The sequence below is a fragment of the Mirounga leonina genome, unplaced genomic scaffold (genome assembly GCF_011800145.1).
Source record: "Mirounga leonina isolate KUSES-001 unplaced genomic scaffold, KU_Mleo_1.0 Mir_125, whole genome shotgun sequence".
NCBI classification, from domain to species: Eukaryota; Metazoa; Chordata; class Mammalia; order Carnivora; family Phocidae; genus Mirounga; species Mirounga leonina.
Genome location: NW_023270305.1, coordinates 2,455,920 through 2,527,675, shown reverse-complemented (window position 1 = coordinate 2,527,675; position 71,756 = coordinate 2,455,920). Strand labels below are relative to the sequence as shown.

Sequence of the window (71,756 nt, the reverse complement as noted above, 5' to 3'; positions counted from 1 at the left end):
TCTATTTCTAAAACCGTTGCAAGGCTGAGTCTGGCTGTCCATTTAAAGATTGCCAAAAATAAAAAGGCAAAGCATGTAATCACTCACAAAGAATCTGGAGCTGTTTCATGCGACACCCTCATGTTAAAGAGGAAGAAACCAAAGCCAAGAAAAGGAAATGAGCATCACCAAGGAGCAGGAGGGGACCTATATCTCCAGTGTCCCACTGAGATTTTAGGTTTATTTGTTCCAGTAATTAGCATTAACTTCACAAATGCAGTTTATTTTGAAAGATATAATCAACAGGGATATTCATGAGTGCCTACTCCATGCAAAGCACTTTCCCAGACATTCTTGGAAATAAAAAAAAATTATTAAACACAGTCTTGAGCTTCCTCCATAATATATTTTTTGTGCAAAAATATCCATGTTAAATATTTTAAATCTAGGACTTGATAAAGCTACATGCAAGTGTGTCTATATATTGGCATATGTAGAAAAATGTGTATGCCTGCTTACTCATATGGATAATCAGAGATAGCTACGTCATACAAAAATATATACACAAGTAAGTACATATATGGGGTATCACACATTTATGCATACCAAATTTATTTATATGCAGTGCGAAAGAACAAGCCTTGCTATAACTCTATGTAGAGAGCTGATCAGAATGAGGCACACTTAGTACATGCTATATATAATATGTATGTCAAATATATATGTAAGTATACATGTATGCACATGTTCAGATGTGCATAGAGATACACATAGATACATACATTTACATATACAAAGCAGAGAGATATATGCATAATTTAAAATACATTTATATGTTAAATTCATAAAATATGTACATGCATACATACATACTATACTTAGACAATAATGTGTGTGCATAAATCTTCATTTAAATCTACATGAATTACTTTAAAATTCAGTAAATTGTTCATTTGGTTTCCCTTCCTTATATCCTTGACACCCTTCACTACACCCTATTTCATCAGTGAACCCTCTGAGATGGGACTATTTATTGAAATGCTTCACACACCCTCATTCTTCAAGCTGCACACCCTGTTTGGGCGCTGGCTGTGTTCCAGAGTGGAAAGCCAATAAGCCAAGTGCTCAGGAGATGGGACAAATAGAAGGAAGTTGGGGCTGGAAGGAATTCTGGAAACAGCTCATAACGACGTTCTGCTGAGCTCTGACAGAGCTTGTGGACCTGGAGCCACATTACAGGGCTTGAGGCTCTGTTTCCTCAAATGAGATGTCTCTCTTCAGCCCACATGGCTTTCCAGCCAACTCAACATGTGTGACTGCTAAGAAAGTCCCCTTGAGCCCATCATGTGAAGGAACAACAATGGAAAGTATAATTTTAATTGCAAAAATTGCATGAGGAGTTATGAAATTAAAAACTATTTATAAAAGTCATTTCCTCAAATAATAAATCCCATTGAAAGCAGGTGGATGGTTTATTTATATGGCCATTGATTTGGTAAGTAAGTGCTCTCCACCCGCTGTGACTGTGCTGGCCACTGGAAGTAGAGAGATGGAAGCTGTCTGTCCCCCCCCAAGGGAGCTCACAGTGTAGAGATGGGCTTGAGCCCAGAAAATGCAGCACGGTGTTCACAGCTGACTCAGGTGTGCATGCACAGGAAAGTGTCCCCTTGAGATGTGATGGGTGAACAGGAAGGAGGTCGTTAAGAAAGAAGACAGGAAGGCACCTTGACAAAAGGAACAGCATGTGCAGAAACATAGAGATGATGATAATCAGGCATTATTGGGGAGAAACAAATCACTTGTGACTGGAGGAAGGAGGCCGGGGAGGGGGCGGGGGCAGGGATGAGGCAGTGCATAGGGGAGAGTGTACCGTCAGGAGACAGGATTTGACAGAAGACAGGGCCAGATGGGTAACATTCCAAAGTACCAAACAGGACTTCACATCTATGTTAGACATCAGTTAGGGGCCATTGCAGTGTATCTGTGATCTGAAAAGTCCCAGTCTGTAAACCTAAAAACAAGTAACTATAAAGAATTGTACGCCTCAATTTCTTCCATTCCTCATTAGGTTTCAGTTATAGTAAGAATATATCTGATGAGAATTTTATTATCCATCTTTCAACCTAAGTATGTGTGTTACTTAAACCAAGAAAAAGGCAATGTTGAAGTTCCTACTCCTTTACTAAAAACCGAAGAAATGTACAAAACTCAGCATTCTACAGGAGTGACATGCAGGCATAGGGGAAAGATTATAGCTTTGTGGTAAAGTACATGAAGGGCCCAATATTAATGGCCTGTCTATATCCAAACAACTTCTTTACAAGTGTGACTTTAGAGCTCCTCCTACCTACAGATGAAATCTATTTTTCTGCACTTAAATATTCTACTAAACAGATCCAACACAATATCCAAAACAAACATCAACACAATACTCTACCTTGGGATGGCCAATGGGATAAGGTAGATGTACAGAATGATAGTTTGATACCCAGGCCCGTGAACTCAAGTTCTTGACCGTGGACCCCTGCCATTCCCGGGGAACAAGTCCAGGCTGGCATGCTTGAGGCTGAGAGGCCATGTGGGACAGGAAGCGGGTCTTCCCAGACAACACCATCCAAAATAAGCCTACACCAGCCAATCCAGCAGCTGACCGAAGACCCAGGAGTGCATGCAGCCCCAATCAGTGGATCCTTGTCCAAATGAGCAGAACTTCCCATGTTGCCTATAGACCAGTAAACAAAACTAAATGCCAATGGTTGTTGTTCACTGAGGTTTTGTGGTTGTTCATCACACATTGTTCTTGTGGCACTCGATAACGAATGCAAGTTTGGAATCCAAATGCTCAATCTAAGCCCTTGCCCTTCCCACCCTGAGCTACGTGTCCTTGTGAAAGGCATTTCATCTTTCTGAGTCCCAATGTCGTTCTCTATAAAATGGGAATAACCCATATCCATCAGCAGGATTTTGTGAGGATCTGAGTGACATTCTACAAGCTCAGCAACCAGAATTTTAATGATTGATTCCTCTGTGTCATTGTGGGACCCCTGAGCCAATGCCTCTAACAGAACAGACTTTAAAAGTCATGATCTCTGTTGAGGACAGCAAACCAGCGCTGTGAAGTCAAAGTGGTTTGGGGGTTCTGATCACCTCTTCCTTAAGCCTCACTTGTGAAACCACCAGCTAATTTGAAATAGCCTCCTGAGGACAACGGAAGTCTCCACAACTGTAATGACCACCGGGCTGGGAGCTGACTGTGCTGTCTGAATGGTAGGATCTCTGTTTCCCTGTCTGGGCCCCACCACCACTCTGCATGCTTGGAGACCTCCCGTCAGAGCTCAGCAATGGTTAGCAACTGGAGAGTCCCACTCAGACCACCCAGAAGCCTTAGCTGATACACTTGGCTGCTTAATTAGAACATGAACTGATGGGAGCATAATGTTCCAGCAGCCTGGGCTTGCAGGCTGCCCTGACTTTGGCTCTCAGGGTCACTCCGTCGGGGGAGGCAAGGGCTTTGATCTACAAAGCCCACATCCACTTTGATCCTGGTCACCTTCAGGGTCAATCTTTCAACAGCTGGCCCTTCCCACCATGTCAGTCACCTGCACCCTGAGACAGACATTTAATATTTCCAGATGGAGAGAAACCAGGAGAAATGCTGGCTGCTTCTGTGGTGAAGCCAAAAACACAATCCCAAAGAGATCCGAGGTGCTGCACACATTATGTTTTATCTTTTAGGATTCTGTTTGCAATAGGAAAGGAAGGACATAAATTCACTGATATCTCACCAGACAGCAGGCTCTGTTACACCCATTAGCACAACCAACTTGGGATCCATTGCTCTCCAAGCAACTGTGGGAAAGCCCCACACTCTTCCAATCTCACTTTTCCCATTCGGAAAGAGCAACAATTTCTTTAGTAATAATATATGTAAAGTGCCTGGCATTTAAGTACGACCAAACGCAGTTCTCATACCAACTGCATAACTGAGACGTCCCCTCCCACTTTAGAGATGAAGAAATAGATACTCAAGGACTCAGAGTGAGTGAGAGCGGGACTTGAGAAGGGAGCCCAGGTTTTCCAGGACCCAAACACCCTTCCATTAGGTAGCCCTGTCCACTGTGAACTGAACACACTTATCCGTGGGTTTTCTCCTCCGTGGATTCTCTCCTTCTCCTGGACTCTTCCTCTGTTGGGAATAGCTGATGAGGCCAGCTGGTGGGTGTGGCAAGGGCAAAAATGAACTGCCTAAAATGAACTCAGTATCCATGTCGTATATTAGCTCTTCCCTGGGAAGTTCATCTACAAACTTTTTGTGTCTAAATAAATAATCCATTTATTTATTCTTCAGTTTTTGAAAGTTTAGCCTTTCCATTGTGGGTAGAAATATTCCTAAAATGATTGATACACTATTATTCCTTTTTGGGAAAGTTTGCTGACTATAGGTTCAAACTTTTCTTGAGGGGGTTGAGGGGGGCGCCTGGGTGGCTCAGTTGGTTGAGTGCTGGATTCTTGATTTCAGCTCAGGTCATGATCTCAGGGTTGTGGGATCGAGCCCGGTGTCAGGCTCTGTGCTTAGCGGGGAGTCTGCTTGTGATTCTCTCTCCCTCTCCTTCTGCCCCTCCTCCCTGTGCACTCACTCTGTCTCTCTCTCTCTCTCCAAAATAAGTAAATCTTAAAAAGAAAAAAACAAAACAAAAACTTGTCTTGAGGATGCAGTGTCATTACTATAACTATCTATTAGACTCTCACGATTATCCATGAGAAAGTTCTGTTACCCGGTGGTTCTGACAGCCCACTCTCTCCCCAGTCGCCCGTCAGGCCCTCCATTCTGGCCAGCGTTTCTCGCTAGCAACCTTTCCCTGCTTCCATCTGCTGTAGCAGGTGATTCTTACATCAACGTGACTATAATTACCTGGGAAGCTTGCTAGCCATGCAGATACTGGGGCCTCACCCGAGAGATGCTGTAGGTCTGGGGTGAGGCTCAGAACTCCCAGTTTTAACAGGCTCCCCAAGGACACGCTGTTGCAGGTGGTCTGAGAATCACACCATGAGAAATATTATGCTATGGGCTGGAAACCAAGTTATTCAATCATTTATCTATTCAACAAATATTTTCCAGGCTAGGTACTAGGTTTGGGACATGCCAAGATGAAACATCCCAACTTCTGTACCCTGGAAGGTTCACAGTCTTGCGAGCTAACAACCCTAAAACAAATAATCATCAATTCTGGGAATTGAGAGAAGTAAGAAATTTGCACTCAGAAGCTCTCTCAACCCTTCAAGGTTGACTCTGCTGTGGCACGAACCACAAAAGCCCAGTTTTCAAAGATGAATTTCTGTTCCTAGAGCAGGAGCTTCATTCTGGGCCAAGGGAACAGAAGTGCAGAGTCATGGTGCAAAGAGACCCCAGAGATTGTAAGAAATGTGAGTACAGGGCGTGGAGGGCATGTGGAATGAGACTAAGCTAGAACTGAACAAGGCTCATCCTGTGACTATAGTGCCTGAGGGGAACAAAGGTGGCATTTTCTTCTGAAGGTGATCAGAAGCAGGTGGAAGGTTTTCATCAGGGCAGTGGCAGGATTAAAGCTCAGTTTTAGAAAAATGAAGTGTCTCAGGCTCCTTCACCTGGCTCTGTGGCCTTGAACACTGAGTTTCTTACTATACAGAACTGCTTATGTAGGGCATTTTTGACCCAAGCAGATATACAGTCAGGGCCATGAGCCTATGGAGATTTTATTTTTTTTTTATTTATTTTTTTTAAAGATTTTATTTATTTATTTGAGAGAGAGAATGAGAGACAGAGAGCACAAGACGGAAGAGGGTCAGAGGGAGAAGTAGACCCCCCACTGAGCAGGGAGCCCAAAGTGGGACTCGATCCCGGGACTCCAGGATCATGACCTGAGCCGAAGGCAGTCGCTTAACCAACTGAGCCACCCAGGCGCCCCTGGAGATTTTATAGATAAATACACACACACAAATTTCTCCTAACTCTGCCCCTCCCCCTGCTCATGTTTTCATTCTCTCTCTCTCTCTCTCTCAAATGAATAAAAAAAAAAAAAAAAAAAATGGTGGAGACAGAATTCAGCTCCACATTGTCTGGTTCCAAAGCCTGTTCCCCTTCTTTGCCTCTTAGCTTCTCAGCACCAAATCACCCATGACAACTGAGCAATGGGCAGATATGGGCATTCCTGAGAAATGGTGTCCTACAGATGAATGCAAAACCTCCCTTCATTTTCCCCATATGGAAGGTGATGACGCTTTTCCTATGGACATCCTAATGGACATCTAGAGACATGAGTGTCTCCAAAGTTTCTCCGTCACTCTCTTTTTCTCCAGGAAAGGTAAGACATGAACCCACAAGACTTCTTGCAATATCTTCCCAGGCCCCCAGCTCCCATTGTCACATGGAGTCAAAGTCACCTCCAACCCAGACTTCTATTTGGGTAAAATGATTCCCAAAGCACTTCCTGGGAGAGAGTCTGGCACCAAACGCCAGTAAGCAGCAGACACGGTCCATGTGTCTGGCATTTGCCTGGCATATGACTGAAGCTCCTCAACTGTGGATTTAGTTACCCCACAGCCTTTGAAGAGGTCTGCTTCCAGACAGGGGTCTCCAAGGACCTGCTTCCCCACCATGTCTTTGCTGCTGGTTTCTTCTACCACTGCATCCCCTGAGCTTGAGTTTGCTGACAGTAAGTTCTAGCCTTCCAGGGAAACTTTGGGACTACTTACTTGCCTGGATACTAACAACCAATATGCCTCAAACACTGTCATTCATTGGCCCTTTCCCCCTCCAAGTGCTTGCTCCTCCTGTAACCTTTCTTTCTCTTCCTATAACCGTGAACACTAGTATTAAAATTATTTATTGAGCAATGTTTATGTGACGTAAAAGAAGAGGCACAGCATGTGTTTCTCCTTTACTCACACATACAACTTCAGACACCAGATGTGTGGGTTTTTTCCCCCCACACCAAGTGACTCTCTGAGATGCCAGCTAGGGGTCCTATAACCAATTCAATTCTGACTCTAATGGAAGTTGGTGTGAGGGCTTAATCCCACAAGACACCCACCACTTCAGATGCCACTCACCAGTAGGTCTCAAGGTTGCCCACAACCTCGGTCCAACATGGCTACAAATTAGAGGGTCCCACAACTACTCGTTGGATTTGATCATTTGTTAGAACAGCTCACAGAACTCAGGGAAACACTGACTTACATTTACCAGTTGTTATATAATAAAGGATATGGATGAACACTCAGATGAAGAGGTACACAGGGTGGGGTTTGGAAGAATCCTGAGCACAGGAGCCTCTGTTCCTGTGGAGTTGGGGTACACCACCCCCCCAGCTCACAGGTGTGTTCACCACACCTGGAAGCTCTCCAGAGCCCATACTACTGGGATTCTGCAGTAGAGAAGATTCATCCTGTAGTTGTAATCAATTATTAACTCCATTTCCAGCCCCTCTCCCATCTCTGAAGAATGGGAGGTGGGGCTAAAAGTTCCAAGCTTCTCATCTGGCTTGGTCTTTCTGGTGACCACCCCCATCCAGGAGCCCCCAAGAATTCCCTTTGTAGGACAAAAGACACTCTGATCACCCCAGAAAACGTAAGGATTTTAGGAGCTCTGGGCCAGATACTCCTATCACTCAGGAAATGACAAAGGACTTAGAGCTCTATGTCAGGAACTGGGGTCAAAGACTAAATGGTAGAACAAAAGATTCTCCTAGCACCCCTATTTGTAATGGATTTTAGGAAATTTGTGTCACAAACCAGGGATAGAGATACGTGTGTGTGTGTGTATGTGTGTGTTATTACTTCCCTATGTGCAAGACATTTAAATACATGATCATTTAGGGGCACCTGGGTGGCTCAGTCAGTTGATCATCCGACTTGGTTTTGGCTCAGGTTGTGATCTCAGGGTCATGGGATTGAGACCCGTGTCAGGCTCCATGCTCAGCGTGGAGTCTGCTAAAGTTTCTCTCTCCCTCTTCCTCTGCCCCTGCCCTCCATGCTTTCTCTCTCTCTCTGTCTCTCAGATAAATAAATAATTGTTTTAAAAATGTAAAGACATGATCATTTAATTTAGATCTCAAGCATCATTATCCTCATTTTACAGAAGTAAAAACTGAGGCACAATAATTAAATGACTTACTCAAAATCACTCAGTAGAATGTAGGGTATCTGGGGTTCAAATGAAAGGTTGTAAGCTAGTACCCATTATCCCACTGTCCTATCTCATTTGGTCCTTTTGCCAAAAGCAGGTTTTCACTTTTACTTCCTGTACCCCATGTACTCATGTTGGGGTTCTCAATGTTTGGACTCATACTCTGGATGCCAGCCCTAGAATAACAGTGACTGCCCCAATACTTCTCAGGCACCTACAGAAACTCCAACATACACATCTCTGAACCCAGAGGCATGTGAACCCATTTTTGTCCCAAATGTACCATAAGAAGTCATTTGTGTAATGACAAAGACAAAAACATAGCAACAATGGAAAGGATGTAGAAATGTCAAGTTAAGTTTTTGAAGTTTAAATGTTTATTAATACCATTTGGGAACTGGCTGTTAAATATGGCCATGAAGGAAGGAAAAAAATCCCTCTTGTCTCGCCGCCCTTCAGAGTCCCTCTGTATCACAGCTGTGAGGTTTCAAGGGGGGTGGGGGGAGTTTTGTATAGAAGACATTTCAAAGATGGAATCTCGTGCAGGAATGAGGCAGTGTGGTCCCAGGGGGTGACGCTGAGGCTTTCTTCCTAATTAAATCCTCCTGTTTTTCATGTTCAGCCTCCCAGCATTGCTTTTGGATCCTCTACCACCCCCAAAGAATGCAAAAAATCATCTAGAGCACTTGATAAAATACATATTGAGTAGTACTCTTTCAAGGCTAAAGATACATTTTATAATTAAGGACTCTCAAGAAGCAGGTTTGAAATGAACAGGCTCAGGCTCAGAAATGGTTGAACCAAGTGGATGTCCCTGGGGGTGGTTTTAAGCTAGGTATCCACATGTCCTTTGTGCCAGGTCATAAATCACTCAAAACCAGCCCACCACTCCCGGATTTTCCGTAGCCCTTTTTACATCGTCTGAAGAATCCAGAACTTACCAGAATGTCGGTTAGATTTACTTATGCTTCTTTTTAAAATACAAACTCCCTAAGAAATGTGTGGAGGCTTTCATTCACCAACACTTGGGTGCAAATTTATTTCATCAGTGTACTTCCTTTCTAACACCTGGCTCTAAGCCATCAGTTGAGACAATAGAAGAAGGGGGCGGGGCTGGGAGGGAGGAAAGGGAGGAAAGGGAGGGAAAAAAAGTGAAGAGCTCAGAAGAGAACAAAAGTTTCCTAAGATGAAAAGGTCAAAACAGCCTCAGAAGGTCAGAATTTCTGTGTGACGGAAGGTAACCCTCCTAATGTATGGAAGGTGAGCTGAGTTCCTAAGAGTGGGGGCGGTGAATGGAATAGATACGCCTGCCTCCTCTCTCCTGGGGGTGAGGTGCAGACCAAGAGGAGCAGGCGGTGTGGCCTCAGGGAGTCAAACTAGTGCAGGCATGGAGTTCAAGACACAGGTGCCTAAACAGCCCTCCTTTCAAATCTAAACTCAGCTCTTGGTTTGGGGACTAAGGCGGCTGGCTACATTTGAATACTTCCTGGTCTATATAACAGAAGTGTGCTATTGAGCAAAAAGTCACACTGTACCTGAGTGTTCTCATCTATAAAATTGGAATAATATGATCTGGGGCTGCATGGGTGGCTCAGTCGTTGAGCGTCTGCCTTGGGCTCAAGTCCTGATCCCGGGGTCCTGGGATGGAGCCCCAGGACAGGCTCCCTCGCCCTCTGCCCCTCTGCCCCACTTGTGTTCGCTCTCTCCCTTTCTCTCTCAAATAAATAAATAACAAATCTTTAAACAAAAATCCTGAAATAATATGATCTGCTTTATAGGATCATGTGATTATTCTAAGGTCACTCTGCAAGACGGTGGCAGAGGTAGCATTAGAAATCTGATCTCCTCATCCCTGGTCTGTTGTGTAGTGTGTGTGTGTGTGTGTGTGTGTGTGTATGCCCACATCTGTGCGTGTCATATGATACCACCTTCAAAAGACTCCCCTGTACTGAACACGAGTGCTGCCCAATACCATCAAACTTGACACATTCGTCCTCCCGATCTCGATTCCTGCCTGCATACCTGAAGCAAGTCAAGATGACATTTCTTATCACTAAGAACTCTTTTCTAATTCTCAAGACTATGACCAGATGGTACGAACAGCTGAATCTCCTTAGAAAAATTGGTTAAGAAAAGGCAGGAAATAGATGAATACAAAAATAATTTTCAAACTTTCAGGAGAGAAAAAAAAAAAAAAAACTCTGCAGAAGAGAGTAAAAGCTATGCACTAAGAAAACCAATGACTGGAGCCGAAGGTGATAAGGGCTGTGAGGGACAACGCCCTTGGTGCCACAGTGAGTGACAAGCAGAACCGCGGGTGAAGGGAAGGCAGGAGGAACTAGCAGGACAGCTCAGTCACCGGAGGGTCGGTAGGAACTGCGTGCTATCCGGTTACCTTCGACCTCTTAGCAAATGAATGAACATCACGCCGCCTCTGTGGCTATAATGATTGCTCCTTCCTCTTGGATATAGTTGCCACATAAAATCTTGTCCTTTGGAAAGAAATGATTGCTTTGTAGTAGTGCATATGCTTTGGTGCACCTGATCGAATGGAAATAGGAAGAAGGAAATGGAATGGAATCGAATTGGGAGCAGGTGCTTGGAGGGCTTGAGAAGGGACCTTTGCTGAGCACCTGCCGAGCACCAGGGAGCACAGCAAGAAGCCACCAGCACTCCTCGAGGGCCCTAATTGTCACATGTTCTGCAAGGGTCACCCTCATTGTGCAGATGAGAAGACCCAGCCTCTGAAAGGAGCAGTGGCTCACTCAGGATGAAGGCAGGAGTTGGATTTAGGATACCAAGGCTCAGGATTCATTTACTTCAGAAGAGGCTGATTAAATGTTTTTCACAACATCGGTAAAGATGATTCGGAAGGGACTTTGCACAGGACGCTGCGATCTGCCTTCTCAACTGTCTCCACATTACTTGGCTTAGTCCCTGGCTCCTGACCGCGATGGGAAGTCTGGGCCTCGACTGCCCACTTCCTAGCATCCTCCTGCCACCTTCTCTGCCCCGCGGCCTAGAAGTTCAAATGCACGCACAAGCCCCTGGGCGGTCGGCGAGTCAGCGAGCCACCAGCCAAGCCGAGTTCTCCGGCAGCCCATCTCTCCGGGCTTGGCCCTGGCAAGGGGACAAGTGCTAATTATCCCACTTCCAGCATCCTTCAGAAACAGCAGTGACTGTGTGCTGACGACCAGCCAGGGCAGCCTGCTCAGCTCCACTGGTTACACAAGTTCTTGCTCAAAGGAAGTCGTGGCAGGACAGATGCCCGTGGGTGGGGGGCGCAGGACTGCAGCCTGGAGACCCGTCCCCTGGGGCATGCTAGTCTCCCCGTTTCCTGCCTCTCTCTTCTTCTCCTCTGCCTTTTTTTCCCTCCCCCCTCTCTCCCCCTTCACATCTAGGATTCCAGCCTCCCTGTGTCTTTCTCTACAAGCCGTTCATCTTCCCACTTCCTTTCATTCCTTTCTTTCTTTCCTCCCTCCCTCCCTTCCTTTTTCCCTTCTTTTCACCTATTCTTCGTGCTTGCTTTCTTGCTTTCTGAGGCCCCACCGTTAGAGTGCTTGGCACAACCCGTGACCTAGTTTTACCAAAAAAACTAAAAGAAAATAGGCCTAACCATATATATTTTTTTAATATCCTGAAGATGTTGGTTTCCTCGGAGCCAAGTGTTGCTCTGTCTTCTGATTGTGGAAAAGACTTCGGTCTCTCGATCTCAAAACTCGGGGGTGTCTCAGAGAACATCTAGTTCATTCCCCCGTTGATGCAGGAATCGCCTTGGCAACACTCCAAGGTATTCCCCAAGGAGCCGTCAAGAGGACTCGGATGTGGTAGAGGAAAGTGGAGAGGTGAGGGAGAGGCAGCTCAGTGCAGCACCCGAGGTCATCCTGGAGGAGTGGAGACTCCACCAAAAGCAGCCAGCCCCAAGATGGGCACCCTTTGTTGAAAATTAATTGAGTCCTTAGAGAAATCTGAGCGACAAGAAATGCATCATGGCCACGCGAGCTGAGCACATGAAGTGGCCCTGGGTGTTCTGTGGGGTGCCATGGTAATTGAGCAAGACATTACGGAGGAAGACTCTCGTGAAAAGGCCGCTGCCCATCCCTGATTTTATAGAGGAAGAGAAGAAGGGAAAGGTACATGTCAGTTACTCGCAGAGCTGGGACTAGAACCCAAGTCCTCTGACAGTAATTACTATGTTAGTCCATTGCACGCAGCGATCTCCCTAAATAGAGCGAGCTGGTCTTGCTGAGAGACTTGGCTTCTGAAGATCTACCATTCAGACACACGTGGCAACTACCCTCCTCTGCCATACCCTCCTACACGGCTGGCCTCCTGCTTCTTCCCCCCCACCCCTTCCACCTGACCTCCCCTTAGTTCCCCCGTATCCTTGCTGCTCAGATCTACTCATGACGCATGTTGGCCTTCCCAGACTAGGACCCAGACTTTTGTCCTAAACAACAAGGAAGAATGCCGTGCTAAAATGAAAAGGCAGGAGGCTTTCCCCGGTCAGCACCGGCACGGAGCTCCAGAGCAAGCCCTCATTCCTGGACTCCAGCTGCCCCGCCTATGAAACGGAGAGGTCCTGGATCCTGCTTAGGTTCACTCACGGTGGGTGCAGGGGCAAACACTGGTCTCTAAGACTCTACATGTCTAGATGCATCGGCCTGGATGGCAGTTAGGAGATCAACTCCCCCAGCCTGGTTTGGAATGGAAAGACAAAGCCCAGAGAGGGAAATGACTTGCCAAAAGTCACATGTCATTGAATGATGAATCTGAACTAAAAAGCGGTCGGTCTCTCATCCTGGTCTCCGAGCACCCACCACTGTGCAAGACACAAGAGTAGGTAGCAAATGCTGGTTTTGTTTGTTTATACCCTCATCCCTTCCCTGTCCCTTCCTCCCCTTCCTTCTCGTTAGATTAAAGTAATTTATAAGGACTTTGTGCTTTTTTTTTCCTGTGATTTTTTTCCCCCAAATTTGGTTAGATTTATAGATCTATAATTTTCTCCTTTCATTCATGTCTATAAATGCTCTCAAAGGGGTTCTGAGATCTTTTCTCTGGCCCTCTTCCCTCTTTTCTTCCCATCCTAGACAGAGTGGGGGACAAACTTAAACAAATGACTTCCTACATCCTCTTCAGACTCTGACTGGGCCCACACAAACTCCCTGCAAGATGGAAGGAGCCCCAAGGAGCCAGACGTCCTCCCAGTCAGGCTGCGGACCCCCACGCTGTTGGCGTGGCCCGGGGGTGCTCATGAGGAGGAGTGGGGCAGGCAGAGAATGAGCCGAGGAAGTTGGAGGTGGCAGGAGTAGGAGTTTCCTATGCTCAGGCAGGCTGTGTCAGTATGAAATGTGCAGTTGGGTTGGCCAAAGACAAAAGTGGAACATTTGCCTACAAATTCCAGAGGATTGAAGCCATTAAAAAAAAAAAAATCTCAATGAGAGCAACAATCTTCTTGCCTTCCTCCGGAGATGACTATCAGGGGTTCTTTCCCTCTGGGGACCTAGGTGGGGGGTGGGGGCAGGAAGGTGCAGGGTGTGAAACAGAGCACGGCCGGGCTCTGAGGTCCCATAGACCCTGCTTCCAACCTCGCTCTGTCACCCGCAGGCTGAGGGACCCCAGCATAGGCAGTCAGCAGACAGGAGTGCCCCAGGCCCACCACTCACAATTGTGTGACCTTGGGGAGGTGATTTAACCTTGGCAAATATCCATTTCCTCACATACATAATGAGGATGATGACACCGACTTAGCAGAATTGTTATAAAAATTAGAACTGATTAGCAGAGTACAGACTAATTGTAGCTGTCCTGATTATTATGATGATCATTACAGAGGAGAGAGGGAGGGCCATTCGAGATCATCCTCCATTTAAGTGGGATTGTTCTGGACAGGACCCTGGCAGGCAGTTAAGCTGTGGCAGAGTGAGCCTTGGGCTTCAGCAGAAGAACTTGCTGTATTTGAGTTGTGTGTCTGGAGGGAAGCACCCAGAATGCTCACCAGATGGGTGTTGTATAAATAGCATCTTTGCCACGCTGTGGTTGTTGCCCAAATTTCCTTACCAAGAAATAAGTTGCGTCTGCCCTTCTCATTGCCCCAGGCACCGCCCCCCGCCCCCCGCCGGCTGCGTGACCCCTGGTCACCCTCGGACTTGTCCCCACTCCAGGGACTCCTGGAGCAGTGGGTAGCTCCCCGGGGCTGCCTCCTCAACCACTGCTTCCATCAAGAGAGCAGCACCAAGGATCCGGCACCAACCACAGCCCCATCCAAGTTAACAGGCGTGTCTCCATCTGGCCCCGCGTCTTCTGTCTGGGACGCGGCCACCCACACCATTCTCCTCCGATCCGCCAGTCGGGCTTGCGATGATTCAGCTCTGCCGGGTGCTGCAGGACCCGCTCTCCTCTCCTCTGAGGCCGGGAGGCCTGTCTGATGAGTGAGCAGGAAGTGTGGGCCGCAGAGCGCGACCGTCTCAGAGTCCGGGAGAGCCCACTCACATCCGTGAGGTTGGGGAAATGTCTCTCCCGTCATCACTTTTAGCTTTGGGAGCTTCACGTTTTCTTTGTGAGCTGAAGCGCAGGGAGGCCAAGAGAGGGAGTCAGGCCGCATGGCTTCTGGTTCTGGTTTTGTCACTAGTATTAGCATGACCTCGAAAATTCATTGATACCCCTCTGAGACTCAGTTTCCTCATCTGTACAATGGAAATAGTACTGTCTGCCTCTCTTCCCAGAGGGCGTTGTTGCTAGACTCCAAAGAGATGATCCTGTGAAAGACCAATGTCAACTGCAAAACACCAATGTTTAATTGTTATAAACTCACCACCCCTCTGTGAAAAGACATCCCCAAACTGTCCCTTTAAGACTGAAGGTGCCTGCCAGTTGGAGGCAGGGCTTGTGATCAGGGCTTGGGAGGTTGGAAAGAGAAAGAAGGGCAAAGGTCTTCGAGCAAGTGGGGGACGCATTCTAGATTTCTGGACTTCCCTAAACAGAACCCTTTTCTTTCCTGCCTTCCCTGCTCCCCACTCTCCTTGCATCCCTCTCCCAGAGGAGACTCCAAGAGTCCTCCACCTGTGCTGCGAGACGGTGATGTGAAATCTCCAAGGAGCTGAGCAAGTGAAAGGGGACAGGGAAGCAAAGCGACACTGACATATGACAGAGTGTTGGGTTCTGGGAGCCCAAGGAGAGAGTGAACGGGTCAGCCTCGTGTGAGCGGTCTCTGGAAGCTTTGTGAGAGAGGTGATATCACTTCTGCCTTACAGAGGAGGAAACACAGACTCAGGAAGTTCAGATGACTTGCCTCAGGTCTTAAATCAGTACGTGGTGTTGCCTGGACTCAGCCCAATTGCATCTGGTTGCAAAGATGATTCTCTTTCCAGTATACCATTTTGAGCCACTTTGGCTACAAGGGAGGAAGTATGATGCTATTAAAAAAAAAAAAAAAGCTTTTTCCTGTATCAACATTCTTGGAGTAAGGAGGTAATAGTCTTCTTCATAACCTTCTGATTGACTAGCAAAGGCCTTTTATTCTGGGACCTCCTCCCTGGCGTAAGCCTTTACCTTCTTCCATTAAGACTCCAAGGGTTACTGAGATGGCTCTCCTGAGACTAACCTCTCCTCCTGCCTGTCTTTCCCATTCACAGACATGCTGCAGGCTCTGAGGGGCAGTATCTACAAGTCACAGGGCAGACTCTTGAGCCCCCCTGAAGCTCTATCACTCTCATTCCCCTGACCCTAACCCTCCGCAACTTTCTCCCAAGTTCACCCAACCAAACTTGATCTCTGTTTTTATTTCCTGAGGTGCCAGTAGCAGGTGCAAGCTGTAAAAAGAATGTAGCCCTTGGAGTCACAAGATCTGGCCTCAGCTCCCAACTCTGCCATGAATAGTCTGTCAACTTGAGAAAAGTCCCTGGGGTCTTTGAGCCTGTGTCTCTTTGTCTATAAAATGAGAACACGAACATTGACCCATAGGCTTGATGGCAAGCTTAAGTGATGTGATTTATTACTGAGAGCCTGGGGAAATGTAACGTTGCTGATTGTTATCAACATAAAGGGAAATCCACGGGTAGGCTTCTGCTCTGGAATCAGCTCTTTTTCTTTCTCTCTCTTTTTTTTTTCTCCCAGCTTCACTGGGATATAATTCACATATAACATTATGTGAGTTGAAGGTGTACGCCTGATGATTTGATGCACGTATATGTTGCAAAATGGTCACCACAATAAGGTTAACACCTCCATTGCTCAGTGAAGTTACCATTTTTGTGTGTGATGAGAACGTTTAAGAACTTTCAAGTGTACAATACAGTTTTGTTAACTATAGTCACGATGCTATAGTTAGATCCGTACAACCTTCCAGTTATAAGCTCTTTTTTTTAAAGATAGGACCATGTTGAATGCCTTCAGTTCTATCTCTTTTGAAATGATCATCTGTCTGGCAGATGCCTCTTGCCTCTTAAGCTCTGAACAAGTAAATCAGTTCAATCTCCGACCTGCCTGCTTCCAATCAGTGCATAATTTTTCTCCTCCTCCTCTCCTCCTTCTCCAACTTTCCCTCCTCCTCCTCCTTTGCTTCCTCCTTCTTTTTCCTGCAAAATGCATTTCTCTTTTCTAGTGAAGTGTCCCTCCTGATGTTAGCTGGTTGGAGCCCAAGAACACAACATTTGAAATGATGTTCTGTGAATACATGCTGGGACATTTGGGCCCAATATCAAGAATGATCGCCTCCAGCACCGTCTAGACTGTAGACTGGGGCTGCAAGGAGAAGTAGTGGTAGCAATGCTTCCTGAGTCGTTACTAAGCCTTCAAGCCAGGACCCAGGCGTAGAGCAAGCAGCCTGTGCCTTTCTTCTCAGGAATGCTCTCTGGCTGGCAGAGCCAGGCACAGGATGATTTTAGGGAGGTGGACTGTGTCTCTCACTTCTTCAAATCTTTCTTGCATCTGTATGACATTGCAGCTAGCTGTGGGTTTTTCTGTGTGGTTCCTCTGGAAGGTTTAGACAAAAGGGAGAAGCCACCCCTTGGAGGTTCTTTATGTCTCCTGCTCAGTCTTAAAGCGCTAAGCTTACCTCAAAACTGAGGAAAGGGGGAGCAGAGAGCTCTACCCTCCTGCGAGAAGCCCGATAACTGTCAGAGTTCCCCGAACCCATCTTATCTCCATCGTGTGTCTTGGGGAGAAAGCCTGTACGATTTCTTGTCAACATGGCCGTAGAAGGTCAGGAAGATAGGTTTAATTGCAGTGTCTGCCACCTTAAGCTAGAGACCAGACTTCCCTGAGCCTGTTTTCTCAGCTGCAGAAAATACATAATAATTTTGCATTTCATTGAATCCAAGCTGCCATTATTTTATGCACTTCTAAGAAAGGAAAAAAAAAAACCTCTTGCCAATTATACTGACACACTATTGACAATAAAATACATCCTGATATCAGAGATGTCAGAGTGTTAAAACGGGGGGGAAAGAAACATGTTAGAACAAATGAAATGTGGCACCTATCTCAGAGGGGCTCCTCTGAAGATTAATTAAGATCATGCATCTGAAACTGTTTTGAAAACCGTCAAGTACTGTAGATGTGCCAGTATGTGTAATAGAGATACCACGTTGCCGTAGAAAAGCATGGGCTTTGAGACTGGCCAACCTGGGTTCCCATTCCAGTGTGATCTCGGGCAATGTGTTTCCCCTGGTGGACCTCAGCGTTCTGCTCTGTAAAGAAGTCGTGATCCCTGCTCTGCTCCTGTCTCAAGTGTGGGATCGCAAGTATATGCAGGTCATACTTCTCCTAAAAGTTTATTATCTGAAATTCATATTTAACTGAGGATCCTGTATTTGCATTTCTAAATCTGACAGCCCTGTGTAAACCACAGGGATCAAAAAAATGTCAGGTATCCGGGCCACTCTGGGTCAGAGGATTGACACTTGAGAATTTTCAAAGGGTAGAATTAAAGGTGAATTGATGATAATCGGAGGCTAGGAATTCTTTTTTTTTTTTTTTTTTTAGATTTTTATTTATTTATTCATGAGAGATGGGGGCAGGGGGAAGGCGGCAGGCAGAGGCAGAAGGAGAGGGAGAAGCAGGCTCCCTGCGAGCGGGGCTTGATCCCGGGACCCTGGGATCATGACCTGAGCGGAAGTCAGAGGCTTAACCGACTGAGCCACCCAGGTGCCCCTAAGCTAGGAATTCTTATAGGCTTCCTGGGGAGGGCCAGAGAAGGGGGGTGGGGGCGGTTCTGACAGTCAGCGTGGGGTGGCGGGGGGAGCCTGAGAGACGAGGAGGCAAGTAGACACCACCTCTGAAGGCTGAAAGCTTGGGTGGTAGATTGCGGGCGGTGTTCTGCTGGTGTCTTAGGAAAAGCCAGGAGCAACAGACTCCAAATAAATGTCTTAAAAAAAAAAAAGATGATGACTAAGTGAGTACTAGCTGCAAGAGGAGAACTAAAGAATTGCATTAAGAACACGTTCCAATGTTTTTCAATAAATGAAGGAAAAGCTGTAAATTATTCATTTGTTATTTTTGTAAAATTTTCAAATCTCTGATTTCTTTTTCCTATTTCATCTCCAGTTTCTGTATCCGCAAAAAGGCTTCTCCTCCTCCCTGCTAAGTAACTTCTTTTTTGCAAATGAGGTCTCAAACCACACCAAAATTGCAGATGTAAAGCTCATTTCTCCCTTTCGAGTCCCACTGGATAGAATCCTAGGTCAGCTGTGGGCTTAATACTACTACCTTGTTCCGAGGAGAAGGCAGAGTGTGTGTGGCGCTGGGTTTGTTTTGACTTTAGGAGTTGCTAAATTCGGGTCTTTGATATTTGACCACGTTGCTGAACTACTGAAATAGTCTTGGATTTCAGTCAATAAGAAATGAATGATGTTTGTATTTTCTCGGAACATACTCATACCTGTGAATTAGGTAAGCTGGGGTCACAGTTCCTGGCTTACCAGTGGGGAGACTGAGTCCCAGGGCCATAAAGTGCTAGCCCCCGCTCCCGCAGTGGGTTGGCGAGAGCTGGATCCCAGCCCTGGGTCCCCTCCTTCCCCACTAGCTGTCTTGGCACTTCATTTAAACCATCTGGGCCTCATTGCCTCATCGAGGAAACACGATGAGTACTGCCGACGTGCAGGGTTATTTGTGCAGATCCTGTGAGATAATACATTTGGGAGGGTATTGGAAACTGCAAAATGGCATATCAATATTAGCAATTCTTAAATACTTAGTTTATGGGCTGAACTGGGAGAAGAATCTCAATATTTTCAGAGGAAGCATTTATTCCTATTTTCAATATACACACACCCTCACGTAGGTAGAAGTACTAGCCTTCCAAGATTATGGCTGTTCCTCTGTTGAGATTTCTGTCCCTTTCTTTGGAGGAAGGGAAAGCTGACTGTGACTGTCAGATGCCCTCCTACAAGGCAGGGTGGTGTGGGACAAGCCCCTAGGGTGACTGACCGATCCAAGTGCATATCATAAGGAGAAGCTACAGAGAAAAAAGAACGCTATGAATCTTAAATTATATTTGCATATTGAGGGGGAGGGCTGTTCATAAAGAGAAACCATTAAGAGAGATGGACATTCAACATCTTTTTCAGCACAATGTAAGTTTTGTTAAGAAAAACAGAAAAAAACAAGAATATGTTGGAAATATGAGAGCTGACTGCCAATGAACAAGACCAACTTCCAAAAACTACATGTGGGAAACAATATTTTCACTTAACCAAACAAGCATCGCTTTTCTAGAATTTGTATTATTAAAAATATGATCTAGATATGGATATCTAAAGCCAGAAGAAAGCTTTACTAATCATGTAAACCAAGACTTGTATTTTTCAGATTTTGAAAACAAAGCCCAAATAGAAAGAGATTTCGACAGTCCCTCACAGCAAATGAGGACAGAGCCAGAAACAGAATCTACATTCCTTGGCTCTGAGGAACATTATTTTTTAAGTACACTAAGCCCTTTTTGCCTTTTTGTGGAATTTGTGTGCGTTCTCCTACCTGGAAAATAGAGAGGTTGCTTCTTCTTTGCATTCCTTGTCCAAGGAATGACAATGCAGTAATAATTCACCAGCATTATACCGTGAGTAACAAAATTATCTGAAGGTGACTCCTGTGTAGTGACTTTCTCAATGAAGCTGTCCTAATTTACAATGAGTTCTCATGGTCCCTATATTCTTACTGAGACAGAAGGAAAACAGTTCCATCTGAGGAGAACATGGTTGTGGCTGGTACTTCCTGTAGCCCAGAAACTTCTAGAGTGATCAGCTGACCCTCAGCATTGTTACCTTCTTCAACACACTCCAGCTCTCAGTAGCATGGCACCCTCATTTAATCATGTCTTTATTTTTTTTAAAGATTTATTGATTTATTTTAGAGAAAGAGAGAGAGAGTGTGTGTACATGTGAGTGGGGGGAGGGGCAGAGGGAGAGAGAGAGAGAGAATCTCCATGGGGCTTGATCTCATGACCCATGAGATCATGACCTGAGCTAAAACCAAGAGTCAGAGGCTTAACTGACTGAGCCACCCAGGCACCCCTGAAGCACATCTTTAAAAGATTCTGGCTCTGTTTACTTTTCACAAAGGTTGGATAGAGAACCTTCCAAGGTTGTAGACATTGGCTAGAAAGATTATCTGCTGATAAAACAAACAAACCTACACGAATTACACAAATGCCTCGTAGACAAAAGTGTCTGGGACAAACCAAAGTTAGATCTCAGTATGAGAAAAAAAGTTGGTTATACCTTGGCAACTAGATTCTAATATTAGACAATGAAAATCATGCACACAATCTTCTCCTTCTTTTTTTTTCTCCTGCTCTTCCTCCTTCTTTTTCTTCTCCTTCCTCTACCCCTCCTCCTCCTTCTTCTTCCATTCCTTCCCCTTCTCCTTTTCCTTCCTCCTCCTCCTCCCTCTTCTCCTCCCTCTTCTCCTGCATCTCCTCCTCCTCCCCCTTCTTCTTCTTCTTCTTCGTCTTCGTCTTCGTCTTCGTCTTTGTCTTCATCTTCTCTTTCTTCTTTAGTCTGGAATTCTAGAAACTCACAGTGAAGCCTGTATTCTCAGTTTTTATGTCTTCTTCCAGCTACATCATCTAGGAATAGTGTAATGGTCACTCCATTTTGCCTTTTACCTTGAAATCAAGGATTTGAGTTCTAGCTTTGCTATGCTCTAGTTTGAGCTGCTTGGAAGCATCTTTGAAGTTAGTCAATATTAAAAAAATAGGTAGAATAAGGTGATAGGTTATCAAGGAATCAACCAGAGAGAAAGAAGCAATATAATAGACTGTGATACCTTAGCTTTGGTCTTCCTACCTGCACATTCTCATCCTTTTTTTTTTTTTCTATAAAACTACTCTTCCATTTTTGTTTAATGCTGGTGAGACTGTCCATAATAGTGCCCAGTCCCCTCCACCCATGTTGGCACCTGAGTAATTGTTGGCTACTAAGAGTGTCCCTCTGCCCTTGGCTCCACTCCAGAGATAAGCAAGGGACCTAAGCATAACCAATAATATTCTTCCCTGGGATGACTATATGCATATAGGGAAAGAAGATATTTCTTTCTTCTGGAAAGTATAAATCTAGGGCTGTCAACAGTCATATATATCATCACTATTGGAAGTCAATTAGGACTAATGAAGCCAAGCAGAGATAAGCAAAGTGGAGAAACAAAAAGGGAAAAGAAGAGTAGAGTTTTTGCACTTATGGATGAAGATTTTCTGAATAATAGAAGCAGCCTGGATCAACTTAGTGGACTAATCAAAGGAATCTTGTCTTCAAGTGAAATTTTACATGAAGTCCTAGTATCAAAAGAGACAAAATGGCACCTCCAAGGGGACGTGGAGATGAGTGGAGGGAGCAATGTGGAGCCCAGCTTGATCTCCTTTGCAGCCTCATAGTAGACCGCGAAGCATTTCTGTGGGATCTCAGTGCTCCAAGTAACCAGGTTTAAAAGCGTCTATGTGGGGGGCGCCTGGGTGGCTCAGTCGGTTAAGCGACTGCCTTCGGCTCAGGTCATGATCCTGGAGTCCCGGGATCGAGTCCCGCATCGGGCTCCCTGCTCGGCAGGGAGTCTGCTTCTCCCTCTGACCCTCCTCCCTCTCATGCTCTCTGTCTCTCATTCTCTCTGTCTCAAATAAATAAATAAAATCTTTAAAAAAAACAAAACAAAACAAAACAACAAAAAAACCCGTCTATGTGGTATCGATGCTAGAGCTCACTAGATCATAAACTTAGTGGAGGCAGCGACTATATCTGTCTTGTTCTCTCCCATATCCCAGTGCCTAGCACTGTGGCTGGGGAGTAAATGCACAAATAAATTTATGTAGAATGAATGATGGAGTTACATTCTATTTTTGTCTCCTTCACTAAGTGTCATATTTCCCTTCTTAAATATGAATTTCTTCCATAGTTGCTGAGAGGTTTAGCTGGAACGTGATGTGTATAGTATCTGGCATGATTCCCTTTCCACCTAGTTCCTCCTAGGAACATTGTAGGTGTCTGCTAAATTTTGGTAGATTACACACGGGACTTGGGATCAGGAGGCCTGCTTTGCAGGCCCAGGTTCAGGATGGTGTGATTTTATGCAACTTCCTCTCTTCTTTGGGCCTCCATTTCCCCATCAGTAAAATGAAGGAGCTGAGTTAGATGAGCCCTGAGAATCCTTCCAAATCTATCATTCCATGGCTTAGTATAGAGCAGGATAAACAAGTTCTCCTAATGTGCAGTCTGCTAAAGTAATGAGCAATGAGTAGAACTCTTTCTAAACAGAAAAAATTTTCACACCAGACAGAGTCCAAAACCTCTGAGGGTTAAATGAGGGGAACTATAATACTAAGCAGATGAATTCTCTAAAATAACATTGCAACACCTCCTGGCATTCCTATCCTTGTTTCCATAGGACCTCTCCTGAGTGATTGGACTGCTATGCATGGGGACACCTGAGGTCACCTCCAGCCCTGGCCCTGGCCCTGCTCAGCCCAGAACCCTTGGCACTGTGCTGCAGATAGATCTATTGGGCACACGGAACATCCAGAGACTTCCTAGGGAAACCATGGATTCATCTACTGCCAATTGGTAGTCATGCTTCCTTTCTCTTTCTTCTTAGCACATGTTTGGTTCCAAAGATTTTGAGGGTTCATAAGAAGCAAATTAAGATAGAGAGACTGAAACTGGCCATCTAAAAACCACGGGATGCCATTATTGCATCTCTTGCATGACTTATCCCATGTAAATATCACAACCGACAAATGAGGTAGGTAATATCAGCCCCAAATTACAGATGAAGGAACTGAAACACAGAGAAGTAACTTACACAACATCATTCTGCTTCAAAGAGGCAGAGCCAGAATTCAGACCAATGGCATCTTACTCTCTTCTTAGGCTTTCAACTCCATTATGTCTATAGGCATGGGAAGCTATGTTTTCTTTTAGTAAATGTGAGAAAGTAAGCTTTTTGAAAAACAGGATGAATCTATTTTTTCCAACTGGTATGATATGGGCAATATAAACTGAGTCTTGGTGAAAGCAGATCAGGTGTTAGACTTGGGATCCAGAAGGACAAAATGGCCCAAGAGGACAAGATTCTACTTGAGCAGTGCTACCTGGCCTGATGGCGTAGGATGGAATTTGTTCTAAACGTTCCTGCGTTGATTTTTCCCAATCTGGGCTGTCCTCAGCAGTGTTCTACAACACGAGCATCCTGAAACTAGAGAGTGAGGCCTGGCTGTCAGCAAACCGGGTAACAAGAGTCACACAATCCCATCTGGCAGAAATTTTAATCCTAGGAAATCAATAAAAGTTCAAATTTAGAGGCATCTTTCCAGAATGTCTTTCCAGATGACCTCAGTCCCCATGGAACTGTCTTTCTTTATTAAGTTTCTATATTCTCTGGGAGGTTGTGCCACCCATGTCAATGCCGAGCACTCACTCACTGGGACTTTGAAGGGACTGTGAAATATGATCAGATAAAATTTGTGTCTATGCCTGTGACAAAATTGATCATGAAAACATTGCTTATCATATTACTGTATGCTCTTTATAACACCTGAGAAAAAGAATTGTCAGAGTTTGATGACAGGAAAAGTGTGTTTTTCATGATTAATTCATGAATTTTATTTACTCAGACACAGCGGATTTCATAACCAATTGTTTCAGCTTTGGGCAGCGGCAGCTGAGACCATACCATAGTCTCCTACGGATGGGCCTTCCAATCGCTCTACCTAAAAATACTTATCTACCTTCTTGCCTCACAAATTGTTACTCATCCTTCAGGACTGAGTCTGGCCATATTTTTTTCAGTGAGTCCTTCTTTACCTCCCCCTAGGCTAGATCAAGAGGCCCCATAATGCCTCCAGCTTACCCATGCCATAGTAATTCTCAAGGAGCATTGTGACGGTCTAGTTTCTTGTCAGCTTCCCCATCATACCCTGAGTTCCTTCTGTGCAGGCATGTTGTATCCTTCATGTCTGCATTTCCTGAACAATGCATGATGCAGAACAAGTCATCGGGGATATTTGCAGATTTAATGTCTAACTGAATGAATATACAAAGGAAGGAAAGGAAGGAGGAAGGGAGGGAAGGAGGAAATGAAGAGAGTGGGAGGTCAGAATTAAATTTATGTTCAATCCTAAAAATGATCACCCTAGAGTTTTCAGCTATTTACTTTTTCTTCCTCTATCTTTTTTTTTTTTTTTAAGCCATGATGGCCATGTTTTATTTCTGAGGTTGGGTGAGTATCCAGGTTTTTGTTATACAAATTCTGCACATTCTTTAAAATCTGAAAGATTTCATCACACGTTTTTAAGACCCCCCCTACATGTATGCACTCTCCAAAAAAAGAACAGTAACTCCAGCATCTTCCTCTATCCATTTATTCTTGGTTTCTATTCTTAAAGTTGTATAAAAATATTTTATTAAGAAAGAGTAGAGGGCACCTGAGTGGCTCAGTCAGCTGAGCATCCAACTCTTGATTTTGACTCAGATCATGATCTCAGGGTCCTCAGATTAAGCTCCGTGTTGAGCTCTGAACCTAGTCTGCTTGAGATTCTGTCTCTCCCTCTCCCTCTGTTCCTCCCCCACCTTGCATGCTTTCTCTAAAAAAAAAAAAAAGAGGTGAGTGATATAAGTAAATTTATAAATATGCATAAGATCTCTGTGGAGTCACTTAGTTATAATAATACCAATGCGATTGATAATTCTGCTAACCCCGGGACTCACTATAGCCCAGAATCACAGAGATGTGAATTGTTGGGACATCTGTGTCCTGGGAGGTAAATGGACTATAGGGAAACTGAGTCAATAACATTTATGGATCATAACTGCAAAACTGTAACTTATATCGAAGAGGCAACTGCAATTTTCAAGCCCTTCTCCCTGCTACCCTGCTGGTGGGGTGGGGGAGACGGAGAATTGATGCTGTGGAGACTGTCTTGGGACAGTCTACAACTAAGCAGTTCAAACTAAGAAGGGAGGAAAGTGCACTTGTCAGCCTGGCCCTCCTCCTGGCCTTGATGTCTGCAGTCCGCACCCCCACCCCCATCCCTTCCAGGCTAACTCCATTCACAGAGTGTTTTAGAAATCAGCAAAACAGTTGTCAATACTCCAATTTTATAAATCACACTTGGGCCTGGAGAGTCTAAGAGATTTAGCCAAATTCACATATTGAAAGAGTCTCAACACTGGAATTTGAGCCATGACTTTCTCATCTCTCATTCATTATACGTCCTCTTAACTGCCAAGGGCCCCTGAAATTTCTGTGGGACTCCATGATATGGGTTATTGAGTCCAGGGTTCTGCTCTCATGATTGGATGGTTTAAGACTTACAGAGACATTTCCCACGGGGGAAGGTCAGAAAGCCATTTGAGGAGGATGATACATGTGTGGCTTAAAAAAGCTTGTTTAATAACAAAGCAAACTTATATTTAGAGAGATATGCATTCTAGAAATATATTCGTTTAATACAGTTGAACAAAAGTGTCCTTGTTAAAATAAAGTTAACAAAAATCTCATCATGAAAATAACTGAAAATACACTCCTGGGGAAAATACCAGAAAATCCAGCTTGATGGATGGGGTGCAAAGATTGCTAAGCTTTATCCGAAGGAGTACTGTCCTTTGAGAAGTTTATCTAGCAGGAATGGCCTCATATTTATACTGCACTGAACATCCCCAGACCATTACTCTAAGTATCTCAATAGATTTCATACTGACACTGGTGAACATTGTAAAAATAATTTAAAAGAGTCTTAGTCACATTGAGAGGACTTCAAAATTACTCTCCAGAATAACATCCTTGGAACAAAGGTATCCAGCTGCTTCAGCTTTGTAAGGATCCAAAAGTCTGTTAAACCCAGTGTTCATTCTCTCCGCAAATACTGGCTGATGGCCACTTACCAGATCCTGTGAGGGTTCAAGGATGCAACATGGCGCCTACTTAAGATGCCTATAAGGTCTAGATCTGAGTCCCTTAAATGGTAGGAATAATTCAGACATTCAGTGAGACTGTGGCTGCACTTTAGTATTTACAACTTTGTACACCACCCCAGCTGTCAGCTGGATTCAATACGGTAAAACCTACAAAGTTTCCTTTGTCATAAAGAAAATTGTTGGTAATTTTTAGAAAGGATATTTTCTTCTACTCACCAGTTGTTCCTTGCTGTCCTCCCTCCAACTGTCCTCCCTGCAACTGTCCTCCTTCCCTACCTTGGCATTATCATCTCAGCTGTGAGATTCATATCAGGCTCCTGTGCTCTGAATAACTGTGTTCGACGTATTTCTCTGCCTTGACCCTGAGAATGTCTCTGATCTATCTTCAGTCATTCAATATTCATTTGATGCGTATTGACTGTGCTAAGACCCATATGAAGATAGAGACATTTTAGGCTGAACCCTGCTGTCCAGGAGACTACAGTCCAGAGGTAGAGCAGAGCCCTTAGGCAGGTGGCAGCTCAAGCATGGCTTCCGGGAAGAAGTGACTGTAGAGCCCTTTCTTGAAGGTTGATGTGAGAACAGTTTCTTTCTTTCACTGACTTTCAGTGTCCTCAACCATGCAAGAAGGGGGCCAAACTAGATAATTCTTAGGTTTCTTTGTCATCCAAGTAGCAAATATTTAAAGACAGTAATTGTACAGGATAAGACAAATGGAAGATTTCAGATATGTGTTCATTTTTATCACTAATAAAAATCTTATATTTTAGAATTTCCTTTCATGCCCTAAGTATGGTTCAGTTAGATGCTCATTATACTAGAAGTCAAAAGACATGTCCACCAGCCCTGGCATGGTGTCTTTCTGGGAAAGGATGCTAATCAGTGTCAAGATCTGGTCTCACAGGACAAATCTCTTCATCTCCTACTCCACTTTCTAGGGCCCTGTGGGAATAGCAGTGCTAACAGCAGAAGGTGATGATGAGCAGTACTCACTCAGGGGGTGGGTCTCCTCCTCCCAAACCTCCTCCAGGCCCATCACCAGGAAGTCCACCCAGACCCCCCTCTCCAGATTACTCTGGGGCCCCAAGCCTCCACCACCACAGCCAGGGAGAGGGAGGACCTGGAGCTTCAGATTCTTGCCAGGCCCCAGAGATGTCACTTCCTTCCCAGAAGAGGAAAAGCTGACCCAAGGATGTGACCCATTGTTTCTCCTTGCTATGGGCCGGGTTGTTCCAGGGAGGATGTGTACTTCCCTTTGAAGTTGGAATTTATTACTTTTTAATGAGGAACAATCAGAGAACTGGGAATCCATAGGCTCTGAAAATGTAATGCCTTAAACCTGTGTCTCCCGAACAAGCTTAAAGGCTCCTTCGTGGTAAGAGCCATGCCTCATGCCAGTCTCACAGAAGGGGCATATTTAAATTGAGAAGCCAGATCTTCGGAGTGGAATTTACATTTCCCTAGGAGTTATCCACTTGATCTACCCCACAAATGGGAACCCAGGAAGGCTCCCACTCAGATCCCCTTTCAGGGAAGGATTTCTCAGGTGTGACTGGTTGGCAGCCTGCAGCTTTTAACAATCCCAGGTCCTTCTCAGGGTGGCCCAACTGAGGACTAAGCAAGATGGCGGTACAATGATAATAATCACTGTGGGTGGGCTGCCCAATCCTGAATTCCCCAGTTTCCTTCCACAGGAATTTCACCCCAAGTGACATCCTGCATGTGTGATTCCGACTTAGCTTCTTCTTTGAGCAGCCCCAACTGGAACAGTGGTACCAGAAGTACGGGGTACTGAGAAAGTGGGTGTTAAGATGGGGTTTGAAGACTGGATCACTCATCACCCAGCTGCATCGAGGACTCCATACCAGGTGGTACGTGGAACACAGATGGCTTCTAGTACAAAGTGGTGGCCAACTACTAAAACTTTCAAGAGTGGTAACTCTCAAAGAATGTGTGGTGAAGAGGTATGCCCTGGCCAGAGTGCTGATTCAGACATTTGGAAAGTGGGGGTGAAGAGTGCATGGGAGAGGGAGATTGCGCAGCAGAGTGGAGGACAGTGACAAGTCTTGGGCAGTTAACAAACAACTGGACACAGTGTGAAGACCTGAGGGCCCTTCTGGAAGTTCATATCTGGGTTAGTGAGAGCACACAAAATAATGAAGTTTAGACTCGGGATTTAATACTTAGTAGAGAGCTTCGAAGACAACTGAATGTGCAGCTAAGGCAGGCCCATTGTACCAAAGTCAGGGCCTTGGTGGGGAAAATCTGGGTCGCTGAACATCTTGGTGGGTTCCCCCAAAGATTTTGGCTCCCTAGAATCCTGATGTCTCACAGTCCGAAGAAGTCACCCTCCTCCTGTGTGGGGAGACACCTCAAGACAACACGGCCTCCTTCAAACGCTCTTCTTTTGGAATTACCAAGTCAATAAATTATGTGTAGCAGCTGCTTCACCCAGCTACAAATATGTACTGTAATGATCTCCTAGACATTTTAAGGACCTTTGGTCACATAGTAGGATTGACAAAGATAGCCAGAAGCACAAAGTGTCATCATGGCTCCATATGGCACCTGATAAGGGAAGACTGGGACTATACCCCAAAATAGCTATACTTACTGGCTAGCATGTATTAGGGAACCAGTGGGTATTTATGGTCCCAGAGTTTAGCGATTCTTGATCAAGGAGACTAGAACATAAAACTAGGTAAGGGGGAGTCTGTTAACCTGGGGATATTCTTCTTGGGTATAAGGTTTACTACTTGCAGGAGGCAGAATATTTACCCGCCCCTGAAGATGTGCCAGTCCTAATCCCTGGAACCTTTCAATATGTCAGTTTACCTGCAACTGGGTTGCAGAAGGAATTAATACTTAATTAGGTAGGTCCTTAAAAGAGGAAGAGGAAGGCAAAAGAGGGTCAGCGGAAGAGACATGATAATGAAAGCAGAATCAGAGGGATGGTGTGTTGCTGGAGGAGGAGAGGAGCTACAAGCTAAGGAAAGCGGGTGGCCTCTGAAAGCTGGAAAAGGCAAGAATGGATTCTCCCCCAGAGCCTCCAGAAAAGAAGGCAGGCCTGCTGACTCCTTAATTTTGACCAAGTGAGTCCTCTGTATTTGATGAACCTATAGAACTATAACATAATGGGGTGCCTGGCTGGCTCAGTTGGAAGAGCACTTGACTCTTGATCTCAGGGTCACAAGTTTGAGCACCATGTTGGGTGTAGAGATTACTAAAAATAATAAATGAACCTTAAAAAAAAAAGAACTATAACATAATAGATTTGTATTATTTTAGGCCATTGAGTTCGTGACACTGTGTTGCAGCAGCAATAGAAAGCTCCTACACCATCCCAGCAAGGGTCCTGGGGATGATGCAAACATGCTATTAGGGTGAGTGTTCCTAGAACCCTGGAGAAAGCAAAGGCCAACACCGAATGGAGTTAAGATGCCCAAATTACTAAGGAAAACAGTAGAGAAAGGGATTGCAGCTGCATGGAAGAAAACATGCTGGAACAGATGTGTTATGTGAAGCCAGGAGATCCACCAGAAGACTACATTTCATGGTGGCTCATAAATAAAAAAAGCCGTTTGCACTGACATGGAAGGGACAACAATATATATTCACCCGTTTGCCTAGAACTCTGCTAATGCTACTGTTTTTTTCACAGCATTGTCTGGAGAGCATCGCCTTCAGCCTTTCCATTGATAACATTCTGCAGTCAGGAAGGAGGAGCAAGGGTTGGCTACCCTTCATAAGATGCCTCTAATTAAAGGATGGGAGATAAACCTTCTGAAGATTCAACGGCCTGCCCCTTCACCAAAGTTTTTAAAGATCTGATGTTTTGGGACACCATCTTCAAAGTAAACTATATATGGCCCAATTTTTCATCAGCTACTTAAAAGAAAGTACAATGTCTCCTAGGCTTCCAGGTAGAGGTAACGTGTTGAGAATTCATCACGGATAAATGAAGAAGGGTTGGGAGGTTCTTGCAAGCATGTCCTGGGCTAAGGATTTGTGAGGTTAAAGTCAGAAACAATATAGCTGGGGAGGATCAGCCTGATGGCCCAAGCTCCTTTCTTTGGGGGCCCTCCCTGAGTCGCTACCTATTACTCAGCTTCCGCAGCGGTCTCAGAGCCTGGGCTCCTAGACCAGGAGCTCAGAGGGGGTGTTGGAGGAATAGCCTCACTGGTGTAGCAGTGGCATCTTGGGAAGGGGAGCCTGGGGCTGTGCCCATGGCTGCTTCCCCACTTCTTGGAGTCCTGTTTGGCCCCCACCCTTGCATCCGACTTAGAATTTTAATTTTAGTACCTAAAAGATATAACATGGCTCGGGCCATCTGTCCTTGTAAAAGCACGTGTAGACTACTTTACAGTTTACATAGCATGTAAAATAACAAGAAACTAGTTACCTCCACAACAACCCTTTGTTCCTATTTCACACACGAAGTAGCCGAGACTCTAACAATGGAAGTGACTTGCCACAGATCGTGTGGGAAATGGGCATTCGAACTGAAACCATGTCTGCAAACCCTGCTGTCTTTTCGTTAAACCTACATGCCCATGTTTTAAAAGCTTCAACAGTCTGGATGAAGAGAAGTTTCTCGTCAGGGAAGGAAGGAAATTCAGGTGTGCAAAAGCTGCTGGTCCAAATCCGGTTGAGTTGTGATTCAGTTCAGGAAAAGGCAAAACCTTCATCTAGCTTCATTATGATACCCTCAGCTCGTCTCCAGTCCCACACCTCTGGGAGCTGCAGGAAACATTCTCTGCAAGGTTTGGGAATGGGGGAGGGCTAGTCTCAGCTTCCCCAGTTTTAGTATTTAGGTCTCTGTGCTGAGATGCAGTGTTTCCTTCTGGCAGGGTGGAATGGATTTATAGACTGTAAAACCAGGATTCAAACACAGGATTCAGCATTAACTACCTGGATGTCATCCTTCAATTAATTTAATCTCTTGGAAGCTCACTACTCATTTGTAAATCTTATCAGTGGATTAAATAGGAAATGTTGATTCCTATTTCCTCCTTCCCTTCATTTTTTTCTGGCCGGGTGTTTGTTTCAAAGTTTGGTTTCCTGAAGTGACAACATATACAGAGAGACTCAAGATACACAGAAATTACACAGACCTGGCGGGGTCACCTGTGGGCTCAGCAAGGGACTCCATCTCCAAAATTGAGCTACCTGGCCCTTGTGTACCTGTGTATTGAGCTACCTGTATATAATATGTAATTACGGCAGATTATCATCTGACACCCATTAATGACCTAAAGATCCATCACTGAGCTAGTCACCGAGAGAACGGGCTGGGTCAAGGACAAGGGCCACTGGGGAAAGGACCTAAGATCACAGTGAGAGAAGTCAGGTGAATAACAAATCCCCTGATGTTCATTTAAGGCCACCCACCTACAAAGCTCTTTCACACTTTGGTCCTCCAGTTTGAAGTCTGATACTACTTTCTGGGTCATTCTAGCGATGCCTTTAATTTCTCTGGACCTTGGATGTTTTATCAAAGTTCCTTTGTCAACTCTCTATCAATAGTTGGATTTGTTCGATAGTTTTTAAACCTATCTTGCTGCAGAAATCTTATCTTCCTACCTATAAGTGTACATCAGAACTACACTTGGGAGTGCAACTGCTTTCATTGTTGCATGGGAGGAGTCTCAGTGGGCCCCTGTCACCTCTTCTTGATGGCCTTGATAAAGCTCGATAATCCTCAACTCCAGTAGCATTCCCCAGTCAAAAGAACTGCACCCAGTCATGCCCTTGGCTGATAACAGTAAGTCTCTAACCCAGCCAAGCACAAGACACTCCCTTGTCATACCCTAAGTCAGTTTCATCTTCACAACACCCTTGGTCCTTATAAAAGTTAAGTGATTTTCCCAGTCACAGCTAATAGTAAAGCTTCAGAGCCCTGGCCTACCACTTCCCCAACCCCTGCCCTCACTCCCAGCGGCCCAGGCCCCTTGCCCTGACCCAGGTCCAGATTAAATAGCAAGGGGGTGAAGTACCAGTGCCCAAAGGGATGAGAAATATAAAAGATTTCTGCTGGCAAAGCCTGGAGACGTGAAGAGGGAGGGAGCCTGCTGATTCTGGGTTCCCACCAAGGTGGAAGCTCAATATATAAAGGCTGGGAGTATGTGTGCCAACACCCCCCTCCCCCTAGCCGCCGCACATGCGAAGGTTTGACGGAATCCAATTCAAACAGGCATCCATTAGGCAGCAGGCCCATTTCTGCTTAACACAGGCAGTGAAAGAGCAAAGAAATTGGATCAGCCTATCTGTGCAAAAGCCCTAGCAAAAGCCACCAGTGGGCTTCAGTACTTGCAAAGGCTGTTTGCTAACGATGTGCCTCTTAGAAACCTGGGGTTGGGAGGAAATTTAGCAGCATACGGAGTGCCCGCACAAATTATACACCAATTCACACTTGTTGACTGAACACCTCCCATGGGCCAGGCGCTGGGTCAGGTGCTGCTGGGAACAGACACAGAAGTGACACTGCAGGGTGACAAACACTTTGTGAATTTAGAAGATGGGTCCGACTGGCTGGAAATCCTCCCCTTCAGCCACGTCCTCCCAGATGCCACAAACCCCAGCCTTCACAAGGACTCTGAGGAGATCTACCCACAGGTTGGCCCTAGTGGTGCTCACTTGGGCGGGTCTCCAGAAGGTTCTCAACGCACAGTTCCCCTGCTTAGTGCTACTGCTGTTTGTCTTCTGTCATTACCCAAAACCACTTCTTGCTGGACTCTAATTCAGCTGCCACCCCTTCCAGGACACCTGCTGACAGGTTTAGACTTAGGGGCTTCCATGGATCTATGCTGACCCACCACTCCATTCTGCCCACCGCCTTCGTCTGCTTTCATGTCTGTTCCCCAACCTGCACTGAAATGACAGGGGAGGCACGCACTAGACGTTCCAGGATCAAATTGACCCTCTGGGCTGTAGTTACTTCTAATAAATGAGGTGCACGAGAGATGGCATTGCCCACGAAGCCCACAAGTTTGACAATCTGTGCATCGGACTGGGGGAAGGGCTGCTCGGTAGACATTAGTTTCTGGGAGTTCGGTGGTCTCCTCCTTGGAGGTTTCCAATGGGGTCTGCAGCAGATGCTTTCCTTTTCCAAAGGAATCGTGTGGAAGCCTGGACGATTTGAGTCCAGGTGAGCCTGGCTACTCCAGAGCTACTAGCCTTACTTGTCCTGAAAGCCTCTGGGCTCTAACATCATAGAAAGCATAACGAGCTTCAGGATTTAACAGATGGGGGTCCATGCCTGACTCCATCACTTACAGGTGGTTTAACCCCAGGCAAGTGGTACACCTTTCTGGGCTTACTTCCTAATCTGTGATAGGAACATAATTCACACCTCCTCACGTGGTAGTAACGATTAATTCACTGTGAGATATTACCTCTAAATTGGCCAGCATATGCCCACACATGATGCAAGCTAGCTTTTGCTTTGTATTAACAGTCGTGGTGGCTCATCCTAAAAGAGTGAACCCCCGGGAGGACGTAGGAGTTCCTGGCTGGTGCGTGGTGGCCACAAACCACAGATGGGAGAGACTCAGCATTTGCAGGACCTCAACATTTTAGTTAAATACGCACAATTTTATTGATTGAAGAGATTAGGACAAAAACATTAAACCAAATACAGGACAAAGCACCAGAGGCCATAGATTCCCATCATGCACATCACCAATCTTTCCTCCTACGGGGTACTGAAAAAATAGGGGACGGGGAAGAAAAACGGGTCCTTCTTGATACAGCACCATCTTCAGAATGTAAAAAACAAAAACAAAACCAAAAAATAACCCAAAACCAAAAAACTCTCTCCTTTGTGTCTTCCATTATCAAAACAGAATCGAGGGCAAATCCATGGCCGCCTTGTCTCCTGACTATGAACGGTTAAGCCGCCCTCCTGGGAACGTGGAGGCTGGGCTCCTGCTGAGCAGGCATGAAGCATCCAAGATCTGCACACACATGCCACGTACTATAATAAAGCACAGATTCAAGTAACATTTACATACTAGAGTCCACGTGTTACCTACCCAAAAACATGACCATTTCACAAAACGTATACAGGCAGTAAAATCCAAACAACTGAGGTACTGGAAACACAAATATTTATGCCGAAAGAGTTCTGTATCATACAGCAAATAGAAAAGCCGTAATAAAAAAAAAAAAAAAACAACAAAAAAAACATTTGCCACTCGAAATCAAATAAAGCTATCTAGAAAAGCCAAACAAAAGGTTATTTCAGGGACAGAAATACTCAAACAAGAAAAAATATATAGATGTTAACTACAGCATGTAACATGTCATCCCAAGTCAACCCGTAATTGAAGTACTGGCTTAATACATCACAATGTGACATTTTCCTTAATAAATAGAAGAATTCTTGAAAATACAAAGGTGCGTATTGGGATAAGAGAGCTGTTTTTATTTATATCATCCTAGCTTCCAGCTGATTTTTCTTGCCGCTTGTCTCTACCGAGGATTTTTGTCCAAACCAGAGGGCCTTCCAAGCCAAAAGGATCATTCTTCCTAAAGAAAAGGAAATAGCTGCCCTGTATTTCATACACGTGGGACAATCTGCTTGGTTTCACTAGTTTCCAATAAAACAAAGACAAAAGGTGTAGCTGAGACCAGAGTGTCGCAAAAGCTTCAGACTCCAAGCGCCTCCCGTGATCTCACCCCGTTGCCCCCATCCCAGCAGAGAGGACCCCCAATGAGGCAGCCCTCATCGTTCGAAGGAAAAAAAAATTCAGGAGTGAATTTCTCTTTTCCTTTCCCTTCCTTTTTTTTCTTTTCTTTCTTTAAACTACGATAGCAGTTAATGCATCTAGAAGTTTGACTTCTAATAGCTTCCTGTCACAAACCCATGGACACAGAACAGAATAGCTTGTTAAAGGACAGATTTTTTTTTTCCCCCTTCAGGGAGCAAAGCATCAACATGTTATTTCCTGACCAGGATATTAAATAGTTTATTTAGAAGAAATGAGTTGAAAAGAGCAATTAAGAGACACAAACTGGACTTCTATTTTCTTTTAGCTTAGCACCCAGGTTTCTGGTCAGTCTGTGTGCACCGAATTTTTTTTTTTTTTTTTGAATGAACCGCATTAAGTATCATATAGGTGGTTGTCTTGTTTAAAAAGAAAAAAAAAATCCTTGGCCAATTGTACCTTCCCTGAATCATGACAAGAAGTTAAAAGCTAACAGTGCGATGCCAAGATGTGTGTTTGAGGCAGAGAGTTTTGATTCTGTCGGGATCTGCAACTATTTTGGGACAAATGAAAAGTGGGGTAGGCCGAAGCAGCCCAACTGATGGGGGTGGTCTCCAGGGGGCTACGTCAGGGAAGAGAAGCTCCAGGGGCACCTGCCCCGCTGACCTGACCCCAGACTCCCACCCCACATCTCTCACCCCCATGCTACATGTTCAGTCAGCTCCTTGAAGGTTCTCCTTCTTTGAACCGAGAAACTTGAGTGTCAGTGTCTTTCTTGCTACCAAGCCAGGCGATACGTGTCCCCTGGAAGGACTCTCCACTGCCCTCTCTCGCTCCTGGTACCTGCTAAGTCTCTGTGGGGCACGAGCTCAGTTAAAGAAAGGGTCCAAGTTCTCTTCCATGTTGACATCCGGCACCAGCTGATCAGACACTTCCTTAGCACCATATCCTGAATTCGAGACGCTAAAATCTGTAGAAAACCAAGGATGGTCCAGAATTTCCTGCGAGGTCAGCCGCTCTGAGGGCTCCCGCCGCAGGATGCTTCGGATGAGGCACTTGGCCTTGGGCGACAGAGTCTCTGGAATGTTGAACTGGCCACGCCGGATCTTGCTGAAGAGGGAACTGGGCTCAATGTCATGGAAAGGGTACCGCCCCACCAACATGGTGTAGAGCATCACTCCCAGGCTCCATACGTCGGCTGCTTTGCCCGAGTAGCTGCCACTGGTGTTCAAGATCTCTGGGCTCACGTAAGCAGGGCAGCCGTGCTTGTCAGAGAGGGAGTCGTCATCTCCCCGAAGAATATACGCATCTTCCAGGCTTTCCAGCTTGACCCGAGTCCTGCAAGAGAGAGGAGAGCGTGAGCTCCTACGGGCAGGCTGAGGCACGTGAGTCCCATCACTGTATCACAGCCCCCGCTTTAGTATTTCCAAGACCATGCACACATTCATTCATTCATTCATTCAACCAGCCAAACATGACTTACTGAGGGCCTTCTAGGCGCCAGACACTGTTCCAGGGTGGGGGGCCCAGGAGTGAATAAGACTGACAGGGAATTTGCATGATGCTTAAAATCCTCTTCCTACTGGGGTGAACCCACACCTCCAGCAAGTAAACAGACCATAAATGACATCATCATCTCCCCCATGTCAGTGATGACGGAATAGGAGATTCGTACTGTTCTCAGACACATGTAGGTAGTGATGGGGATCCGCAGGATTTGAACTCAGATCCAACCAACTGGGAAGCTCCCAGAAGCTCTGTCTACAACTTACAGCAAGCTTCTGGCTGACATGATATAACAGTCTGAAAGGACTTTTTACTCAATGGCATCTTGGCTTTATAACAGACATGGAAGATCTGATGACTCCATTTTCCAGATAAAAACATCAAGGCTCATGGAGTTTGAGTAATTTGTCCAGTGCCTTTTAGCTGGGCAACAGAGAAGACTTGGTCCCACACGTTCCTTAAGGAAGTCAACCTGCTGCTACTTCCCCACTACCAAGCTGCCTTTCTTTAGGACATAGGCAGAGCTGGGGAATGTTCGAGCAGGTATGCACTGCCATAAGCCCTTCCAAGGCTGACATCTTCATAGCAAGCCCATCTTCTTTCCAAGATTTACCACTGAACTTGCCTCCTATCTGGCCCATCACACTCCCAGGGGCTGGTCCTTGACCTGATGCTTATCTGACTTAGTTACCTCTAACTTCCACCTGTGCCAACACGTACACATATGTACATATGTGAATCTGATTTCTCACATGTGTGCAGGGGTGTATGTGTCAATCTTCCCCTTGCCTTCTAAGGATGACTGAGCTGGCTGACAGGTTCCAGGATGCCTCCTGGCTGCACTCATGAACGGAGGAGGAGAAAACCCACACTGAATTCTGAGTCCCTGGGGCCCAGCACTCTTCTTTATACAGTAGAGCTTGATATGACCATTGGGCATAAAATAAGCACTTGGTAAATACTTTTGGAAATAAGTTAAATTCTTAAAATTAACTATACTAATTTGCAGTGAAGAAAGCTGAGGACCAGGACACGAAATGACTTGCTCAAGACTGACGGCTGCCCCCCACCCAGTGCCAGAATCTTCTAGACCTCCTTGGCTCAGGGGACTCCCAAGAATCCTGTTTCCCTGTTCTGCCATTCCTTGAGTGGAAAGCTAGGTATTGCGACCTTCCAGGGCTTAAAATGGAAATCCTCTTCCTGTTCTCCTGGCCAGAACCCTCTAACAGCAGAGTTCTCAGAGCTGTTAAACCCCATAGACTCAGTCTCATTCCATCCCACGAATGAAGGCTTGCCACAAAGGTGACGTGGGCCAGGGAGGAGGGGCTGGAGTGAGGGGTCAGGGCCTTGTAGACGGTGCCTGCAAGGGCCTACAAGGTCACGATTATTCACACCAGTGGGTTCCTTCGTCTCAAAAATGCACATCATAGTTTGTACCCTGTTGTCCCGAGCGGTGACGAGGCTCCAATGAGGGGAGAACAGGAAAGTGCTTGGAGAAACCACACTGAGGCATTTGCCTAAATCAGAGCTTGTGACTCAGGTCCATAAGCTGCTTTCCTCCTCCTCCCCCGGGGCTACAGGTCTTAGCCTTAGTCTCAGCCTACTCTGAAAAGAGCAACCACCACGGCTACTCAGGGAGCCACAGAAGGAAGGTGAGGTTCAAGTTAATCAAGTTAGCTCTCTATAGCAAAAAAATCGGACAAAAAAGCCTGGGTTGATTATGAGATCTCGTATTTGAATTACAGAAGTTTCAAAGACTAAGGAGTAACTACTTCCCTGTACTCATTTCTGCCAATGAGCAATGAATGGTGGTAGTCTCTGGAAAAGGTGCTGGGCAGGGAGCTCCGAGAGCAGATTCCAGGCCAAACTACATCTCTCATCTGTTGTGTGGCTGTGGGGAGGTCACTCAACCTCTCTGTTTCTCAAACTTAAAGAGGAGCGTTGGACAAGGCCGTCTTCTTTTTAATTTTAATTTTTTGTGATGGTCCAATATACATAAAATTTATCATTTTAACCATTTTTAACTGTACACTTCAGGAGCATTAAGTACATTCCCACTGTTGGGCATCCATCTGGACAAGACAGTCTGAAAGTCTCTGCCATCGCTTCTCGGCCTTTTGGCTAAGATCAAGTGAAAGTCTCTGCCAGTTTTAACATTCTGGGATTCTGTAATATACAGCAACATGTCTTCTTTACTCGCTCACCCCAATTCTACTATAACCTGTAGTGCACACGTTCTTCTCCTCCCCCTTCAGCTAACGATCTACAGACGCAGGAAAGGTCTAGATGTGCTCATCTGGAATTGGGCTGAGGGAAAGCAAATCCTGTTCTTCCTGTTGCTCTTTCTAACCAAAGGCAGCAGGTGGGGTGGACCCACACCAACTTCCCTAGACGTTCTAAGATTGGAGGTGAGTCAGGGAAACCCAAGAGGGCGGAGGGGAGGGGGCGCACACAACGGGGCCAAGTGGGTTCTCTCAACAGCTTCCTTCGCCGGACCCTCCCCGGCAGCAGCCTCAGAAGCTGGCCAGCTTCTTGGCCTCCACGGCCACTGTCGTGGCAGCAGGAGAGCGACAGGAATAACTATAGCTGTGGAAACTGTAATTAGCTGTGGGACAAGGGACAGTCCGGTGGAAGGAGCACCAGACGTGGAATCTGGTTTGGAGCTGGGTTCCTCGCCACAGCCCACCAGCTCATGCATGTGGGGCTGACATCTTCCCCGCGGCTGCAGGGTGAGCCCCAGGCCTCCTGACCACACCTGCAGCCCCACTTCCTCTCTGTTCCAGCCCTTCCCTGTTCCTCAAAGGCACCGACCACCCACCACAGTCCTCCCTGGGGCCTCTGTGCAGGTTCTCTCCCAGCCTCTGCCCAGAACGTTCTTCCCCCAGATACGTGGACGGCTCATTCCCGCTCACTTCTTTCAAAGAGGTCTCTGCTCAAATGAGCTTCACTAAAGAGCCCTTGCCTGACCATCCTATATAGGGGAGCACTGCACGCCCAGTCCTCTCCTGCCCTGCGCGGAGACCTGGAATACTATGCATCTGTATTTGTATGGTCACGCATTTATACTCTGTATTATTCCCATGGTCACTGCAGGGTGATCGCCTCATTCTGCTCGGGAGCTCGGGAGCAGGTAGCTGAGGTCGCTCTGTATGTAGAGAACATCTTCTGTGTTGATTGCTGTTTCTCCAGCACGGAGACTAGTATCAGCCACCCAGCAGACACTCAGTCTGAGAGGGAAAGGGACAGTCACACCATTAACCCCTCGGAGCTTCGGTGTGCCCATCTTTAAGGGAACAACAGCCCTGCTCTGCCTCCCTCGCCAGGATTAAGTGGATGTCAGATGAAGTATCCATGGGGAACAGGCTTTGTAAATTCCAATACCTCAGTCCCTGGCAGGGGTGAGGGCGGGCGCGGATGTGCCTCGGGAGACCTGAGCTGCTGCTAGCTCAGCCCTTACAGGGGACAGACGTCACCACCTCAAGCTCCTGATGCTAAACCACACCCGAAGCCCTCTTCCATTCTTACCTCCCTCCAGGCCACAGCGCTACACTGTGACTCTCACCTTCCCCCTGTGACCCACCCCCTCCCCTAGGTGGCAGGGACCCTACTTCCAGCCTGACCCCCCTATACTGGAAGGGTTCGAGCTTGTCAATTAATGCCCTTCCTGGCATTCTCCTCTTTCCTCCCCCCGCAAGGCCTCAGGGGCCGTGCAAATACCCAGTGGACCCGAGAGTGCAGTGGAAAGTGCATCACACGTGCTGCAGACGCTCGGCCGCCCCGGAGCTGACCCACCTGCCACGTCAGCCTCCTCCCTTCCGAAGCCAGACTCCAGGTGGGGCGAGTCTGGATCTGCTCGTCACATCCGGCTCAGCGCGTACTGTGCCAAATTTGCCCCACATATACCAGACCAGCTCCGTCTTGAAGTCAGAGACCTGGGTTCCGCTTCTGGCTCTGAAAATTACTAAGTACCAAAGAGCAAGCACCATCTCTGTACCTAAAAAGGTGCTAGGTATCGACAGAGATTTCCTCTTTAAAGTTTATAAAACTTCCTGCCACGTCCAAGGCAGGAATTATTATCCCTTTATGTGGACACGGAGCCTAATGCTCGGAAAGGGTGAGTAAGTCCCTATGGCTAGTGAGGCCAGTCAGGGGCTGAGCGCCCATCCCTCCCGGGGCTCTAAGCAGCCAGCCCGCAGGCCTGGCCCACCCACCTGAGCAGGGGGTGCAGGAAACCACAGCCGGGGTGTCCCCGTCTATGAGGCCTCCTCAAAGTGGGGAGCACACATGCGCCCAGGGTCAGGAAGAGCCAGCCCATGGGGCAGGAACCCGCTCCTCCCATGGAGCAGCACGGACATCCCGGGCAGGCGAGGAGAGAAGAAAAAGAGGGGCCTAGAGAAAGCTGGGGAGGAAGTGCATGCTTCTGACCCTGCTTCCTGCTCGGAACACCCTGAACTTGTCTGTATCACTCCTAGGCAAGGGTCAAGGCAAGTGGTCGGGATTATGTCTTTAAACAAGGACCTTCCGGGGTTCACGCAGGTCAGGAACCCGAGGCCATGCTCCAGTCCCAGTGCCGGTCCCCGTGGACTTGCTGGACAATTGCAGGGACCGTCAGAAGGCCCCCGGGGCTTGGTTCCCGCTCTGGGGAGCAGGTTGCCTCTGTCTGCTCTGGAGAGCATGGGGGGGTGGGGGGCGCGCCTGGCAGAGCACCTGCTCGTGTCAGCATGGGACGATATGAACGAACAGTCTTTGAACTTCTGCTGTCCCCTGAACAATCTGGGGATTATGTATTCCCAGTCAAAGGAAACTGATTTTCGTAACAATCCCTAAGGGTATCGGTGGTCCTAGTAATTCAAATGTCCCACTAATCATTAGGGCATTGAAACTAGGCACCCACCAGGGATAAGGACATGACAAGTAATGTCCACCTTCTCGGGTTTTTGTGAGGATTGAAACAATGAAACAATGCAAGCACAGTCTCTACCAAGTTGCCCAGCATAGGAAATCTGCAAAAATCTGGTGGCAACTCTAACTGATCTTATTAGTAAGATAAGGCGCCCACCTCAAGCCCAGAGTCTAGACGAGAAGACAGATGAACACGATCCAAGTGGACGTGAATTCTGTGCCCATGTTCCTTCCCAGGCACTTTGCACTTATTTCCCACCCCCTCCCCCAAATGATCTCCCCCCGCCCCCAAATGTGCCCAGCTCATTCTGCTCACTTCATCCGGTCCTGACGAAGACAATCAGAGTGGGCTTTGTGGAGGTGGCGGGAACAAAGACGGCACACGAAGAACAGAGATTCCCGAAAGGGACAAGGGAGGGCTGGTGGAGAATTTTTGTGACCAAAAAGCTATGAATGACAGTGGTTATCTCCTGCAGCTTCTTGGAGGAAAGAGCCATTAGCCTGGGGTGGGACTGACTCGGCCAAGAAGCTGCACCCTGCATGCATTTCGCAACCTGTCCCTGGCACAGCCTGCTTTGCTTTAACTTCTGAATGAAAAAACCTTACACGGGGGCAGCCTGTGGACTTGGCACCATTCCTGGTGCCATCGGATCCCCAGCCAGGTGAGGAAGCCAGGACCAGCAGGATGCGCTTCTATTCCTTCCTCCGCAGAGCAGCAGGCTTCGAAGTCCTAGTGCCCCGGCCCCTCTCAGCAGAGGCCCGCGAGGCTCCCTCCGGGCCCCGGGGTCGCCAGAGCAGTGTGACCACGGGCCCCTTCGGCCTCAGTTTCCCTTCTGTAAAACGAGAACATGGCCTGAAAAGGGCTCTCTTAGCTTCAAAACTCCTGAGCTTAAGTTTCCTTTAATCTGAAACTACAGGAACTGCAACACTTCTACGACACCCTGGTCATAACGTATATTATAGTGACAGAGCAGCAACAACAGCAGCCATGAATTCAACACCTACTATGTGCTGGGACTTGCTCAGTCGCTACCTCTACTTCTCATAACAAAACTGAAAGGCAAATATTACGATACATGCCAACTTCCTACAAAATACGGAAACCGAGGCACAGAGGCTGGGAGGTCCCAGGCCACATACGGGGTACCTGAAAAAACTCAGCTGAGTCCACATCAGGAGGATCGTCATGTGGCTGTCATCTCCAAAGTACAGGAGCACCAGCATCACAGATTTACTCAGTGTCAAAGACAGAATCTGTGAAAGGAAGATTCTGGGTTTCTGGAGACAAACATGGCCCCGGGTTTATTCAGCACAGACAAAACCCTGGCATCCATGACCTAACTGCTGGAGCTCATGAGCTGGATAGAGGTGGCAGGACCTGCCCATTGGCTAGAAGAAGACACTGAGGTACAAAGAGGTGACCTGTCCAAGGCCACCTTGCAAATGAGGGGCAGAGCTGGGATTCAAAAGCAGGTTTTCAACCTCCAAATTAGTGTGCCATCCAAAACATCAAACAGGGCCTACCCCAGCAAATCGTGCTCTGCTTTGAAACCTTTAAACACCGCCCTGGGCTCCTGCAGCAGGAAGAGATCAGGACAGGGTGGGCCAGGGTGGGGCTGGGCTGGGAGTTCCGCCAGACCAAGTGGGCCTGGCCGGGACGGGAAGTCCGGTGGCCTGAGGTCAGTGGAATTCGAGAAGTCACTGAAGGCCATTCCACAGGGTGGGTCCAAGCAGGAGAAGGGTCAAGTGAGAAAGGTCAGCCACTGCCAGGTCTGGCCTTGTTCTGCCCAATACCGCAAAGCTACCCTTGGCTGTCAGTTCGGTTGTATGAGCAAGGGTCCCCCCCCGGGGGGCTAATGGGGGAGGAACAGGATTGTCCCAGCACCCTACGTCGCATCCAGCTGACCCGACAGCCACCACTGGGACTTGACAAATAAATGAAGCTAAACTCTGCCAAATAAATCGTCGCTGTAATTCTGTTTCCTGTGTGCATAGATTTTTTCCCTCTGCGAGCCACTGATATGCCAGGTCCTGTAGATGCAGTGAACAGACCCGACACCCAGGTCAAGCTCCTTCCACATCAGCAGGAGAACAGCAGGTGACCCACAGGGAAACACTTCAGCTCAGGGTGAGGGAAGTCTCCAGGGATGGGGCTGGCTGGTTCTACTAGGTGGCGTGTCCTCCCACGCTGCCCCGTCACGACAGAAAGGCTTGTGTTGTCTGTGCCCTGACTCATCGTGGCTACGGGACAGCAGGAAACCATCCCACCTCCCACCTCCTAGGCCTTCACACCGCAGGAAAGCACCCCTCGAGCGCAGCCTGCATCTCCACAGGGACGGACAGGGAAGGAAGGCAGGGCAGCTCCGGACCCCCCCTCAGGACTCTGTTCACCTCTTGCCCCTCTGATCCTTTGATCTTTACAGATGAAGAAATGGGGAGGAAATGTCCTTCTCCCAAGTTCTAGAACATGTTGGTGGTGTGACCCTGGTCCCAAAGGATCCCCTGGCCCCGAGTCAGTTGATTCAGCTTCTCAGAGAAGCTTCTGCAGGCCACGTACCACTGCTCCAAGGGCCCACCCAGCCTGGATTCTTCCAGGAAGGAAGAGCCAGGTGCACCTTGAGGAGCTGCCCCACCCCTGCTGCTTAGGCGGACTCAGAGTCCAGAACATTCCTACCCATGCACCACTGGCAGGGCAGGAGCCGGGCTCGGGCCGGTCCCTATGACCCCACCGACCCAGCGTGCACTGGGAGCAACAGTGCAGCCCTGGGCCAGACAGGGATTCCACTTGGCAGAGTCCTGAACTGGGCTCACCCAGATGGCCCAGGCACATACCACACACGTTCCGTCAGCCAGAAAATCTGGGCTCTTGCTCTGGGTCACACCACCAACATGTTCTAGAACTTGGGAGAAGGACATTTCCTCCCCATTTCTTCATCTGTAGAGATCAAAGGGTTGAGTTTAACTCTGCCTCTTACCCACCCCTCCTTGATCCCATTGCTTGGGTCCTTGTCCCTGTCAGCATCCTGAAGTCGATACCCATGCCCAGGCCATCCTGCACATACACTTCCAGAATCACGACCAGACCCCGTCCCATCCTGTCTCGAAAACAAAACAAAACAAAACAAAAAACCCTTCAATGGCTCCTCTTGGATTTCAGGTCAAGTTCAAGGTCATGGGCATGCATCCAGGCCCTAGGCCTTTTCTTGCCTCTTCATTCTCATCTCTGATCCCCCACAGTGCTGTCCACCAGCACGCCCCTCCCTGCCCAGGGCTCATTCTTGTCTCTTGGCCTTTACTCACACTTTCTGAACATCCTTCTACTTCACTCAGACCAACCCGAGAAGGAGCCCATCTCCTCCTGACACGCTCATTCTCTACACCCCATTCTGCCATTAGGACATTTTCTTTCTGCTCCCAGAGAGTTCTCTAATGTACACCCATTCTCTGTAACATGGTATGAAAAATAACTATTACACTATGTCTTCCATTAGAAAAGGATTCTCCAGAGGTGATTCTCGTACCCTCAATACCTTGCGCCGAACGTAGCACATAATAGATGCTTAATAAATATTTGCAACATAGTGTGGATCCCATGTCGAAGATGCTCCCGGCTGCAACATGCTGCCTAGAGTTCAGGGTATCTGGGCGTGATTCTGCTTAAGAATTGCACTCTCTCAAGTCCAAAGAAATTTCAAATAGGCTTGACTCTATTTCATGCTTTAGAGAAACTCCTGAGAGTCCCAGATAAAGGGCATTTAAAATGTGTTTCCATCCACTGCCTTCTGCCATCAACATATCTAGGGGATTTTTCTTATAATATTTATGCCTCCAGGGCAGCGTAAGGGGCTACTCACACACCCATTTAGTCAATTGCCAGACATTCACAAAGTATTTACAAGGCTAGTCCTGTGCTAGGTAGGGAAGACAGAAAGAGAATTGGACCCCACTTTACAGTTCCGCAGAGAAAACAAAACCCACTCCATAAAATGGAAACACAGGGCATCACAGGACTGCCCGTGGGGTTGGTTAACTGGTGGCCCATGACCCCTCAGAGAAAAGGAAGTACTGAGCTTCAGTACTCAGTGCTGGTCAGGTCCTCCTGGTGTTCACTTGTTGCCCAATTGCGTGAGAAAATTCCTTCTATGGATCGGACACAAGGGGTGGTATTTTACCTGGTGTCTATTTCCTAGAGCCAGAGTGGTATTTGAAGGCCTAGGCACGGGACTCCAGTGTCCTGGGCGCAGACCCCCAGGACTGCCAATGATTAGCTGTGAGGCCCTGAGCCTCAACTTCCTCATCCATAACATGGTGAGAATAGCACTAGTTTACTCACTGGTTTTAAACTGGTTGATGTAAATACAGTAGTTAAGTAGGATTAAATCAGTTTTCCTTTAAGTGTCGTAGTTAGAACAGGGCCTGGTCCATGGTGGAAGCCAGATAATATTTCACTGAAACGTAAGTCCCGTGAGGGAAGGGTTCCGTCTCTTCGGGTACTGCAGGATACGCAGAGCCTAGAACAGTGCCTGGCACATGACAGATGCTCAATACTATTTGTCGAATAAATAAATGAATCTCCAGGTTGTTGGGTGATGAGGGCCAAAGCCAACGGCTGATCATCAAGAGCAGTCATGACAGGTGCCTTTTTAAGGCTCTGCAGTGCAGCAGGGACCCTGCTGGATCCTCTAAGTTCATGATCTCTGACCCACGTCAGAGAAGGTAGGCCAAGGTCAAATGGCTCAGTGAAGGAGTAGGAGACCCTACTGCTGTGCCCTTGGCTCTGCTTGCCCAGGGTCTCAGTCTAGCCCATCAGCTAATTTATTAAGCACAAACAGGAAACAGCTCGGCCAGAAATCCCATTTCTAAGCAAAGAACCCTGAGGGTGCTCTCCCTTCTATGATTAGGGAAGTCCTTCATAAATGAAAATAACCCCACAGACATTGATAACAGTGTCTTAAATGTCACTTCTGCATAAATCATTAAATCAAAATGGGAACGATGGGTTAATTTCTCATTCGATGCAGAACGCTGAAGGAGCTCTTTTTGAAAAGGTGTCTATGTGGGAGATTTATACATTTTAGTCTTCCAGGGCCCCCACTCTGGGCAATGTCCTAGAGGCCAACGATCCATACTTATTCCCACTTCTCTCATTCTGTCATGAGAATCCAATCTGAGATGCATACACTCAATGAGGGAGATCTTCATTCATTCAATGCCACTGTGTTCCCACAGCAGGGACCACAAGACAGCCTCTGTCCCCAAGAATCCCCCAGCCCAGCAGGAGATGAGGCATGAGGACAGTCGAGGGATGCACATGGACGATTCGAGTAGAGGGGAGACTATCAGTGTGCTATGGGAGGGGGATCACTTACCCATCCAGGGAGAAGTGGGGGAGTAAGCCTCCCCCAAGGGCTGGCAGTGCCGGAAGCACAGAGAAGTGGTCAACATAAAGAAGGGAATTCCAGCTCTGTCTCCTTCAAAGCAAAAAGGTCAGGTCTTTTGCTAAAATACAATGAGCCTACAACTTCATGTGAATCGCTATTGATGAAAGAAGGCAGGGTCTGGTCTCCAGTCTGGGCTCTCTATTTTGTTAGCTATTAAAGCCTCAGTGGAGGCTGAAGATCTACAAGAAGAGCCAGTACAGAAACTAATCTGAGGAGAGAGAGAAGGTGTGCAGACCTCAGCTGGTGGGAGGAGGGAAAAGGCCTCCACCACACCGGAGACGCAGGTCCCGTGCCTGGGCAGATGGTGGCAGGTGACACTGAGAGGCCCAGGGCTGCTGGGTTGCTACAAAGGGTCCAGCCTCCCTCCTGCAGAAGCAGGCACTGTTCAGCTTCCACAAAGCAGAGGAAATGCAACTTGTGACGTCAAAGAGATAAAAATCTTCTAACCAAAGAAGAAACATGTACAGAGGCATGTTTCTCCATTCATGGGGGGTTATTTCTGCGCAGGGAAATGTCAATACTGAATCGAGGTTGGGGGTAGGGGGCAGTGGGTGGGGGGCAGGGGGTGGCAAGGAGCCTGGTCCCAAGGGAGAAGAGAAAGCAAACTGGCCAAACGGACCGCTATAGGAACACTGGCTCGCTCCCGGGGCAGCCTGAGGTTGCACCTGCTTCCTGGGCTCTTCACATCCTGACTCAGCAAGCTGCCCTATGTCACCCGGGGCGCCAGACACTACGTGCACAGGAGGTGAAGACGGTGGGAGCTACCACTTGTCCGTGGCCGATTATGTGCCAAGCTCTGGGTTCACCTGCATTCATTCATTGAGTTTCATGAGGAAAGTCTTCTGGATATTTCCACTCTGCAGATGAGGTAATCTGGACAAAAGAGGTTATGCAACTTGTCAAGATTAAGTTTGCTAATCAGTGCAGGAGCAGGGCCTAGAATCCAGACAGTGACTCATCCTCCACATGGGAGTAACGGGTCTTCTCCCAAAGCTCAGGCCTTCCCTTAGAGGCTCAAAGTGAAACTGGGGGCCTCCTGGAAGATCTGCTGGCCAGGCAGATCAGCCCACTACCACAGCAGGGAGGGGGAGGCTGGGGGACCTGGGCACTGCCCTCTATCAGATTCAGGGCCCCTTCCCACACACGGCCCCTCCCACTCTACAGCCCACCTCTGATTTTACTACGGGAACAAACTGTGGATGCAAAGGGTGTGTCCACGCTGAGTACAATCAGGGTAGGGGTTTAACATCCTCAGAAAGAAAAAAAAATCACCTTAGTTCTGCTCTGCAGAAACGTCCCAGGGATGGAGGAGAAGCAGCAGTGCAAGGCTGGGAACACCGGGGCCAGTTCAGGCCCGGGAAGCGGGGTCCTTCACTCCCTGCATGCGCCTGGTGTCCGCCTTCCCCTGCGTACATCTGGTCGACCTTCTGGCCTTTCTGAGCCTGGTGCTTGCCCTGTCAGTCACCCTTCTAGCACTGATCCAATATTGCAGTTAAACAAGAAAGGAGGATGTGGCTTAAATCTGAACCCTCGCATCACAAGAGTTCCACTCCTCGTGAAATGGCTGCCCAAGAGGTTGAGCACATTCTCCAAGAGCCTCCCGCACCCTGGGAACAGCTGGTCGAAAATGGCACCACTTTATCAATGACTTTAGGACCGGCGGGCTATAGTGAGCACCTGCCCCACCCTGTGCACCTCTGGTTCATTCACTGGGCTCTCACAATCACCCACAGGGATGCAGTCCTAATTTCTGCCAGGAGGAATCTGCAGCTCAGAGGCATTAAAGGACTCATCCAAGACCAGGTAGCTAATGAGGGGTAGAGACAGAATCCGAATCTAGAATCCAGATCAAAATAAAACGGAAGCAAAGGAAATCGGCGGTGCTACTAATTCAACACAGAGGCAGAAGGCACACTGGTATCAGGCCCTCACGTAACATGGGGTGTCATGCATGTATCATGTCTTCACGCTGCTCATGGGAAACTGGACTGATGGACCTGATCATTCTACCAACAACACATTCATGGGTGGTCAGGATTCAGTTACAGATGGTCCAGTATCAGAAATCCATGCATAAAGAGTCAGCACACGGGCTGGTCTCATTCTGAACCTGGTGGGGCTCAGCCAACTTCACTATGTAATTCTTTCACCTTCAGTTCCTTGCAAGAGCATCAGACAAAAAGGTGCACATCCTTGAGAGAGAGAAGACCATGCACAAAAGTGTGGTCTGGTGATTTGAGGCTTAATAAAGTAGTACTTCCAAAAGCCTCTTCTGTGTTTCCCCCCTCCAAAAAACCAATGCATAAAGGGCCAGAAAACAGACACAGACTCCATCCTTCAACGTTTCAAAAGCCTTTCAAATTCAACCCATTGTTTTCTCACACACTGGGTGTTGTCAGGAGAGACACAGACTCTAGTCCTATTGAAATACCTATTGATGAGGTCTTGCTGATTAGGATGGATGGTGGGGGCTGCCAGCCCAGTGAGGTCCCAGACTGCTGTCCCCCTCAACACACAGGCAGGTTCCTTCACACAAGCCACTGTGTGGACCAACAAAGAGAAACTGCCACGAAACTCAATGGCTGCAGGGACACACGGAGGGAGAAATAATCTGAGTGACAAAACCAGAGTCTCCTACTCTGAAATCGAAGACGTTCAAAGGCAAAACAACAAGGAGGAAGTCTACAAGGCATTATCCCTCTTTCACAAAAAGTTGACAGATGGCTGGGGGAAAAGTTCCTATCAGCTACTGATGAGAACATTTGGAAGGTCCTTGAAAATGAGAGTGACCTTCTCAGAGCTGCCCAGAGACACTTGTCATGCTAGGAACAGCCAAGTCCTCCGGGACTTCAGCGTGGTGGAGGGGCAGGGAAAGAGCTCTGGACTGAAAGGATAGGATTTCCAGGCCGGCTCCATCGGCATGCATGCTGTATGACCGTAAGCAAGGTCACTTAACTCCTGTGCAACCCAGTCACCTCGCCCGTCGGATGAGGAGCTATCATTCTCCCTGCTGGTCCCGCAGGGAGGCAGGGCTGCATGGGCTCAGGTGCCGTCAGACATGCCGGGGACAGATGATGAGCAGCTTCCTCCCTGTCACTGACGCTTCCTTTTTCAGAAGGAAAATGCTCTCTAAAGTTAAAAAGGATTTCGCTCTGACATGCTTACTCCAGTGAAGTCTTCTGGTTTCACATTCATACAGGATACTTCTTTCTAGATCTTTCTAGAAAGGGTCATGCTCGTTTGCAAAAGTCAAACACAGCTCCAAACTCAGTGCCAGAGACTCACAGTCCTTGTGTTGGAAGCCTCCGACATCTTGGGATTTCTTCTCTAGGCCCTGGGACATCAAGGATTTCAGCTTTGCCACCATCTACTCCTGGGCACTCTTAACTCAACTTCCCATAAAGGACAAGACAGGCCTGGAGGAAAAGGCCTTCAACAGCAAATGTGAGGTCTGACTCAGCCCCTTATTTGCTTCTAGCTAACTGTGGGCCCTGGGGCCGGCACCCTCACCTCTGCTGTTCTGATTCCAGGCAGCAACAGGAGAAAACTGAAGGATGGGCCCTCTGGAGACCCTGGAGTTCACTTGTGCTCCCATGTTCTGTGACCTAAGGATGTCCACCCTACTATGACTCACTTCATAAATATGTATTTACCATGTGTGTTCTATCCCTGGACGCACCACCCCGTCAACTCACTGGTACCTGAAATTCCTCTCGAAAGAGACACAATCGAAGGGGACGTTTAAAAACTTGGATCCCCATGAGAGAGGGCATTCATCGCCCTTACTCCCTGTGGCAGGCAAGTGAATTTGTTGAGATCTGATTTAATAGAGAATATGTCCTTATTTCTGCTCTTTCTTATCTATAACTTTGAGACCTCACACAAGATTTTGGAGTCCTCCTCCATAAAATGAACATGATGATCCCCACCCTACCCCCATTTGCAGAGAGAAGTAAGTAAGGTTAACAATAACCTAATAATAAGACCTTAAAGTGCTCCCAAACAATCACCTCTTATTTTTGTAGTTAGAGTTATTACATTTCCAAGAAAGGTGGAATGCAGAAGGACAAAGAAAGTATCTTTGTCAGTATTCTGCTGGGGGTCAGGTATATATTTAACTTCCAGTGAGAATATTCAAAGAAGCACACACCTGATGTTATAACTCAGAAAGACCTCAGAACCAATAAGACAGAGCCAGGACAATAAAAGGATAAGAAACTTGAGGCCAGGAGGAAGGGACCAAACTAAAAGGTCACAGAGGATATTAAAGGTGAAACCAGAGTAATAACTTGAGTCTCCAGGCTCCAAGGGCAGATGCATCTGAACTGAAGAAGAGAATATGTGTCACCCCACACTCGAGATCTTAGAATAGCTCCCTCTTGTTCCATTTGTTAGTAAGGGTCAAGACCATGCACTATCAAAAACCAGGCTATTAGCTACCACGAATGCCTAAGATACCTGTTTATGGGGAAAAAATATGGAACAATAACCAATCTCTGTGGCCAGTGGCCCTCGGCACTTTGTATACTCAGCTGCATTATAAATTGTCATCAGGGGCACCTGGGTGGCTCAGCCAGTAAGCACCTGCCTTCGGCTCTCAGGTCATGATCCCAGAGTCCTGGGATCGAGCCCCGCATCGGGCTCCCTGCTCGGCGGGAAGCCTGCTTCTCCCTCTCCCACTCCCCCCGCTTGTGCTCCTGCTCTCGCGATCTCTCTCTCTGTCAAATAAATAAATAAAATCTTAAAAAAAATATATATATATATATATATATAAACTGTCATCAAATTATTCCACTTGCATTAAGTAAACACAGGCCCTTTACCTTTGCTAATCCCTAAATGCTTCCCAGACATTTACCTCCCAATTAGCTCTAACCATAAAATGAAAAAAACCAAAGCAGACACCACTAGATCTCATTATATATTTTTTCTATAGGACATCAACAGACTTCCCTAAGCAATAGCCTAAAATATCACAGGCCATTAGATACATGGCACAGTAACTGGTAGGTAGAAAGGGTTGCTAGCCAGTTCATCATCAGACACATAAAAGATATTCCAGATTAAAAAAAAAAAATACTCCAGATATGTTTGTTGAGTGAGTAAATGAATGGCATGCACTAGCTTTGTACTCAAATGGGCCTTAGTAGCTTTGTGCCCATGGACCTCCACTTCACCAACCACGTCCCTAGGAGGAGTCCAGGATGCCCAAGGCCTTCATGGTAATTCCACGACCCACGTGGGTAGAAACTCTAGAACGATCTTTGGAATAGTCAGCAATGAATATAAATCACTTGCCTCCACCCCTCTAAAAAAGCACATTCTTCAAAAGAAAAAGAGTGGCTCGAAAGAGTTTTACAAGAGAAGTCAGCTGGAAGAGAAAGCGGGCCCCAGTGGGTTTGCTCAACAGAATGTCATGAGTGGGCAGAAGAACCATGAGTGGAACCCAGATGCCCAGTGTCCTGCCCAGCTGTCTCCTACAATAACCCAGACCTGCGCATTGCTGTGTGTATGTATCGACACCTTCCTTACCTGCAACGCCGGTCCTTCCCACACTGTCTGTAACATACTCATCTTTCAAATGAGCTCCAAAAGCACCTCTCCTGACTTCCACGTCCTAGTTAAAACGGACATCCCAGCCCCCGGGTCCCATCTAACCCCGTATATAGTCTTCACTCAGGGCTTAGAGCATCCCTTTGTAGGTGAGTTGACTAGTTAATGCGCCCCGATATTCACAGTACTGAGAAATGTGAGTAATGCACACACACTTTAGCCGTACATACACGTACACTTAGGAAACATCTACCGAGTGAAGGAATGAATGAATGAATTAGAAATCAGTGAGGACAGGCACCGAGCGTTCTGAAGGTAGGATTATTTCAAAAGCAAAATCGTGCCTTACTCGCACTGAAAATGTCACGCAGGCTTGCCGCCATCTTCAGAGTTCACAAAACCAAAAAAAAAAACCCTAATCACCAGGTCACAGACAATCCTGGCACCCGACCTCTGAGCATTCGTTAACGCGGCTGGAGTAGCAGCAACTTAGTTTCCCGGGGCACTTAAAACATCTCAACATCCATTCACCTCCTTCTGTCTGCTCACCCTTCCTTCTCACCTGGATGGCAGGCAGCAAAAAAACAAAACAAAACAAAAAAAACTGTCCATTCCAACCCCTCCAGCAAGCATGCTCCCGAGCAGCCCGTCGGAGTCCGGGCTCTGGACAGGAACGACACTCACCTTTCTTCGTCCTTAAAGATGAATTTCCGCAGCTTCAGATCCCGCAGCACCAGCCCCCCGTCGTGGCAGTGGGCCACAGCCGAGGCGATCTGGTAGAACAGTCTGGCCGCCTCCTCCTCCCTCAGCTTCTTGCAGGTGCGGACAAACGAATGCATGTCCCCATAGCTTCGCTCAAAGAACACATAGGCTTTGGTCTCCCCCAGGATGATTTCGGTGATTTGGTTGATGTTGCTGTGGGCAGACAGGCAAAAGCACGGGGCCAGGGATTCCTGGTAGCAGCTGATATCGAACACCTAGGACAGGATTCACGACAAGACCAAGGGTCAGGGGTGCGTCTTAAACCACGGAATCACAGAATGGAACAGGCTTTTGAGGAGACAGAAGGCAGACCGAACTCGGACCCAGACCACACTGGCCCTGCCTGCTCCCAGCTGTGCAACGTTGAATAAGCTGCTTGACCTCTCTGAGCTTCCAAATCTTTACGGGTAAAATGGGCAAATGACCCTTGACTCACAGGGCTGGGAGGATTACTTGACAACGTGGAGGTAAAAACGCTGTGCAAAACGTAACACGGTACACAAATGGTTAAGTCTTACCACTTTTTTCTCTCTACCCCAATCGCCTATTTATAAAAGAGCTAAGGCAAAATCTGAAAGTGACCCACCCCAAGCTACGCAGACAAAGCCTTATTTTCCTTCCAAAAAACGAAACAGGACAGAAGCGGGCATCACTGCACAATGATAGCGATTATGTACAATATATTTTACACTATGCAAATGTGTTGTACAGTGCTCTACAACATATTAGCAATTAACAGAGCAAATATGCAGACTTTGCCTTAAGGTCCTCTAATCCAAAACCTTCATTTTACAGATGTGGATATCGAGGCTCAGAGAACAAGTCAAATCGAGCCCCAGCGGCAGAGCTAAGGAATAGGACACACAGTCCTTAATAGGAAAGAAAGCAGACACAATTCTCAATTCCCTCCACACTATCTAGCTCAATGAATCAGTTATGCAATGATTTCCTATGAATCAAAATTAGCCTGTGAAATGCCACCTCACTGTGGGGTTATTTAAAAAGAAAATCCATCCTCAATACCTTTTGGAAACCATCCTAAGAGGAATTAACGCTACAGAGAATCTTTGAGGTCATAAGAAAAAAAAGCTTTCATTCATTTCAAGACCTCCACTAAATCAGGAATACAAATCCCTGGGTTTGGAATGTGGTTTTACTATCTGCCTGGGAATGTAGGCGCATGACTCCCTTCTGTGCCTGCATGAGTGAGGGGCAGGCATGAGGTGCTTTGCTGGAAAGCACTGCAGGCCAAGAAGGCTCCAGCAACAAACCCTTAAATGGTCCCCGTGCACCACCATTTAGCTTCTTAAATCTTTTTCATTAGTGAGAACATCCTCTCCTTGATCCTCATTTTGCAGCATGGCCTAGAAATCACCCAACTGAGGCTCTAATCCTGGCTTGGCCACCAATAATCTGGATAAGATGGATAAAGCACTCAGGGTCACTGGGCCTCCCTCCTCTTCCTAACCTGGAGACGTTGATTTAGAACCCTGTTGACCTTTTTGGGTCCGGATCCCACGTGAGAACCTGATAAAAGCTCTGTCCCCTCTAGCTGACAATGCCCATCCTCCAATGCGCGCACAATACTGGATTCATTTTCAGGGGATTCACAGGCCTTCGGAAACCCATCCAGGGACACAGACTGCCATTTAAGATCCATGATTGAAGTTAAGTCGCCCTTCGGTTCAAAAACCAAAAGAAATCTGTGCGTCAAACAAGGATAGTAAGAACCTCAGGAGGGCTGGTGCTAACCCAGGGCGAGGAAGCAAAGTAACGTTGTGAATGAACCATAATGAGGCATCTCAGGAAGGCAGCACAGCTGCTAGAATTTAAGAATGAATACTTCAATGCCTCCAGAGACCACAAATCACACCCTGATACTGTCAAATGATGACCCACGAGCAGTGACCTCAGAGGTCCGTTCAATTAGGAATCTGAAATGCCTGAGTCAACTTTAACACCCAGGCTGCGGGCAGCAGAAACCTAGGAAAGCCTCAAAAATTTCACAGAGAGTAATAAACGTTTTGCAGTGGCTAATGTAAACACCCCGTGTTATATAACGGGGGTGGGGGGGATGGGTTCTGAAGCAGGAGGCTGCAGGCTTGGTCTCTCCAGTGCTCGTGGAGTTACGATGATTTATCATATACTTCCTCCTTCAAGTTGCATTTTTAAAAAAATAAAAGGTGATTTTTGCTCAGCACCTTCAGTCAGTTACCCCGTCCCACTGATGAAAAACTGAACGGACACAGAAATTTAAAAACACAAAAACAAAAACAAAAAAACAACATATTCATGGCAGCTTCACGAAATAGCCAATACCCTCTGTAAGAGATCAAATTCCAAGATGGTGGACAGAGTATGAAAAATAAAGCAATTACTTCTGTTCTCCCAAATGGGTAGGCACCAAACTTTTAGTAGCAGTTATAACAGGCATTTACGGGGGTTGGACTGATATTTAAACCATCACCTTCAAATGCAAAATCAAGCCATAAGCCTGGTTGCCAGCTTCTTTTAAATGTTTAATTTGGAGCCTAAGTTATATAATGTGACAGTTGAGATAAGGTAGGAAGATTAGGCCATCATGAGTAGCATTTGCAAAAAAAAACAAAAAAAACAAAAAACCAAAAAAACCCAAAACCAAGTGCCCATTTTGCCAAAATAGTAATTATGTCAACGTGCATAGTAGCTACCAGCATTTCCATGAAAATAATAAGGTAAAGACCCCCTAAAGCTGCCTTCCTTCATTTGCCTAGCTCACAGTGGGCTCAGGGAGACAATAAACAGGCTTGATTATTTTGGTTAAACGACCCCAAATGGTGTCCTGTAGCATTCTCTCCTGACAGTCCTCTATAGGAATGGCATCTTTACATTCGATCTGTTTTTGCAAAGACTTTTTCCTTGGGTCAACATAGAGCTAGGAGACAGGAACTCTATATTCTGAGACATCAAAAGGAACTTGATTCAATGTGTAGATTTCACAGTGCCTTGCAGTAAGCTGAGTTCACACTGTGTATCTGAGGGAGGCTCACAGAAGCAGCCTTATAAAAACCACTTGGAGCTTCCTAGGATATACACAGCTATGCTTGCATAAAAAGTCACCCATGTCACCTCCGGTAAAAAGGCAGGAAAACAGGCTGCTGTGTCTTAAAGGGATGACCTCTGCCAAGCAGAACAATGATACTGCACTTAAATCCACTTGCAGCCCCACAGTAATTGGTGAGGGCTGATTCAATCTTTGCAATAACTAAACCAGCAGATTAAGTACAGTTTCAGGCCAAAGAGCACGTCTACGAATGACACCGTAAGGTCAGCCCAAAGTGAAATATGTCTTGAAGAATCTGGAGGGAGAAAGGAAGAGCAGGGGCAGGTCACCTCTGCCTTTAAACAAAGAAATAACAGCAAGATGCTCCTGCAGAATTTGAAGGCAGAGTCCCTTTACTTAAAAGCATCCCCAGCCTTTGAAAAATATTAAAATGCTGTACCGAAGTTGAGCAAAAGGAGTGAACACACTGCTGGGCGATTGTGCATATTTCATAGAAGAGTGGCAGCTCTGTGGAATTCATTCATTTCAAAGGATGACTCCCCTATTGTGCAACCTTGTAGGTCTTCTGAGAATTCAATCCAGCTCTGAATAGCCTACGGAATTTTGGTTAACCGGGCACAGTTGCTCTGGGTCTCAGTAACTTGGGAGAAGATGCAAAATACCAAATGCTCAGTACAAGCAGAGAGCTGTCTTTGAAGAGTCTCTGATTTTCCCCTGAGATCTGAACTGAGCAATTGCAAAACTGACTGAAGACCTCCACAAAACGCATATTTACAATGAAAGACTCCAGTCCGCCAGGAAATAAAGCAATCTGTGGTTAATGGTAAAAAGTGTGATGTATTATTTGTAGCACAGCTGTGCTGAGTGCCCATTTCAAAGACAGCAGAGGTCCTCACTCCTCACTATCCCCTTACCCCTCCCCCAAGAAAAACCAAGAGTGACCAAATGTAAAATTGACAATGAATTCTTGATCTTTGTCCAATGCCTGGGTATCCCCTATGCTCTACTCTATTCCTTTTTTTTTTTTTTTTTTTTTTTTTGCAACTGTTCTCATCCCCTTGTCTGGAGTGCACACACACAAAGACACACAGACAGTCACTGTTGGGGGTCAAAGACAAAAAGGAAGCTGAAGTGCCCATCTCGGTGTTAGCACTGTGAATCCCTGGGCCTCCAAAGGCCGGCCTGTAAACCACACTGGCAAAGGTGTGTGTTGGGGGTGGGGGGCGCAAGGGGGTGTTCGCGCACGGAAGTCTGGAGATGAGAAGAAACGAGACAAGAGAGGAGGACCCAAAGGACTCACTCTTTCCTACACCCAAAGGTGCGCTGGTGGCTTTGATTTCCACCCCCAATACCTCCTCTCAAGGCTGCAAGGAGCAGAGAGCTCTTTGTAAACTCCTTCCCCGCGCTGGGCCCCTGGCTCAGCCAGAGGGGACACCTTTGTGTGTCTCTTTTAAAGGGCACCTTCTGAACAAAGGTTTAACACCTGCACGCTTCTAAGAACAATGGCTGCAAAAGGAACCCAGTCATCAGTGCCTGAAAATTAGCGGGGGATTCCCTACTTCACGGTGGAAGGGGAGGGGGCTAGACACAAGGAGAAACCCCTTGGGCAGCGGGACCCGGCCTAGAGCTGAGGCGCTCCACGAGCCTCTGGAAGCACGCGTGTTCGTGGCCCCCGCGCAGTCCCGCCGCCCTCCCCAAACCCGGGCTCTCCCCAAAACGCCCCCGCCGCAGCCCGCCCCATTGTCTGCAACGCTCTAAAAACTTCGCAACTAGTCGAACGTGAACAAATAAATAAACCCATTTAACGAGGCCACGGATAATTATCCCGCGAGTCTCCCTCCTCCAGGCTCCGCAGCTTGGCGACCTCCCGCCCCCTCCAAACGGCCCCGGGGAATCTTTTTAAAAGACAAAAAGCAAAAACAAACCCCGAGCTCTTTACCTTGCACACCAGCTCCTCCCCACTGTGCAGATGCACGGCACGAAAAACGTGGTCTCCCTCCAGAGGTTCCAACAATAAGTATTTCCCGATGCAAGAAACGCAATGCGACAAGTTCGGAGTCTCGGGCGGGCTCGGGGAGCCGAGGTTCGGGCTGAAACTCTGGCTGGGTTCGGCGGACCTTATAGACGACAACTCTTCGAAATCCTGGGTTTTGTTCCGCGATCTCCCATATCTTGCTATTGTGATGGGGGTAGACCTGTGTATGTTCATGAGTGTGGGGATCGCACTCGGCAAACAAAAAACCCGCTGGAGAGATGAGTCGCTGGCGAGTGCGGCTGCAGGCGCCTCCGTGCCACGGATTTTAAAAGGGAACGAGAGGGGAGGGGACGGGAAGGGGGCTACGCGGAGAAAGAGTTAGAAGCCCCCAAATGGGCGCCGCCGGGCACCTCGTCTGCTCCGAGCCCGGCTCCCGGGGGTGCTCAGTCGGCAGTAACTCGGGTCCTTTTGTTACCCCAAAGCAGCCAGCGATGTGCAGAATCTCCGCACTTTTAGTTTCTGTCTCTCTTTCTCTCTCTCTCTCTCTTTCCAACGTGGGTCTAGACGAGTAACTGGACTGCTAAGGTGGGGAGCTGCAGCGCCAGGTCTCCCGAAGCGATCCCCACGCAGCCTTCCGAATCGCAGACGGGGCGGAGGAGCCCTGCTGTAGTTTGTGCAATCTTCGAGGAGCGCACGGCAGCAGCTGGGTCTCAACGCGTTAGAAACCAAACAAAAAGAAAAAGGAAATAAGCACGGGTCTACCGGCTCGCGCCGCACGGCAGACAGAATCCGCGCTGCACCCCTTTTTTTGGTGGAAAGGGTGGGGGGCGTGGAAGGGGGGGCGCCGGCGAGGGTAGTTACCTACGTTTTAACTGTAGATGGCGTCTGAGGCTTTTCCAAGATCGCAAGAGCTCTCCAAAATTTAAACAAACAGACAAAAAAAAAAAGAAGAAGAAGAAGAAGAAAAAGAATAGCAAGGGAGCATTTAACTTAGAGCGGTCACCGCTGCCAACAAAAGACTGCAAAAGCCGGGCACAGAGTTGCGGCGCGGGCCGGGCGCAGGTACCGCGACAAAGCCCGGGTTGGCCCGCCGGGCGGAGGTCAGCACAGGCTCATGCTGTCGCAGCTCGCTCGTGCTCCAGATCGTCCTCCGAATAAAGCGAGAAGTGCGGGCACGGACGAGAGTAGATCAATGGTCTCCGATTCCCCCGGCACGAGCTTCCGGGCGGGGAGGGGGGGGAATCCTCCGGGCGCTGGAAGGGGTTGCGCCCCCAGCCAACCTGCGGCGTTCCTTTCCCGCTGGATAACTGGACCCTGCCTTGGAATAATTTACAACCACTCCGTCTCCCCCGACCCTAAACCCAAATTGCGCGGTGGGGTTTGTTTGGGAGAAAACTGGTGGCTTTTCTTCTTCGTCTTTTATTTATTTATTTTTTTCTTTCTTCCCCAGAGGTAAGAAGAATGTGTATTTAAAATTGAAGGGGATGGCCGATGGTGCCCGAGGCCAATCCCCGAGCTCAGCACGCCCGCAACTCCCGGCGAGGCGGTATTAATAGTTACTTACGTGGCCGGGGATCTCGGAGCGAGCGGGGCCCTGTGTGCGCGTGTGTGCGCGCGCGCGCCTCGCTCGCGCTCCGTCTCCCCATTCAATGTCACCGACACATTTCCACGGAGCCTCCGCCCCCCCCGCCCCCCCGCGGCACCCGCGACTGGCTCAGCCCAGGGCCGGCCCCGCCCCACCCCCGCCCGGGCCCCCCTCATTGAGCCGGGCGCCCATCAATCAGCCCCGCCGCTGCCAGTCCTCGGGCGGCTCCCCGCGCCCGCCGGCCGCCGCCACTACCATTGCGGCTCTCGGCCCCGGCGCCGGCGCCGGCCTCACGGCTCTGCGGCTCGGCGGCAGTGCCATATCCTTCCGCGGCCCGGGCTGGGAGAAGGCGGCCCCGCAACGGAGCGGGAGGGTCGCGGGGTCGCCGCAGGCCTCGGAGCGCGCGCCCCGTCGCGAGCGTCTGTGGAGTCGCCAGGCCGCAGCCACGCGCGCGTCGCCCCCGAGCGGCTCGGCCGGTGCTCAGTGTGCTTCTGCGTACCTAGTCCCTCTTGCTGGCGCTTTGCCCCGGAAAGCCGGGCATCCTGAGAGCATCAGGCCACCGCGCTTCGGATGCTGCTCTGAGCCAGGAGCCGTTCCCCGTTGGTGATCCCTTGCATCAGTGGTGCCGCATGGAGTTTCAAAAATTAGTTTCATTAGCTTTCCCCGACACCCTAGTCCCCATCTAAAAAGAAAACAATCGCTTGCTTTGGGTTGCTGTCACCCTGGTGTCGCCACCTCCCTACCCCTCCACTCTCCGCCCCCGGGGCTTGGAGTGTTTTGAGCCTGAAGACACCTTTTGACTCAGACCGATTTTAATCACGAATTCTTCCCCTCTCGGGGCAGTGCCCAGAGGGCCTTGGTAACCCAGTGAAACAGACACCTGCGCACACGCATCCAAGTGCTCTTGGCTCCCACCGGAGTGCGGGGCTGCACAAGATCTCGTCTGTCAGCCACCCCTGGCCCCAGCACACGCAAGTACCGCGAAGGCATTCGACACTGAGAATCAGGCGCAGTTTTACCGCCCGCCGCTCCCCGCCAATTATTCCCAACGTTCTAGAGAGGCTCCAGTCCTCTGGCTTGGGCAGAAGCACAGCAAAAGGCTTGAACTCCTTCGGAGGCTTGTAACTCAAGGCCTTAACCTAGTGTATCTTGGGAAACCAGAAGCAATGTGGTTGGGGGATGAACATCTAAAAAAAAAAAAAAAAAAGCAAGGGACTGGGAAAGGTGAATTTAAAAGACTTCTGGAGCCCTCTGAGCTTCTATATGGACATACGCATATTTTCTAATACAGGAGGGAAGGGGGCCATACAATTTATTGTCCACAGTAGGACTGTTTTGAGTAGAAAGGGGACCTATTTATAACTATGCACAACTGAGTTACTCTAGTGGGAAGAAGTTCCTGGGAAATTGGCCAGAGAGGACACTGACTATACAGCAGGTCACCACAGGGCCAGAGTTTGAAAAGAAGGTCAAGAAGTGGCCTCATGGGTCCTGGCACCTCTCACCATCTTAGAGCTGGCAAACCTGCCTAGGACTTGGTCCCTGGCCCCAGGGGAATTCACAGGTTCCCCCCGACTATTACCATTACTGCTAAGCAGAGTCCTTTAATCCAGTTCTGTCCCCTGAAGATACTCAAGTGTTTGTGCTGGTCTCAGGAGCAGCCTGAAGTAGCCTCTGCAGATGGATCAGAAAGACACTGGCCTCCTCTGTTCAGTGGCCACCAAGAGTGCTTTATAACTAGGGGTCGGGAGGCGTTGTCCCAGCCCCGTCTGGGCCTCCGATTTTAAATGAAAATTGAGTCAAGACTTTTTTCCTCCCTGGGTCCCTGTTCCTTCAACTGTAAAATGAGAAGCATAACACCCGCCCTGCTCAGCTCACGTGATTGCTTTAGAATTACATTTTCAATTCCAGGAAATCTATGCAGGCTTACTATAAGCCAGGCCCTGCGCTGGTTGTTAAGGACCCACGTATGAGTCTCTGCCACCCAGGAGCTCAGAGTCTAGCCCCAGAGAAAGGCATGGAAATACATCATTTCATTGCATAACAATGTGGCAATCAGAATATCAAGGGCGCACACAGGAAGAAGCAACTTTTCCTGGACTTCAGGGACTTTTCCCAGAAAATGTGGTGTTTTTTTTTTTTTTTTTTAACTTGAATTAATCCAGAGCAAATATTTACTGAAACCTACTATGTGCCAGACACTGGGTATGGAGATACAATGATTTAAAAAAAATACATTTCCTGTCTTGGTGGACCTTGAAAAAATTCTATGAGCCATAAAATAACATGAATAAGAGATCCTCGTTGACATTTCAGGCAGAAAGAAAAATGTGCAAAAGCAAAGCAGTGGGATCCTCTGAAATTTCTAGTTAACTTGCCACGGCTCCAGGATCGTCAGTTTAGGAGCAGTGGCCAGGCCTGCGGCTGCCCAAATAGCTTGGAATTAGAATGGGAAGGGGTTGGAAGACCAGCTAGACACCATGCTCTTCTTGGTAGAGGAGATATAGGGTCAAGTCTGGAGTTAAACTGGGAAGTGGCGGGGTCCGATTGGGGTTTTAGAAAAACCCTCGCTGGAGGAACATTCTAGCGAGCCTCCCAGGAAAGAGAGAGCCCTGTAGCCAGAGAGATCAAGAAAATTATAAACTGATAGTGGTGTGGAACTGATGCTTACGTGATTGATGGTGTATTTATTACTTCTGATGTAGAGTATGCAATGGCTAAGTCTTCCTCATTCTCAAAGGCCAGATTCATGTCCTTTGGAAGCTACTACAAGGCAGGATAAATTAGATAATTATACCAAGTGCCTTCAATATTTTTATGCTTATTAACAGTAATCGTGGTCAGATTGAAGAAGAGCAAGTAGTAGGAAGATCTGGGTGGGACTTCTCATTCATTCACTATTTAGCCATACGATCTTGGATGAATTTAGAATATCTTAATTTTAAGGTGAAATTATTATCTGAATTTTACCTAACACATGAAAATTATGGAAGATGTGTATAAAGCAACGAGCACAATGTCTTGCATGTAGTAGAAATAGTTATTATTACTATTACTATTCCTACTATTATTATGATTGGAATACACATATACAGAGCAATCCAACATGCAATGATTAATAATAATAATAATAGATAGGGATGCCTGGGTGGCCCCGCTTCTCCCTCTCCCTCTGCCCCTCCCCGCTACTCATGCTCCCTCTGGTATGCTCTCTCTCTCTCAAATAAATAAATAAAATCTTTAAAAAATAGTAATAATCGATAAAATAGATAAAACGCTTAGAGTATCAGTAAGATGTGTGGGAGTGGTTAAATATACAGTGGTAGGAATGGCTACATATAATATGCAGCTATGATAAAATATGTGGCAATTAGAGAAGGGAGGCACATTTTAACCCACCCACTTTCATCGAGACTGGATCAAATCCAGTCGCCTTAGTTTACTAGCCTGCTGTGCATGCTTTCCAGAACATTCTCCATTTTGCAATGAACTTAACTGCTCACTCCTTTACGTCCGTGCTCATTAGTTCATTCATTCAGCAAGCATGTGGTAGTAAGTACCTGCTAAGTGTGAAGTCCTAAGCTAAGGGCTGTGTTTATTGATCAGATAAATGGTTTTTGAAAAGAATTCCTAAAACGACTGTATCACTTCAGGGCTAACATCTACCAAATGTGATGACCTTCATCTTTCTGAAGCAGCTCTCACAGCAAGCCATAGCTAAGCTCAAAAATTTGTGGCCAACATCCAGGACAAATTGTAGAGAATGCCACCGTATGCCGACACGCAGACTGTGGACTCCACAACTCCAGAACAATCCATTTCCATTGAGGTCTCTGAATGGCAGCCCTGGAGGAATACAGAGCAGTTTTCTTGGCCATACGTGGAGCGTGGAGTTTAGACTCATGGGGCTGGAATTCAAGCAGTTAACCACCTCATCTCCCACTCTCATCTGTTACACACCCAGCAGCTACCCACCACTCTGTGAACTGCAGTTTCCCACCACTGAGGCTGTGACCTGAGTTATACCTTCCTCCATGTTTGGTGCCTCCTTGGTTCCCAGGAATTACTCCCTGCCAAGGTTTTTTTTCCACCTTGCTCGACTACTCCAGCTCAAGTTCATGTTCCCAGTTCTAGCTGGCCTTATAGATTCCTCAGCTTTCGAATGTTGTGGTCAAAGTCAAGGAGGTATGGGTGTGCTTGGCCAATAATGGGGAGATTTGTGGTCTTCTTGTATGAGTTGCCATCTAGATATGCCTGATAGGATCTACAGATGCCTTAGCATGAGGGTCAGTAAAAGTAACCAAGATAAGTGCCCCTAACTATTCCTCCAAGCAAGGTTTAACTAGCCAGTATATGCAAGACCAAATCGGGATGCCATTCCCACATCCTGCTCTGCAGTGGTTCTAGGAGGTTCCCTGTCTTACACTGACTCCTTCACTGTCTCTCCAGGTTCCATTAGAAGCGTTTCATTATTCTGTATTCAACTTCATATCCCTTGTTGCCTTCCTTAAACATTCTGCCAACTCTAGAAAGGGTTTCTGTCCTCCATTGGTGTAAGGAGGAAGAAAAAGATCCAGGGAAGAAGGTGCACACATCCACTACTACAGCCACTGAAATGCTTTTGGCCAGGTTCACTGTGATCTGGGGTTCAAGTGTAGTCGGGACCAGGAGACAGATCTCCAGTGGCGATGAGGCCTGTTGTTTGCTTGCAGGTTCCATGCCATAAATTGTCCCATTACTTTGGAATCTTCTCTATTACCAACTTCAATGTTAGTTATATTTAATTATGTCTTTTGAGTACCACTTTCTTTCTCTCTGGTTCTTACACAATGCTTCTAAATAAGTATTATTACCCTCACTTTATAGATGAAGGAACCAGGACCCAGATAGACCAATTAATTTTTTCCACGGTGGCCTGTTATTGCTCAGTGGCTGTGTAGGTGTGTGTGTGTGTGTGTTGGGGAGGAGGGGGAGCAGGGCAATGAGTTTCTTCTGAAACTCTATGATGTTTTGTTACATCGTGTTGCCTGCCACCAGGCTTTCTAGAGAGTTCTAAATCTTTGGGTTGAATGCCCAACTCAAAACCTTCCCATAACAGTGACTTCTTTTCTCAATTTTTTTAAACCACTCATGCTCAGAAAGCAGTTGTTTATTTACAAGATGACTCCTAGTAGTACCTATTAATAGGTGACTTCTTGGGGCACCTGGGTGGCTCAGTGAATTAAGTGTCCGACTCGATCTCAGCTCAGGTCTTGATCTCAGGGTCATGAGCAAATAAATAAATAAATAAATAAATAAAAGGTGACTTCTTGTTTGTTTGTTTTATCACAGCGAGGTAGGGTATGTGTTTTTCTTTTTGGTTAAATGGTCCACTGGGGCAAGTCCAGTGTATAAATACAAAACAAATTGCTGTGTAGGAACCATTTTCCTCCCAAGCCCTGGTTTTATAGTTCTTCTTTTCACACAGGAAAGTAGTTCTGAGTCCTCACCAGGGAAATGAGCAGAAGAGAATTATTACTGTTACATTAAGAGGAGTGTAGGAGCTCCAGCTTCTGGGAATTTTCTGGGTCTTGCTGATGGTCTAAGGTCCTATTACCCATTGTTGAGGAGCTAACAGAAAAGTGAAAGCAGGTAAAATGAACCGGCTTGTCCAGGAGGAAGTCCCCATTTACAAGTCATTAGACTGCTAGGTTTCCGTCCAGACGAACTCAGCCTGAAGCTGTTTTGGTAAATCGAGAGTGTGTTTCCATATGTGGCAGGAGGAGCCCCCACAGGCTGTAGGGCTCGGAAGGGTACTTACCTTTCCTTCCCTCCGAGGCGTGGAGATAATAATACTTTGCTGAGAGAGGGAAGAGGAGAAATCAGATGATCGCCTCAGTCCCCCTCCAGCTTCTAAGATCCAAACTTCAGTACAGGGGAAAATAGGCTCGTCACCAGTAGACGAATGTCTGAACAATGGTGCATTGAGTTTTCATCCTATTTGGGCCCCAATTCAGCCAATTAGCAGCATGGCCTTGGATGGCCCTGATTGTTCAGATTAAGGTTTCTAAGAATTAATATGTGCAACAGGCTTGCCAACTTAGAGAGCACTCTTACAGATTTGTCCCCTTTAACCTCACAACAGCTCCATAAGGAGGCTTCATTATCAGCTCCAGAAGAAGAAACTGAGTCTCAAGGAACTGAAGTTGCCAGCTAATGAGCACAAAACCGGTCCATCTGAAAGCACAGCCTGCATACACTTTATAATCCAGATCTGCTTCCTACCATGGCTCCTTCTTTTCCTCGGCCCTTCTGTCCCTTTTCCTCCTCTGCGTGTCTCCTCTCTCTCTTCTTCCATTTGTGTCCACATATCATCTTAAATTTAAAGCCACTTTTGGATCATATGTTGGGGGTCCTTGCATGGGATTTCATCTGATGACAACTATGAAGTTACAAACAAGGAAAGTACGTCTGAATAGAAAGGTGATATCGATGGAATAGCAGTTTCCACCTTGTGAGCCCTGGATCCCCAGGTGGGCTTGGAGCAGAGCACAACCCAGCAATGGGGACTCAGCTCCACCTGGGGCAGCCCACTCAGCAGACCCCCCAGGGAAGGCACATGATGCATCTCACCCTTGTCCATGCGATTCGCTTTCAAATATGCATATGTGATTTTGTGGTTAATAAAATACAAAATGTAAACAAATCACTGATTTCATAATACAGTTTCCCATGTAGGCAATTAAAAATATATCTCAGCATAATTGCCATCGCTGGAGACAACATGAAATTTTATATCCTTCGCTATGGGACCCAGAACTCGAAGGTTGAGGCTTGTTTGGCACTGGATGGATGGTTCCTAGCAATTCACACAACACTTGAGAAAATGAGTCTTTCTGTAAGTGTGGGCCTGGGGGATGGTGCAAGGTCCTGAGTGTGTAAGTTGGAGGAGAGTTTGCTGAAATAAAATCCCTTGTTGTAAATATGAGCTATGCCCCAGGGCCCAGGGGTCATTCTTTCCATTTGCATGATAAAAGAGCCTGCTAACAAATATGACTTTTAGGGGGTTTTGCCACAGGGAAGTAAGGCGTTTTCTGTATGGGCCCCAGGGTTGCTCAGTGACTGTGAGGCTTGATCCCTGACAGACTTGAGGAAACAGCGTCTGAGAAAGAGCTCAGTGCAAAAGTCAAACAACCCTCCCTCAATAGGTCCAGAAGACATTTAGTGAGCCCTTATTTGGAACTTCAGGAGCTCTGTGACCTTAGGTCAGTTCCGGGACATCCATAAGTTACCCTTAGTTTCTGCTTCTTTAAAATGGCCGCCATTGGGCGCCTGGGTGGCTCAGTCGTTAAGCGTCTGCCTTCGGCTCAGGTCATGACCCCAGGGTCCTGGGATCGAGTCCCGCATCGGGCTCCCTGCTCAGTGGGGAGTCTGCCTCTCCCTCTACTCCTCCCCCCTGCTCATGATCTCTCTCTCGCTCTCTCTCAAATAAATAAATTAAAAAAATAAATAAAATGGCGGCTGTCATGAGGGTTCAGTGATGTAGGTGAAGTGCTCAGGTGGGCCCTAACTCACCACAGGGCCGCCACCACCACCATCACTACTCAGTACTGCCAGGTCCCATTTCTCCCCCTCCCCTGCTCCCCCTGCTTCTCTCCCTGCCTCCCCCTCCTCTTTGTTCTCCTCGCTGACCCCTCTCTGACCATACCGGTAAAGGTACACTAAGGTCCCCTGCCTCCCCTTGAGCTGCTGTCAGCCTGGTGAGGAGACAGCACCTCAGGGACAGGTATAAAGACCAAAGGCACCGCTGGGAATCCCAGCCAGAAATTCAGTTTGGTTCCATCGGGAGCCGGCCAAGCCTTGACAGCTTGGACCCATTCCTTTTCTCAAAGTTCCCTAAAATTCCTCAGGTAAAACTGGCAAAGGATCACATTTTGAAAAACCTTTACTTAGCTCATCATCTTCCCCACTTGCAGGGCCCCTCTCAGGGGAAAAAAAAAAAAAAAAAATGCCCCAGTGTATGTCGGAAGGCCTCATCCCCAGATGACAAGACAGAGTCAGCACTTTCTCCAGACACCAGTGTTGTTCACACAGCCTGTCGGAGTCCGGAGGGGGGCTATTTCAAAAATAGGGACCATCCCCAAAGAATTTGAATCAACTTTCTGCTCAGGCCAAAGGAGGCTTTCTTTGTGAGTTATGTAACCAGGGCCCAAACTAAGTAAGGAGAGTAAAGCCCTTGTCTCAGGTACAAAATTTAAAGAACACCAAAAACCTCAGTAATCAAGAGAAATAATATTTTAAGGCAGTATTTAAAAAAATAAAAATCAAGGGAAAAAATCCACGATGAAAAATATATACAGATTTTAAATAAAGAGTAGATCAGAATTTGTGATGTTTCCTTTTGCCTCAGGCTCCAAAAGGCTTCTCTGGCCCTCTTACTGATTGATCTGGGCTTTCCCCAGGAGACGGAAGAAAAGAAAGGAAACAAGTAGTTTATTTATTTATTTTTTCTGCGTTTAGTTTATGACCAGCACTTTGCAAACACTATCTCCTGTCTTCCTTGAGATTCCAGTGTAAAATAGGCATGATTAACCGCATTTACGGGAAAGGAAAAGGATGAGTTGCTCTTGTTGGACTGGCACCAGGTAGAAAGAGAATTCAAATTCAGATGAGGCTGAGCCCACAGCTTCTGACTTTTTCACACCACTATGGATCCACTGAGCCTACTGAGGTGCTGGCTGAGTTCTTGTCAAAAGACAGTGTATTAGTCCGCTCAGACCACCATAACAAAATTCCACTGGCTGGGTGGCTTCGGCAACCGAATTTTGTTTTCTCACAGTTGTAGAGGCTAGAAGTCCAAGATCAAGGTGTCGGCTGGGTTGGTTTCTCCTGAGGCCTCTCTCCTGACCAGGGTCACCTTTTCCCTGTGTCTTCTTGTGGACTTTTCTCAGTGTATTACACTCCTGGTGTCTCTTTCTCTTCTTTTTTATTTTTAAAAATTTTTTTAGGATTTCTTTATTTATTTTAGAGAGAGACACAGAGTGAGTAGGGGGAGGGGCAGAGAAAGAGGAAGAAAGAATCCCAAGCAGACTCCCCACTGAGCACAGAGCCCTATGCCGAACCCCATCTCATGACCCTGAGATCAGGACCTGAGCTGAAACCAAGAGTGGGATGCTTAACCGACTGAGCCACACAGGCTCCCCTCTTTCTCTTATAAGGGCACCAGTCTTATTGGACTGGTGCCCCACTCTGATGACCTCATTTAACCTTTATTTCCTCTTTACTAGCCCTGTCTGCAAATACAGTTGCACTGGCGATCTGACCTTCAACGTATGCATTTGGTGGTGTGGGGGAGGGGGAGGACACAGTTTAGGCCCTAACAGGCCGTCACTGTGCTCTGGGATTTTGTTACCATAAACATCACAGAGATTACTAAAATCATATCTCTGGCTTCCAAATTAATAATTTGAGTTGAGGCATGCAAGGTATACATAAACTGTACTATACAATCAGTCCTAAAAACTATAATTGTAAAATATAAACTAGAGTAAAGAACAGGGGATTTTGTGTGCCCCTTCATCCTTTAGAGTAGTCCGTGGCACAAAGTAGGGGATACATACGTATATAAAATTCTGGAGAAGAAAAATAATTTCTCCCACCAGGAAATGAAGCAAAGGAAGCATTTGAACCGGCCTTGAAGTCTGAGCAGAACATCAGCAGGTCAAGATGGAAGAGTGTCTAGGAAAAGGTACCATGCGGAGTCCTGGAGGGAGGAAGGCAAAGACAGCCAGGTTTGCTCAAGGCAGAGGCAGAGGCTACAGGGAGGGAGACACGGCTGCTATCAGACCATGGGGGAATACGAATGTTGAGCTAAAATGCTTGGACATCATTCCACTGGCTAGATGGTCCCCTGGCCTCTGGATGAAAGATCCCTATTAGCCAGAAATCGCATGGTGTAGTAGAAAACACATTAGCTTCAGAACTGACCTAGTTGAATTTTCTTCTTCTTTTATACACTTGTATTATCTATGGCTGCATTACAGTAGCTCCCCAAAGCTTCTGCCTCCAAGGTCACTCATGGAGTTACTGGCAGGATTCAGGCCCTTGTATGTTGTTAGCTTGAGGGTCTCATTTCTTCCATGGATGTTGACTGGAAACCATTCTCAGTTTGGGCCACTGGCCTCTCCATAGGGTAGCTCACAGTATGGCAGCTTGCTTCATGAGAGCAAATATTTGAGAAGGGCTAGAGGGAGGGGACAAGCCAGACAGAAGTCACAACCATTTTTAGCCTAATCTTGGAAGTGATATCCCATGTCACTTTGTCATATCTGACTCATTAGAAGCAAGCCACCAGGGCCACCCCAAAATGACAAGAGAGAATTACACAAGAATGTGAATACCAGGGCACAGGGATAAGTGGAGGCCATTTTAGAAGTTGCCTGCCTTGGCATTCTCTAGGGGGACATATCAGAATCTTGGGATGGAGATTATTATGTTTAACTGGAAGGGGTGAAAGCTAAAAGTTGTTGACCCACACTGGAAGAGCTGATAGCCCTCTGATATCCTTCAAAGACTTTTCCCTCTGACATGGTGGCTCCATGGCTAGGCAATGGACTATCTCAGCTTCTCTACCCCTCTACTATCTTGATCTACCTCGAGACACCTGAAAATTTCCCTGGATTCTAAGAATGGGCAGAGAATGCCCCAATCTGGAGACATGGAGGTCCTTGAGACTTAGGGCCATATTTTATTTCCCTCTATACTCATAGTGCTAGGACAGTGATGGATGTTGGTTGTTATCATTGTGTTCTCAATAAGTCAATCCAGGACTGATGTTCTCTTAGAAACCTGGTGTTATGAAAAGAACCCGGACCTCGGAGTGGGGCAGAGGGACCTGGGAGTGACCCAAATCTGTCTGTGCCTTTGTATGTCTGTGCCCATCCAGAATCTGCTGTTTGTGCTCAAGCGAAAGGGGCCGCATGGTGTCATCCAGTCTTCAAATACTTTATGGATGTTTCTAAATGATTACTTTTTAAGTCCACATTTCACAACTAAAATGATTCCATTGTGTTCTGAAAATCTCTTTAATTGAATGTTCTCTTTGTCAACCCAATAAACTGCTAGTTTTGCAATAAGATTCCCCTGGCACCTTTCCTGGGAGGTTTAGTGTGAGAAATTCACTCACATAACAAGAAATATAGTAACAAATGCCTGTCCATTAGCTCAGTTCTGTTGATGGATCACCTTCTATGTGTCAAGCACAGTGCTAGGTGCTGGACTGAGCACAGTGGATCAGGTAGGAACTCACAATTTAATGACGGAAGCTGCTCAAACATGACCTTGCTTTCCCATCTGAGATTTTGCATTTTTTCCTATCACATTTTCACTTGGGCCATAAATCACCAAGATTTTCTTACACACACGAAGTAACACAGTAGAAAGATAAACGTGCCAGTTAAAGATGTCCACGCATTTTTGACCCTCCACCTGTTGAGAGGTAGGGTTCATTCCCCTCCCTTTGAATATGGACTGGTCTGAAACTACTTAGACCAACAGAGAATGGTGGATATTATGGGTGACCAGGCCCAGGTCTTGCCTTCAAGAAGACTGGAGGCTTCCTCATTGGCCTCTTGGAGCCCTGAGCAACCATGCATTAAGTCCAATCGACTATCCTGCTGAAGAAACCATACAGAAAGGCCTCAAAGACTACTTGGAGAGGGAGGGGGCCCAATGGAACCAAGCCTTCCAACCAAACCTTGACAAA

At 47.1% G+C, this 71,756-nt stretch overlaps 1 protein-coding gene and 1 pseudogene across 1 annotated transcript; one reads left to right on the top strand and one right to left on the bottom strand.

Moving 5' to 3' along the window:
- Nucleotides 1-34,110: 34,110 nt before the first annotated feature.
- TRIB2 (tribbles pseudokinase 2) lies at nucleotides 34,111-60,053 on the bottom strand. The gene is made up of 4 exons (XM_035000614.1): nucleotides 59,294-60,053; nucleotides 58,393-59,137; nucleotides 53,333-53,625; nucleotides 34,111-36,584 (listed from the first exon to the last, which is right to left on the bottom strand). Exons 2-4 carry the CDS (start codon nucleotides 58,660-58,662, stop codon nucleotides 36,116-36,118), a joined length of 1,032 nt encoding a protein of 343 aa, XP_034856505.1. The 5' UTR covers nucleotides 58,663-59,137; nucleotides 59,294-60,053; the 3' UTR covers nucleotides 34,111-36,115.
- Nucleotides 38,854-38,961, top strand: LOC118008359 (annotated as a pseudogene).
- Nucleotides 60,054-71,756: the final 11,703 nt, after the last annotated feature.

Excerpts from the sequence above, each read along its gene's own strand:
- TRIB2 (XM_035000614.1), bottom strand. The coding sequence starts at position 58,662 with ATGAACATACACAGGTCTACCCCCATCACAATAGCAAGATATGGGAGA. Across the intron at positions 53,626-58,392 it reads GGGAGGAGCTGGTGTGCAAG|GTGTTCGATATCAGCTGCTA; the intron begins GTAAAGAGCTCG and ends ATCCTGTCCTAG. Across the intron at positions 36,585-53,332 it reads ATCTTTAAGGACGAAGAAAG|GACTCGGGTCAAGCTGGAAA; the intron begins GTGAGTGTCGTT and ends TCTCTCTTGCAG.